Source organism: Notolepis coatsorum, assembly GCF_963971535.1.
Source record: "Notolepis coatsorum genome assembly, chromosome: 1".
NCBI classification, from domain to species: domain Eukaryota; kingdom Metazoa; phylum Chordata; class Actinopteri; order Aulopiformes; family Paralepididae; genus Notolepis; species Notolepis coatsorum.
Genome location: NC_140165.1, coordinates 266,478,470 through 266,550,558, shown reverse-complemented (window position 1 = coordinate 266,550,558; position 72,089 = coordinate 266,478,470).

Below are 72,089 nucleotides of genomic sequence, written 5' to 3'. Positions count from 1 at the left end.
AAGACGCCCCCTGGCAGTCAAAGTGTTAAGCTAATAATAGTCTGTTAATATATAGTGCTTCGTGCGGTGAGAATACTACCGTAGTCAGTACCCCATCGTTTCGGGCAGAGAACTGGCTGCTTATCCAGGGTGGTTGACCCCACGTGAAGCTGCACCCGAGGAGCCCCAGAGCCGACGAGCGAGTGGACCTGTATACCGGATTATTCTACCGACGACAGCCCGCCTTCCCAGGCACGGATTATGCTTTGTATACGTTGATTATTCCATGGATAAAGACCCCCGACACTGCCGTGTGTTGGAACCCCCCCCCCTGGAGAGGACGCAAGGTGAGGAGACGCTCTGCAAGACGAGGTCGCTTCACGTCTCTCCTCCGTGGACCGGAGGACGCCGGCCCACAAAGAGTCCATCTGCTTTCATCTGTGGTCCAAGGATCGCCGGCGCATTGAACGGCACTACAGTGGGTTCACCTGGGATACCCTTGGCCGGATGAGGCAGCCGGATTCTACCCCCCCCCCCTTCCTACTCCTGTCGGCTTACAAGCGACCGGATTAACCCCCCCCTAGTGTATCCAGCCTATAATCATTAAGTATCATTGCTGTTATTCCTAAACTATTCCAGGTCGTATATGTACCACCTGCGCCTTCAGAGATTGGACATTCTCTATTGATATACCGACGAATACTCTTGCCATAAAAGTGCATACTAATTCCCATTCATAAATGTGATTGATTTGATTAAGTGCTTGCTCTACACACCATCGCTGTGTAGAAATAAAGACCTATTTCTAATTCGTAGATTTGTGTTGGATCCGTTTCATCTACGTGACAGTGTTCATCATAATATATTTATGCCGAGTACTGGGTGGCCGAATATTAAGTACAAAGGTAGTGGTAGTAAGTATCATATCTAGTAATACAGTCAGGGAATTGTACCCCTCAGTTACAGCCTGGTTAGAAACTAATGAAAATGGATGGATTATCCAAGTGGGGGTCCGGGGGGGGAGAGCGAGCAAGAGCATATGTATGTATTGTATTGGATAGCAAGTATTGGGTATATATCTCGTAAACTACATTTATATTGATTCAAATGGAATGTATAGTCCTGTGATTTACTTTGGATATTTACTTTTAATGCTTGTGTGTCTAATTTTATGTTATGTTTAAAAAATTAAAAAAAAAAAAAATACAAAAAAAAGAATGCCAATCATCCTCCGTCAAGATTATACTCAGTTCACTTTCCCATTTCTTCTTCACATTATGTGAATCACAGTTGTTGCGAACTTGTAAACTTTTGTACATTTCCGATACTATTTTCACTGGAGTTCGTGAATACGCCAGTTCCATCATTCCCAACGTTAGCCGTTACCCCCTACCGATATCCTACTCTTGAAGTGTCGCAGTTGTAGATATCTAAACAAATTGTCATTACCCAAATCAAATTTTATCTTAAATTGCTCAAAAGACATGAAGTTGTGGTCCTCTAAAAGTGTACATATATGGCTGTTATACCCCTATCTCTCCACCCGTCAAAAGTGGCGTCCAGTGACCCCGGGCCAAAACCGGGGGTCTGGGAAGGCCAAATCAGAAGTCTACTGTCTTCTTTTGATTTATATTTCCTGACCACCTCTTTCCAAACCGCCAGGGTGTGGTCCACTATTGAATTACTTCCCTGTTGTGCTGTGTGTTCTTTCCCCCCCAGTCTGGCCTGAGGTTGGACCCGCTCTAGGTGTGTCTCTATGTCCTTCCACCTGGCCCTGTATGTTCTTGAGCACCAGTAAACGGCGTACCTTAGCTGGGCTGCGTAACTGACTGTTTTAAATGACAATATGCATTAAGCATTCATTGTGTATATTGCTGTGCATTGTTATGTCCACGGAGCGAGACATAATCAAATCGGTAGTGTGTGTGTGTGACTCCACGCAATATCTTGTTATTGTCATGCGCTTTAAGATGCATTCTAAACGTTGATTTCCCAATAGATTTTTTGAGTAATTCATGCGAGTAGTTGATCTGGGAAAACATTACTCTTGCCCATCCCTAGTGCCAGCCTGCTGATTGGGAGCAGTTCAGGTTTAAGTGTCTTGAGAGTCAATGTGTTTGAATATGGCCAACAGTGATGTCATCAGCAACATTGAATCCTTGTGTTAATTACAGCTCAATGAAATGATATGTAGATGGAAAAATAGCAATACTTTGTCTTATAGGGACTGGTACCTTATAGTTTCATTGAGCTGTAATTAACACAAGTATTCAATGTCCCGTGGTGGCCGGGTAGCACAGTGGACTAAGCTTCTGTCTACCACCGCAGAGACACTGGTATCGAATCCGGCTGTCGGTGGTGCCTCCGGCTTGGTCGGTCATCATACTGACACAATTGGCAGAGTCAGCGGGAGGGAAGCTGGTGGGTGGTATTCTGGTCGTTGTAAACAGCGACTCCTACAGGTCAGTCAGGGCGCCTGCACAGCGAGGGAGGTAAATGGTGAAGGTAGTGCATGTGACCTCCCACGCGTTACACCTCACCAATGAGAGTCCTCGCTGCCAGGTGGAAAGAGGCTGCTGTCTCCTATGTCTCGGAGGAAGCATCTGCTAGACTTCAGGCCTCCCTAGACCGACCAGTGGGGGCACATGCACGCAACGACCAGGAAGGGGAGGGGGGAATTGGCATAACGACTAAATTGGGATGGGAGAAAAATACAGAAAAATAGGAGGAGAAAAAGTGGATAAAAAAAAGTATTCAATGTCCCCGATGACATCACTGGTGACCATATTCAAACGTATTTACTCTCAATAACTGTCAACTAAGGAAATGCAAAACTATTTAGATATTTTGGATGTGTGTGATTACGTCCAAAATAAATCAGCATTATTTTCTGGTGACGTGCCCCTTTCAGCCACATACTGTTTTTCAACTGCAATTTACAGTCTTGAAGTTAAATATAATTTACAGCAGTCTCTACTTCCATCTAGTGGCCAATATAAAGCATTGCACCATAGCAGTAGAACAGGCTGTGTACACCATACATCAAATAGTTTATTTTCACCTTTGGAAGCCCAATGTGCAATCAACAATGATGTCTGTATTTGATTATGGAGACCGTCAGTACATGCATTCCTCTCCCTTCACCGTAAGACCCCTTTGAATCAGAGCACACTGTGTTTTATCACTGTAGTGGAGATACAGTTCTCACTCACCATTGTATTAATCCGTTTGACTTAATAACCCCTACCTGTTATTGAATAAATCCCACAGGAGCCAGGGGAAGCCAGCTCTTAACCCCTGGAAACCTCCACATCAGTCATCACTCCACCAGCTCACCTGCTCCCTCACACACAGCCCCACAACGCTCACCAGTGGAGAGAGACGGACACAGGGAGGATTAAGCAAGTCACCTGCAGGTGAATTTTACCTACTGGGTTTACATTTAATTCCTGTCGTTTTCCTGCAGTTTAAATGTATTTTCCTGCCTGTCGTTGTGTGTTTGTCGGGGTATTTCTGTGTAGAATAAGCGACAGCGCAGCTAAATGCACCTACTTTGTATGAAAGGCTTCATCTATGTGCAACAATGATACTTTTTTGAAAATCTGTTGCAGCGTATCTTGGAACTGTTCAACTGTACAAGCACACCCTTCCCATTACGTCTTTTTTTCTTCTTCTTTTGAAACGCACATGTGAATGCATTTTCTTAATTATTTTTATGTTCTGGCACCATATTTTGGCTAAATAGGCCTTGTTTTATGAATGTGTATACAGAAACAATTCTGTTGCTTTTGTTGATATTCATTAATTTCATTGATAACATAGTGCTGTAATTTCATTTTCTAATAAATATGCATGATCAAGTTCAACAACGTGTGCTTTTATTTTGATATTCCACGTTGAAATTACGCAATACATTAACACTTTCCGTGCCAGCCATGCGGTGCCTTTGGAATGGCGATCAGGAATTGGAATAATCTTTTTGGAGAACATCTGATCTGAGGTAAGGAATCTATTTTACCAATATTGGGATAATCAGCTGTTTTCACCTATATATCAGTGTGTGCCATATGTGTGTGTGTGTGGTGACCAGGAAATAAGATAATCGATTTTCAGCCCGCTTCTATAGCGTGCATAAGTACACATATACTATCGATAATCTAGCGTTTATTTGAAAACAATTCAGGCCGAAAAATGACGATGTGTTTTGTGTATTCCAGTAAAGGGCGTTTATCACAGAATCTTAATTTTTTTCTGGAACTTTCAAAAAACGAGAATTTTTCAAAATGGTATAAAACGGAAATGAACCGATTAAAAAAACAATCCGTATCGACAATGTTGACTGCAAACAAGTCATTGATAAGAGACGGACGGTCATATTAGACACATAGCCATAATTTAAGATATAGTTTGTGCGTTCGCAAATATGAGAGCTCTATCATTGAAGTGGGTGGTGGCATTCAACGGGGTTCCGAAGTGTGGGGTCGCCAAAAACAATCCTAAATAAAATGGAATCGTGGTATACATTTTTTTGAGAACCCCTGGATTACATGCATTCCTGGGGGGAGGGGATCTCTAACTTGTGATTGGTGGAGACAGGCCTCTGTTGGCTCCCACCAACTCGGTTCCCTTTGTCCGTACCAAAGAGCCGCTCAAAAGAACCGGATGGTTCTTGAACGTCACATCAGTCTCAGCCGGTTCCTCCAGTGAGTCTTGGCTGCTGCTGCTGCAGTCCTCTGTCCTGCTCATGTCCTCTAGTGGGACTGACATCTGAGCCCCGTCCTCCTGGTGATGGAGGCTCGTCAGGTAGTGACTGAAATGTGTTTTCTAGCTGTATGTCTTCAGTGGACATGAAAAAGAGAGAAATTCGAAAAGATACATTTCATGCGTGTAACATGTTATATTATGTATACAATTGAAGTAAACAAAGGCTTGTGAAAATTTACAAGAAGATATATATATATCTTATCTTATATTTATTATATTATTATTTAATGTGTAAGAAGTATATTATTTTCAAATTATATATTGCCATTCATGCTGTTTTCGATTACTTTGGTCTGAGAAGTGATCAATGATAGGGTCTTGATTATACTTGCCTTGCTAGGAACTACCTATAGGGGGAACGTGCTGCCTGCATTCATTACACAGACGTGAACGAGAGCAACAGCGTGTCAGATTCACATTTGTTTATTGTCACGTATTTTCAGTACCTTACAGCAAAGAAAGAGTGAAATTCTATTTGTTGTGGTCCCTTGACCATAGCAGCATCCAATAAAATTTGCATAGAATTATAATAATAATAAAATAAAGATGAGAGCGTTAATGGGCTCTGTTGACGAGTCTGATGGCTTGGGGGAAGAAGCTGTTCTTCAGCCGGTTGGTTCTGGCTGTGTGGCTGCGGTAGCGCTTTCCAGACCGCATCAGCTGGAACAGTCCATGGTTGGGGTGATTAAGGTCCTTGATAATTTTCCGGGCTTTTTTAATGCACCGGTAATGTATCTTTTCAATGATTCTATGTTATAGCTATATGATCTTTCTCTAATGTATAGTGGAATAGCTTACTCTGCTCGTTGTGTTTCCCGTTAAAGTAACAGTTCATTCAAATGTGGTCCTTTGGAAATCACGTGGAGGCGGAGACAGCGCTGCGGGTGAAAACGGTTCTGACCGTTGTTTTATTGGAATATCCAACAGCTTAAATTATCTGGTTCACAGCATCAATTATTTTCTATCTCTAATCAGCTTTTCCCGGAGGGCTTCTTAGTGGCGTCTCTTATTCTCGAACTGGTGGGGTGGATTCTCCGTCTCTGCTTTTCCGTTCTCCCTGCGTGTCTCTCTGCGTCTCGGTGTCTCCGTGTCTCTGTGTCCCCTCCATCATTCAACCTGTAGGTTTTATAGAGAAGAGAGAACCCCCCCCAGCCCTTGCGCCATCCAGTGCCGTCACCCCAGAGAGCCTGCTTTCCTATTGGCTAGAAGGTCTCCCCTCTCAGTGATTTGGGTCTTGCGAAACAGCGTTACAAGGTGACCTTACAGAGGGGATATGAACTAGTTTCCTTTTAGAATGATTTACCCAAGTGTCCCTGAATGCGACCCTCATACAGATGGAAATATAGTACCCATTCAACCTAACAGTGGGTATCACAGAATGGCCTGTTTGGTCTGCTTAGCTAAAGTAAACAGAACTCGGATGTTGGCCTTCAGCCCGTCACTTCTTGACTTAAAAGTTAGTTATTTGGCGCACCATCCCTGTTCGTTGTGGAGGAAGATGTGTCATCTGTTTGCCATTTGATCTGTTCTTATTTTTATGGCACTCTGGGCTTTTTCCTATAGCTGCTAGGTGAAGGGTGAAGGGTTGCACTATTAGCTTTTGACTGAATTCTCCTGTGGCCTTTTCCAGAAACCGCTAGATGATTTTAATCCCTCCTGTAATGCTTATACGGGTCATTTTGATCAATTTAATTTACGACAATCCCTTCTCTGAGGGGTCTACCCTCATTATGTAACCAGTAAATTTCAAAATCAAAATGATATAATATTTCCATAAAATATAAACAATTTTTTTTTTCTTTTTAATCCAAAAATCCAAAAAATTCCAAAATTCCACTTACCTCTTCTTCTTGCACAGTTATACACATTATCAGTTATTATTATGACATCCAGTCTAGGTCCGTCTCTTTATACAAAAAGATGATCGTACCATTCTCAGCTAATTTCGTTTAAGACTATACATTATCCATGTAATTACCAAATATGTCTATTTTGTGTAATGGACTCTGCAAGAAAAGATTTACCTCACACCAATATAAGACTAACAGTTCTAATAAAAACCCGAAGGAGACTTAAACCATAAACATATAAACACTGAATTTCTCCTTCGCAAAAGACCTTCTGAGGTCTATTTCCTCTTAGCTGCAATTCTACCAGTTATCCTCACTGAAACCTCTGAGGTCTATTGATAACCCTTTTTGGCCGTGTCTCTTCCGTTGCATTTGCGCTAATCGCTCTCTCCTCCAGCGTCCTTGGTTCCGCTGTTGGTACTCCGCCAAAATCCACAGAGGAAAAATCATCATTTTCCAATTCCAATTCATGATCTCCTCTGTCTGGCTCCCCATAATCGTCTTCATTCTCCCCTTCGTCGTGCCTTTCCTCCTGTTCTTGATCAATGAACAGGGGTTCGGATTCCAATTCTTGCCCATCTTGCAGGGCTTTTACGCAATGCGAAAGGTGAAACCACATTGAAGATCCTTTTACCTGTAGCGCTCTTTCCGTAGCTCTTACGACCTCGTACGGTCCTTCCCGCCGCGCGCCATACCACTTGCGTCTGAACACTTTAACATAAACGTAGTCCCCTGGTACTATCTGGGGAACATTCCGCCTATCCTCCTCCTCCTCTGTCTCTCGTTTACTAGAGACATAATCATAGATTGCCCCGTGGAGCTTTGATATGTACTTCACGTACTCACGCATCTCGTGGTCTAGAACATCCAAACTCGGACCTTTTCCTGCTGCGCGCAATCCGGGCACAACCATACATCGGCCAAACAACATTTCGTGCGGAGTTAAACGCAGGCCCCGGATCTCGCTAGATCTACAAGCCATTAATGCTAACGGTAACGCGCTCAGCCAGTTCAGACCGGTGTGTTGACAGATCTTAACCAATTTGTTCTTAAGTACCCCGTTCATGCGTTCCACAGCCCCCTGGCTCTGAGGGTGGTAAACGGACCCGAAACGCTGTTTTATCCCCATCTGTTGGAGTACTAAACGTACAGTTTTGTCCACAAATTCTTTTCCATTATCACTGCAGATTTTATCTGGAATTCCGTAACGGCTTACTACCTCACGGCATAAGAACTTAGCCACTGAGGCAGCATCCTTATGTTTAGTCGCGCAAGCCTCCACCCACTTTGAAAATCGACACACCACGACAAGAATGTACCTTTTTTGGTTAATCGGTTTTATCATGTCTACATAGTCAATCACAAGTTCTCTCATTGGGCCATTTGGGGTGGGGATGTGTCCCGGAGACACAACGATCCCTCTGCGTGCATTGTTCTTCAAGCAAATTGCACATCTACTTATTACACAATCAATCTGCCGTAGCAGGTTTGGCGCCCAAAACCCATACTCCTCAATTTTCCTACTCACCTCTCTCCGGTGGGCATGACAGAACTCATGCGCAGTTTGGATCAGCAGTCCGACCAGGCCAGTTGGTGCAACCACAAGTCCCTCATGGTTCCGCCACAAACCTGTCCCATCTCTACTAGCCCCCCTTGCTGACCAGAGATTTCTCTCCACCTGACTCGCCTCTTCCTGAAAGGTCAAAACATCTTTGTAAGTAATCTTATCTTCCAACTCCACCTCATGTGTGATAACCAATACCTTACCTGCTCTGTCCGCACCTGTCACTTGCTTGGCAGCGACATCTGCCATGTTGTTACCTCTGGTCACCTTAGACTCATCAGACTGATGGGCAGCACATTTGATAATCGCAATTCGTTTGGGTTTCATTATTGCTTCCAACAAATCGGTTATCTGACTACAGTGTCTTATGGCGGTACCATCTGCTCTCTTAAAACCTCGCCCTTTCCACACCGCTCCGTAGAGAAAACTGATATTCTGTGCGTAGCTACTATCCGTGTAGATATTACAGCTCTTGCCTTCTGCCATTTTGCACGCTTCAGTCAGAGCGACTAGTTCCGCCAGCTGAGCTGAACAGGGTTGTGTCAAGGCTTCGGCCTTTGCTACGACAAACCCATCACCTTGTGATTTTACTACAGAGTAACCTGCTTTTAGGTCCTCTCCAACTCTGTAACATGAGCCGTCTGTCCATAGTTCCAAATCAGGACTGCTAAACGGGAAAGCCTGCAAGTCAGCTCTAAGCCTGGAGTACCTCTCAGCTGCCGCCACACAGTCGTGAGGTTCTCCATCCTCAGGCTTAGGAAGGGTCTGCGCTGGGTTCACTATGGAACACCTAGTCAAAGTAACATCTTCCTGTTCCAAAATCCTGTAATAATTTTTCAGACGGGGTATCGTTAGTGCAGATTTACCAGATTCCAACAAATTTTGGATCGCATGTCCTACCATAATATTGACTGGATACCCCATCATGATACTTGCAGCTTTCTCGTACATCAGGAAGACTCCGGCGCAATCTCGGTAGCACGGAGGCATTCCCATTTCCACCTCTGAATAGGCGATGGAGTAGTATCCTATTGGTTGTGGATGGATCCCCACTCCGGTGTTTTGTGCCAGTACTGCGCATGCATACCTCTGATCTGAAGAGGAAGAGACATACAGTATGAACTGCTTGGTATAATCAGGCAAAGTCAAGGCCGGGGCAGCTAACATACGGGTCTTTATGGTCTCAAATGCCCTCAGGCCCTCCTCAGTCCAGGTTACTTTAGCACTCAATTTATCATTTCCGCAAACTTTTATCATAGCTCTTAAAGGCCCTACTAGTTCTGTATAATTCTCCACCCAAGTGGAACTATACCCGACGATTCCCAAAAACATCATCATCTGTCTTACAGTCACTGGCTTTGGAGCTTTCTTAATAGCCACCAAATGTTCCTCTGTAATAGCTCGGTGGCCTTTTGAAATCGTTTGACCTAGATATGCTACTTTAGGTTGACAGTACTGCAATTTTTTCAAAGACACCTTGTGTCCCTTCTCTGCTAGTAGTTGCAATAGTTCGATAGATTCCTTGTGACATGTTGTCTGATCGTCGGCACACAAGATAATATCGTCCATATACTGAATGACTCTGGATTTCAATCTCAGGTCTAACCCGTCCAGATCCTCTCTCAAGATCTTGTTAAAGATGTGTGGGGAATGCTTTAATCCCTGTGGGAGCCTAGTGTACTCATAATGCTCATTCTTATAGGTAAAACCAAAAAAATGCTGGCACTCTTTGCTCAAAGGTACGCTAAAATAGGCGCTACACAAATCTATAACCGTAAAATACTCAGCTTGCGGCGGGATGAATGTCAGTAGTGTGTGGGGATCTGGGACATCGGCGGGATAGTCAATTAAAACCTCATTGACGGCCCTCAAGTCGTGTACCAGACGGTACGAGGTGTCAGGTTTCTCCACTGGCAGCAACGGCGTGTTGCTCTTGGGGCTCTTTGTCTTTCGTAGTACCCCGGCTTCTAGAAGTCCTTTGATTTGTGGCTCGATTCCGGCCACCGCTTTTTCCTTCAGTGGGTACTGACTTTTCCAGGGCAGGGTTGCTCCTGGTCTAAGCTCCACCCTCACTGGTTGAGCAGATTTGATCAGTCCAATGTCGGTGCTATGTTTCGACCACAGCACTTCTGGTATGGCCCCCATCATCTCCTCCTGGAGGCTCAATTTCTGGGGGGTTTCTTCTACTGTCTCCTGTGACAGCTGCACCGTCTGGGGACGTCCCATCCCTGTGCCTTGAATCATTATCTTGACGAACCGTTTGTCCGGGCTTATCCATATGAGTCGGTTCTCCGTCGTCTGTTCGAACTTTATTCCTTCTGCCTCTTTCATCATCCTTCCGATGTGTTGTTGGTCGCACGAGTCGGTCACTTTTAGCGTCACGTGGGGAACGCTGTCTGTGATCTCGTGTTCCTTTTGTAGATAGTTGCTTCGTGCAAGCCGTATTGCTGCTCCTTGGGGACCCATCACTATGCTGGTGGCGTTGAGCTGCACCTCCTCTGGTTGATTTCTCATCCACTCCTCGGCTTGTCTTTCATCCGCATCTTTATAGTATTGTAGAGTGCAGTGGTATGGTGTCTCTGGGTTCCTCGCCGATGGCATATTGGCGGTGATGAAGGTCTCCCATTCCAACGCTGGTCCGAGCAACTCCTGGCTTAGGTTCCCCAACCAGTATACTTCCGGTGGTCGGGGGTCCGTCCTTTGCATCATTTGATAGTATTGGTCTTCTGGGACGTCGATTACACAACCATCAGGCGTGCATAGAATGTTCATCCCCAGCATACCAAGGCCGTCCCTGCCCAGTAAGCCGATGGGTGCGGTGTCGGAGACCAAGATGGAAACAGTCGCCTCTTTGCCTCTGTACTTCAGGGTGACAGGTTCTGTCACTGGAATCAGCTTTTTTATTCCCTCAAATCCAATGGTCCGTACATATCGACCGGACATGGGCAGGTGTGTCGCATCTTTAAGTTGGACCACAGTGTACGCCGCCCCGGTGTCTGCCATCATCCTGACAGATTTATTATTCACCGCTACGTGCACTATTGGTTCCTCCCTTAAGTGTGACAATGACAGCTGGCACCCCCCCATTGAACTATCTGGGCCTCGTCAGAACATCTGTTCCGGCCCCCTGGATGGATTTACTGGGCCCATGTTCTGTTGCTGGTTCTGGTCTTGGGTCTGGCCTTGGTCTTGGGTCTGGTATTGGTTTTGGGTCTGGTATTGGTTCGGTCCGTACCACTGATCCTGGAGTCGGCCGTTTCGTCCTCGGCCACCTCCTCTGTTATTTCCTCGACCCCTGGGGCTGGCTAGCCACCCTTTGTCACAGTATCGGGCAAGATGGCCGAGTTCTCCACAAGTCCAGCACTCAACCGATGCCGGCCATCCAGACGATCCTCCTCTTGGACGTCCATTCCCTCCTCGGGGCTGCCAGTTCGATCCCCGCTGATTCTGTTGTTGTATGGGTGCCGGTGCTTCCTGTTTTGTGGGCTGTGCTGTTTCCTGGTTGTTCAGTTGTCCACTATTCCCCGTCTCGGCTCTGGGTGGTGTGGCTTGTACCAGGGCTTGGAGGTACTCTACCATCTTGACTGCCTCGACCGGCTGTTGGTACATGAGCTTTCGCTGACTTGCCGTTTCTTTGTCTTTGGCCTGTTGTTCCTTCTTCCTGTGCAGCTCCACTTGATGGCTCACGTTCTCCAGGTATGCATTTAACGGAAGGCTTCCCAGGCACACCACTTTGTTCAATTTCTGTCTCACCTCATTGGAGAGGCCCTTCTGTATTTTCTCTCTTAGCATCGCCTCTCCCATTGGATTTTGTGCAGGGTCTTGGCCGGTCATGTCTCTCCAGGTGGCGTAGGCTTGTGCCACATACTCTCTGGGGGGGGTATCAGGTCCCAACGCACCAATGTGGATCTTATCTGGATGCATCAGGGTGTGATAGGTCTCTCGCAGGACCCGCCACAGTGCTCCTCGGTGAGCGGCGAAGAGGTCCTGGTCGTGGGCTCCAGACACTACATACCGCACCATGGCAGCCTTGGTTAGCAGTTCTTCCATGCCAGCGACTCCTACTTTGTGAGAGAGTAGTCGCTTGACATCGCCGATAGCCAGCTGTTGGCCTACCATTATTTCCTCCAGCTTGGCAATCCATGGAAAAGCCCCATTCTGGAGGGAGGGCAACTTCTCCGATATTTGGGACATGTCTGAAGCATTCCATGGCTGGTACTCCAATCCCTGATGTCTTATCATCAAGGGTTGTATGTTGACCGTAGGCTCTCGGGTACTGGATCTGGTCACTCTTTTTTCTTCCGCCTTTTTCAACACTTTGATTTCATCTCTTGCTTCTCTCATTTGGTCTTCCAATTCTGTTCGTGCGTCGGTGCCCCTTCTCCAGCGTTCGCCGATTGCTTGGTATCCCTCGGAATCAGTGTCTTTTGCCTCTTGGTAGGCCTGTATCTGTGCTTCCAGCTCTCGGTTTTCCTTACTCATCCCATGATGTCGTCGCTTTAATTCCTCCATGGTAGCCGTCAGTTTCATCCGCCGATTGCTTCCTTCGAGGGAAGGTGAGGGCACGGAGAGTGTTGAAGAGTATCTTGGAGCAGGTAAGGTCTTCGGCGTCACTACTTTGATGAGTCTCTCCCTTCTCTCCTCTTCCTCTCGTTCTCTGTCTTTCTCCTGATACTTGGTCTGGGGCTCCCATGTCTGGTCCTCGTCCTCTGTGTCTTCCCAGGATTCGCGGGCTTCGGGGGAAGTGGACCGGCGATAGCTGGGAGCTTGTCTTGACCTCTCCCGGGGATAGTCTCTTCTGGGGCTGAGATCTCTATCGTATAGACTTTCTATTTGGTCATCCCAAGCCCTGATGTCATCGCTTCGGCGTCCCTCTCCTTCCGCCCAGAGAATTTCTTTCTGTGCGGCATTGAGCGGTACATGTTTGCATCGGTGTCTCTTTTCGTCTCGATATCTCTCCTCGTCTCGATATCTCTCCGCCGCCCTGGGATAAGGAATACTGTGGGACTGAACGTCTCGCTCCCTTCTTCTCTCCCCCTCTGTTTCGTCTGCTTCAGGCGTTAGGGTGATTGTTGTCACTGCCCGTCCCATCTCTGTTCTACGGCCACTATTGTTGGTTATCTCGTATTGGCTATCCATGTCTATTACAGGCAGGATAGGGTAGATTGGTTCCCTATTCCTGCTAGCATATGGTGGAGGTGCTATAATTACCTCAGGTGCTTTTTGGGAGATGACTATTGTCCTTTTAGGGGCCAGGGGAGTGATCAGAATGGGAGCTAGCTCCTCTGTCGGCAGGGCCTCCTTATTGACAGTCAAACTGTCCTCAACCATACTCTTCCTTCTCTCAGCTTCCCGAGCGAATTTTGATAAGGTGTCCATTTCTAACATGCGTTTTTTCCCTCTCTTTGTCAGCTTTCCCACTTTTTCCTCTTCCGTTCTATATGTCCTAATTAGAGCATTCAGATCTGATATTATTTCTAAATCAAAAGAGCCCTCAATAGGCCAGGGTTTGGTGATGTGTGGCCATCTTTTATTCCATTTCTCTGATAATTCAATAAGTCTTTCCACATAGTAAGGATTGTCCTCTGTGTAAGGATTATTTTTAGCAAGCACTTGTATCGGGTTATCCTCCATCCAACCAATTGGTGTACTCACATCTTTATTTGCCTCCGTTGTCATTTTTCTATATGCGTTTCTTCTTCTCATGTACTAGAGGTTTTTAATTCCTCTTTCTGTGTCTTATTTTATTTTTAAAAAATGGTAGCAGGCAAGAGTGATCTTTGTATTCCCTGTCTAAGTGTAGGTGTCTATGCTTTTTGTGACTATCTCCTACTCGAACAACCGCTAACGGTACTTGTAGCCCTGTCTATTCTCTTCTTTCCCTTTTCACTGGTGATCTGTAGTCTTACCTGACTTGCGGTGCCCTCGTTGCCTGGCAGAACTGCTGAAAAATAGAGCACAAAATACAACAGTTCTTTTTAATTTTTCAACTGGAATTTCACTTTACTCCGTTTTTTCAGTATGAATATATCTTCTATCTAATATTCATACCACATCTAATATTTGAGAGATTTTTTATCAACAGTATGAATAATCCTTTACTTAATTCATACAATCTTTTCAAATTTTTGAGAGATGTTGTGATTGACAGTGGTGTTTGCGTTTCCGGTGTCTACTCCCTTATTTCCGCTTCTATGTTGATCCCTCCTTCGTTGAATTTCCGCTTTCCGATGTTTTCCCCGTGGTCCCGCTCCAATATTCTGTTTCACCTCGAAAATCACAAATTTTTTGATTAGTGTCACCATCTTGATTACATATTTCATTCAATCATCATGTTTCCATTTTTCAATACTACTTCCCCCCAGTGGACACTTGTCCTCCTCAGACACGTGTCCACTAACATTTGTTTTTACGCACCTTCCGACATCACTCCCTGCACGCCGCGAGGCCCCACCCTCCGTTTTCCGAAGCGTCCATTACAGACTCCCCACAGAGGACAGGATAACCTCACCACAGGTACAAGGTAGTTAACGCCCAGGCACCCCACCTTGTCACTAACCCCAGGAAGCCCAGCGCCCTGCTAAACGGTCATGCATAACCGTACAGACTCAGCACCAGACCCCAGGGACCTAACAACTCTCAACCCATTCCTTCTCCGTGTACCTACTATGGAAACAAAAACTCATTCACAAAAACAACATTACTTTTATAATATCCCCAGGCACGTCCCCCCAGCACCATACCCCCCTGCACACCCCATCCCCCACCCATCGACCCAGACTGTCCAGCAGTCCAGATCAAAAAATGACAGACAGGGCGTACTCATGGTACCTCGGCACCAACGGAACGCCCACCTCCGCTCGGCCCCCTTCGTCATCCTCCTCTACCGCCATTATCTTAGTCATAACAGGTGCAGCCGAGCGGAGTGACTTCTCCACCGCCGGACCGGCTGCGCAGAGAGTCCTAATCAGACACCCAAAGCATGCTCTAATCACCGACACACACACAACCAATACCACAAATATCACCACTGCATAGAGAACGTATTTAACTATCACCCAACCTATATACCCCAACTGCTCCTGACCCCAATCCTCCCACGAACTCACCCGAGAGTCATGGAGATCCCTCGTAATGTTCCTCAAATGTGCTATCACGTCCGGCATCCCTATCTCATCATTTGCGGGCACATATGTGCAGCATTCCTGACCAATCAACGCACACGTACCCCCCGAAGCTGCCAACAAGAAATCCATTGCCGCCCTTGTCTGCATCTCCATTAATCTCAACGACCGCATCTCCTCATTTTCTAGGCTAAACCCCTCTGTTGTTGTGGCCGCCATGTCCTCAAATAATGCAGCCAAACGATCAATCTCCTTCATATTAGCATACGTCCCATACGCAGGAAGCGCCACCCTGAAAAAACGATTCGCATGAGTCGCAGCCCGCGTCTTCCTCGCCCCAGGGTGCGTCGGCAAGACATCCGTTACCCTCATTGCCGGCACCAGATACCCCAACGCACATCTTCCTTTCCAACCCGCTGGCAACGCTGCATACGCATTCTCACCACAAATCCAATACGTACCTGGGGGAGCCCGTGCAGCCACCTTTGCAGCCCCCAGGCTCACCCCCCCTACACAATTTCCCAGCGTGCCCACATACACCCCATTCTCGCCGTCCTCACATCTTGTAAACTCCTCCGGCCTAACTGCCACCGGAATAGGCCTAACATCCAACCTAGCCTGCCCCGTCTCACCCCCTAGCAACCGCCCCGTCTTATGATACGCCTCCATCCTCCCCTCACTCACTCCCTTACATAGGAAAGGCAAATTAAATCCCCTCAACACAGAGTTATGACACTCAGTGACTGGGTGGGCCATAAGCGGTAAACCGGCTGCAGCAGACTCCGGCGCTAGGCCGCACACATAACAATCAGTCTTATTCGCACTTTTCGCCACCTCCCTTGCTATTTTTATAAATTTATTTGCGTGAGGCTCCTGCAACGCCCGCTTGTCCACGTCTATATTTATAAGTTCCGGTGCCTGGGGCCGAAAATAAAACAAAACTCCTGCCGCCATTAATATGAAAACCGTTACCAGAGTGCCCATCACCAACACGCACTCCGCACGCCTTGACAAACCAAACATCCTTGGACCGGCCTGCACTCCTCTGCGTTATCCCTGCCTCCCTCCTCCTGCCGCGCGTTTCCTACTCTCCCTGCAACGCCCCACAAACAATAATTAACAACACCCCTTACAACAACACTCTTATTTATACAATACACAAACACGTCCCACCCCACCCCTAACCAACCCTCCAATATTATCTAACAGGAGAGCGGAAGAGAGGGGGTGGGAGGGTGTTGCCGGGCCGGGGAGGGGGACACACACGCAAGGAGTGACAGTGAGGGAGGGAAACACCTGGGAGGGGCCCGGGAGGGAGGGAGCATATACAAGTCTCTAGGGGAGAGGAGTCCAGGGAAGACTAGAGTATGTCAGACTAGACAGGAAGGGAGGAATTTTAAGGAAAAACAGCCTAGGGAGGGAGTGAATGTCTAGAGCGGGAGTGTACTATTAGGGAGGGAGTGATGTACCTAGGAAAGGAGCTAGGAAAGGAGGGGAGGGAGGGAGGAAAAAAGATTTAGACGAGGGGGGCCGAAACAACAATACTATACACACAATAACACGAAACCATAGTCCATCTCTAAAGGGAGGTAGGCGGCGTCCCCTAACCTTCCGATTTTGGTGGAGACCGCCAGCCAAACCTGTCATGGTTTTCCACCAGGGTCTCAAAGGCAGCCTCCGCTTCCTTCTGGCTGAAAGATACCCCATTTGCCTCTTCCTCCCCTCTAACCATGCGACTCTGTCCCATCACTAGGCTAGTGGCAAACTGCCTCACGACAGCCTCCATGGTGTACGCGCTAGACCAACCACGCGGCGTCAACAGCTCCATACATATGACCCCACCCTTACTCACGTACCCCTGCTCTAAATTCGGGGCGAGCACCCGCATGAAAGGCGGAGAGAATGGGAAATTTTCAGGGAAAGAGACACTCAGTAATATGAACTCCGTCCCCGTTTCTTTCATGTCCTGCCACAACAGAGAGTCCACATCTACTTGAAACAACCGAACTTCCCAGTTAAAGAGATTGTCCTCAACCAACTCCACCGTAATAAAACCGCCTCCCAGTCGTCTGATCTCCTGAAGCTCCCTCATAAGCCTCTTTGACCGGACCTGAGCACCACGAGACACTGGTGATGATGCAGTCGGCGCATTGGTTCCCCTCAATCTTGCGATCGCCCTTGCGAACCAGCCCTGTGGTGCAGACCGCCGTTCCACCGTCTGGCCTTTCACCATCTTTAACTGGTCAGATTAGTCATGCATTAGTCAACCTTAACAGTTCAATTTATCTCTATGCCTTATCATTTTTTTTTAGAAACTGGAAAGAAAGTAAAGGCAAAATACACCGTGAATAGAGAGGGATTTGGAGGGAATGAGTACTACACCGGTACGGGGGGGGGCACACACTATGGTACAGAGGGAGATGTACACACCCCGTAGCAGAAGTCCTACGTTGGGGAGGGGGGCACACACCATAGAAGCTATGAAGGGAGAGACTATGAAAGAAAGGAAGTATTCCAAGGAAGGAGCTGCACCACAGGGAGCTCACACCATATTAGAGATGGAAGGATGGAATGGAATATGGTACCCACTATGATAGTGCAGGATGGATGGAAGGGGGGAGGGGAAGGGGGCACACACTATGATAATGCAGGATGGCACCCATTCTAATAGCGCAGGAGGGGGCACACTGTGATAATGCAGGATGGCACCCATTATAATAGCGCAGGAGGGGGCATACCCTATAGGGAAGACTACAGTGGAGAGGGGGGGGCCCTGATGAAACTTCTAGTATCTTCTCATATACTATACCATTTTAGCCATAAAAGGGGAATAAAGGAGGGAGGGAGTGAAAATGGGAGGGAGGGATGGAGGAAGAAAAGGAGGTGAGGGAGGGAGAGAGAGGAGAGGAGAGGAGAGGAGAGGAGAGGGAGGGAGGGAGGGAGGGAGGGAGAGGGAGAGAGAGAGAGAGAGAGAGGGAGGGAGGGAGGGAGAGAGAGAGAGGGAGGGAAGGAGGGAGGGAGGGAGGGAGGGAGGGAGAGAGAGAGAGAGAGAGAGGGAGGGAGGGAGAGAGAGAGAGAGAGGGAGGGAGGGAGGGAGGGAGGGAGGGAGGGAGAGAGAGAGAGAGAGGGAGGGAGGGAGGGAGGGAGGGAGAGAGAGAGAGCGGGAGGGAGGGAGGGAGGGAGGGAGGGAGGGAGAGGGAGGGAGGGAGGGAGGGAGGTAGGGAGGGAGGGGGGAGAGGGAGGGAGGGAGGGAGGTAGGGAGGGAGGGGGGAGGGAGGGAGGGAGGGAGAGAGAGGGAGAGAGGGAGAGAGAGAGAGAGGGAGAGAGAGGGAGGGAGGGAGGGAGAGAGAGAGAGAGAGGGAGGGAGGGAGGGAGTGAGATGAGGGAGGGGGTATGGGAGGGAGGGAGGTGAGGGAGGGGGTATGGGAGGGAGGGGGGGCGAGGGAGGGATGGAGGAAGGGAGGGGGGCAAGGGAGGGAGAGAGAGGGATGGAGGGGGGCAACCTAGGGAGAGAGGGGCCAAGCAACAGCAGAGGTGTATCCATTTCAAAGACAACACTGCCCCCTGCTGTCCCTATTCGCAACCCCATTGCCCCACAGTGCGTCATCACGCAGCCACTCCTCCCATGACGTCAGCCGACGTGCTCACACAACATGAACCCCAATTCCCAGAATTCCCTGTACCGAATCGTAGTCCGGCATTAAGGATGGCTTCCCGCGAGACGTCGCCACAGGCTTACGTCACGTTTACACACACAAGGTCCCGCTGCCAGCCAAAATAGCATCACGCGATATTCCCCGAGACTCCCAGCATGCAACATTGTTAGCACAGGTAGCTTTAGCATGTTAGCATAGTTAGCTTAGCATTTTTAGCATAGTTAGCTTAGCATTTTTAGCATAGTTAGCTGTCCACTGCCAACACCATTAGCTTAATACCGTTTAGCTTAGCTCAATGTTGCTATCGCTCGATCAGCCTAGCACGGCTAGTTAGCTTAGCCTAGCCCCTTACAATAGCGTTTCCTATACGGCCCACTATCCTGTTGATTTGAGCAGCACAACACATCGCGACGTTTTGCACAACCCAGTCATACTTTATAACATAATTTTAAATTTATTAAGCATTCGTTCATAAACCTTACAGTATCATTTTCTCGTTTGTACGCCCGTCCGGCCCCGGCCGGCTCCGTATTTTAAATATAACGCTCCCGATCTAGCCCCGTATTACAAATCTAACGCACCCCAAGCTCCGACGCTCCCTATGACGTCACCAGCTCTAAAATCCCCGTTTTCTTTGATCTTTACTACATTACTTTTAAACTTCTACAGCCCCGATTTGAAAAATTTCAACGCACATTACACATCTCCTAGGTTCCATCTCACATGTCATTCATTCAATTCACTCGAAAACGCAACACAGCGTCCACACGCTAGTCCCGTCGCGCCAGCTAATGCTGGCAGGACAGGGGTGTGGTTTCTCCGTTGCAGCCTTGGCCACCAGCTGGTTCATAATAATACAAAAAATACCGGCATCCACTCCATAACCTCTAGCAGACTCATTCACACACATCCTCTCTCATCCACACAGTTACACTCATACTTCCATTCAGCAACATAATCATTCTTAGCACTGGTCAACCTTGCACATCATGTAGCATCATTTGGTAGCCTTTTTCAGCCACCATGGATGAAGCTATAAGTTCCGTCATCTCAACACAACAGTCGTACTAAACATTAGTAACCCCCAGCATTCCCCGTTAGCTTGCAACGTAGCTTAGCATGTATTAGCCCTGCTTTGTATAGCAGTAGCTTCCCGGGTATAAAACGGCTTTATTCCGTATTGGTTGTAATATAGTAATCCGCGACGTTTAGCGTTATGATGACGTACGTTTGATTATAGCCATGATACCATACATGTGTCATCCTATTTCATCTAAACAACATATATACATTGTTACATACTAAAGTCCTTATATAATGCCTCATCGCTTCTAAGTGCAGTTTTTTAGTTCGAACATAAGCGCAGATCTTTATAACCCCCCAGTGCACAAGTGCTAATTTTTCCGAGGTTTAAGAGGACTACCTTACGCGCTCCAGAGCTCTTGTTCCGTAAGAACTAAACGGATTCGTACGACGTCGATTTGTCTTTAGCAACGTACAAACCAGACGTCTCCAGTTATTGTCATTGCATTTGAACCTACGATTCTAAACAAGAGTCTCTGTCGCCTAACCTGGCGCAATCCTCTAGCCCCTCAGCAGTGCGCGACCTGAACTATTTTATTGTCCAACCCGATCGCGCCAATCCCCTTCATTTCATTAGTGCCGATACGGCTGTGCGCTCAATCGTTTAATTCGATCGCGCCAATGCAACCATTCCCTACCCCTGTTCGAAATCTGCCCAAACAAACCCCGACAATACAGACACATCTTCAACTCACCGTTTGGCCTCTGCTGGTTGTTGTTGCTCGAGGATGGTGTAGTCAGGCGTCGCTGCTCTGCTCTGAGAGTTTTTGAAGTTCTGTTGTCCTTGTCCTGGGTCCCGTTCGGATGTACAGACCGGTAGTCACGGCGCCAGATTAATGTATCTTTTCAATGATTCTATGTTATAGCTATATGATCTTTCTCTAATGTATAGTGGAATAGCTTACTCTGCTCGTTGTGTTTCCCGTTAAAGTAACAGTTCATTCAAATGTGGTCCTTTGGAAATCACGTGGAGGCGGAGACAGCGCTGCGGGTGAAAACGGTTCTGACCGTTGTTTTATTGGAATATCCAACAGCTTAAATTATCTGGTTCACAGCATCAATTATTTTCTATCTCTAATCAGCTTTTCCCGGAGGGCTTCTTAGTGGCGTCTCTTATTCTCGAACTGGTGGGGTGGATTCTCCGTCTCTGCTTTTCCGTTCTCCCTGCGTGTCTCTCTGCGTCTCGGTGTCTCCGTGTCTCTGTGTCCCCTCCATCATTCAACCTGTAGGTTTTATAGAGAAGAGAGAACCCCCCCCAGCCCTTGCGCCATCCAGTGCCGTCACCCCAGAGAGCCTGCTTTCCTATTGGCTAGAAGGTCTCCCCTCTCAGTGATTTGGGTCTTGCGAAACAGCGTTACAAGGTGACCTTACAGAGGGGATATGAACTAGTTTCCTTTTAGAATGATTTACCCAAGTGTCCCTGAATGCGACCCTCATACAGATGGAAATATAGTACCCATTCAACCTAACAGTGGGTATCACAGAATGGCCTGTTTGGTCTGCTTAGCTAAAGTAAACAGAACTCGGATGTTGGCCTTCAGCCCGTCACTTCTTGACTTAAAAGTTAGTTATTTGGCGCACCATCCCTGTTCGTTGTGGAGGAAGATGTGTCATCTGTTTGCCATTTGATCTGTTCTTATTTTTATGGCACTCTGGGCTTTTTCCTATAGCTGCTAGGTGAAGGGTGAAGGGTTGCACTATTAGCTTTTGACTGAATTCTCCTGTGGCCTTTTCCAGAAACCGCTAGATGATTTTAATCCCTCCTGTAATGCTTATACGGGTCATTTTGATCAATTTAATTTACGACACCGGCTCTCATAGATGTCCTGGGCGGGGGGAAGCTCACATCCACAGATCTTTAGTGCTGTCCTCACGACTCTGCTGTCCTCACGACTCTGCTGTCCTCACGACTCTGCTCAGCGCTCTGAGGTTGAGGTCGGTGCAGTTCCCCCTCCAGGCGGTGATGCACCCCGTCAAGACGCTCTCTGTTGTCCCTCTGTAGAACGCCTTCAAGGTCTTGGGTGTCATGCCGGACTTCTTCAGCCTCCTGAGGTGGTAGAGGCGTTGTTGGGCCTTCTTTACCACATCATTTTGTGGACGTCCCAGGTGAGTTTGTTGGTGATGTGGACACAGAGGAACTTAAAGCTGCTGACTCTCCACTGCAGCCCTGTCGATGGTGATGGGGTCCAGCTTCTCTCCCCCTCTCCTGTAGTCTATGACCAGCTTCTCTCCCCCTCTCCTGTAGTCTATGACCAGCTTCTCTCCCCCTCTCCTGTAGTCTATGACCAGCTTCTCTCCCCCTCTCCTGTAGTCTATGACCAGCTTCTCTCCCCCTCTCCTGTAGTCTATGACCAGCTTCTCTCCCCCTCTCCTGTAGTCTATGACCAGCTTCTCTCCTCCTCTCCTGTAGTCTATGACCAGCTTCTCTCCCCCTCTCCTGTAGTCTATGACCAGCTTCTCTCCTCTCCTGTAGTCTATGACCAGCTTCTCTCCCCCTCTCCTGTAGTCTATGACCAGCTTCTCTCCTCCTCTCCTGTAGTCTATGACCAGCTTCTCTCCCCCTCTCCTGTAGTCTATGACCAGCTTCTCTCCTCTCCTGTAGTCTATGACAAGCTTCTCTCCCCCTCTCCTGTAGTCTATGACCAGCTTCTCTCCCCCTCTCCTGTAGTATATGACCAGCTTCTCTCCTCCTCTCCTGTAGTCTATGACCAGCGTCTCTCCTCCTCTCCTGTAGTCTATGACCAGCTTCTCTCCTCCTCTCCTATAGTCTATGACCAGCTTCTCTCCCCCCTCTCCTGTAGTCTATGACCAGCTTCTCTCCTCTCCTGTAGTCTATGACCAGCTTCTCTCCCCCTCTCCTGTAGTCTATGACCAGCTTCTCTCCCCCTCTCCTGTAGTCTATGACCAGCTTCTCTCCCCCTCTCCTGTAGTCTATGGCCAGCTTCTCTCCTCTCCTGTAGTCTATGACCAGCTTCTCTCCTCCTCTCCTGTAGTCTATGGCCAGCTTCTCTCCTCTCCTGTAGTCTATGACCAGCTTCTCTCCTCCTCTCCTGTAGTCTATGGCCAGCTTCTCTCCTCTCCTGTAGTCTATAACCAGCTTCTCTCCTCCTCTCCTGTAGTCTATGACCAGCTTCTCTCCCCCTCTCATGTAGTCTATGACCAGCTTCTCTCCTCCTCTCCTGTAGTCTATGACCAGCTTCTCTCCTCCTCTCCTGTAGTCTATGACCAGCTTCTCTCCCCCTCTCCTGTAGTCTATGACCAGCTTCTCTCCCCCTCTCCTGTAGTCTATGACCAGCTTCTCTCCTCCTCTCCTGTGGTCTATGACCAGCTTCTCTCCCCCTCTCCTGTAGTCTATGACCAGCTTCTCTCCCATCTCCTGTAGTCTATGACCAGCTTCTCTCCTCCTCTCCTGTAGTCTATGACCAGCTTCTCTCCCCCTCTCCTGTAGTCTATGGCCAGCTTCTCTCCTCTCCTGTAGTCTATGACCAGCTTCTCTCCCCCTCTCCTGTAGTCTATGACCAGCTTCTCTGTTTTTTCCACATTGGGGGAGAGGTTGTTTTCCTGGCACCACTTTGCCAGGTTGTCAACCTCAACACACTGGAGTAACTACACACTGGAGTAACTACACACTGGAGTAACTACACACTGGAGTAGCAACACACTGGAGTAGCAACACACTGGAGTAACTACACACTGGAGTAACTACACACTGGAGTAACTACACACTGGAGTAACTACACACTGGAGTAACTACACACTGGAGTAACTACACACTGGAGTAACACACTGGAGTAACTACACACTGGAGTAACTACACACTGGAGTAACTACACACTGGAGTAATAACACACTGGAGTAACTACACACTGGAGTAACTACACACTGGAGTAACTACACACTGGAGTAACTACACACTGGAGTAACAACATAGATTGATTGATTGATTGATTGATTGATTGATTGATTGATTGATTGATTGATTGATTGAAAATTTTATTAGTAGATTGCAGAATGGGTACAATACAGTACGGCTCAATACACACAATTGTTAAGGGGATGCAGACCAGAGAAAGACTTTTGACCCACTGGAGAAACAAACACTCTGTATTATCCACAGTGAGATAATAATAATAATAATAATAATAATAATAATAATAATAATAATAATAATAATAATAATAATAATAATAATAATAATAATAATAATAATAATAATAATAATAATAATAATAATAATAATAATATAATAATAAATTCAATTTGTACTGCACTTTATATTTGTGAAAATCTCAAAGGGCTACAGGAGATAAAGATAAAAAGTTAAATGAATAAAAACAATTAAAATGAATAAAACAACCAATGAAATGGAAGAAAAGAAAATAATAATAATAATAAAATGAATAGAAGTAAAAAATAAAAGTAAAATAATAATTCAGGCAAATGCCTTGTTAAAAAGAAATGTTTTTAGACCCCTTTTAAAAACCTCAACAGACTGTGGCGCTCTCAGATGGTCGGGGAGGGCATTCCACAGCCGAGGAGCAGCTGAGCAGAAGGCCCGGTCACCCATGGTGCAGAGGTGTGTCCTGTGTTTGGGTTGGAGTGTGTTTGAGTGTCCGGAGCGGAGGGAGCGGGTGGAGGTCGGGGGAGCGATGAGCTCCTTTAGATAGGAGGGGGCGTTGCTGTGGATGCACTGATGGGTGAGGAGGGAGACCTTGTATTCAAACCTGGAGGAGACAGGGAGCCAGTGTAGGGAATGGAGTATGGGTGTGATGTGATCATATGTCCGCACTCTCATCAGGATCCTAGCAGCACAGTTCTGAATGTGTTGGAGCTTCTGGATGCTCTTGCTAGGGATCCCGATGAGCAGAGCGTTGCAGTAGTCAAGCCTTGAGGAGACAAAGGCGTGAAGAAGCTTTTCCGCATCTGGCAGGGTGAGTGTGGGACGGAGTCTTGCTATGTTTCTAAGGTGGAAGAATGAGGTTTTGCACAGGTGCTTAATGTGGGAGTCAAAGGTCAGGTGGGGGTCCATTTTTATGCCCAGGTTAGTTATTACAGGTGAGAGGAGGTTAACCCTTTCACTACCACACTACAGATGGTTAGCCCCTTCACTACCACACTACAGAAGGTTAACCCTTTCACTACCACACTAACAAATGGTTAACCATTTCACTGTGACAATACTGAAGGTTAACCCTGTCACTGCCACACGACAAAGGGTTAACCCTTTCACTACCACACTGCAGAAGTGTTAACCCTTTGTGAGTGAAGGGGTTAACCTTCTGTAGTGTTAGTGAAAGGGTTAAAGTACTTCACACTAAGTGTTACAAAGGATCAGATTAAACCGAATATATATATTTATTTATTGATATATATTGCATAGTATTTGTATATCGTTTGATATCCCCTGTATATTCCTTGTACATATACACGGAATATCCCTTTAGCCCAGACCATAATAGTTCATTCTCCTATTGGACAGCGGTCCACCGGCGCCAGGGACCGGCCTGCGGAGCCAGGTTCAAAGTCACCGTCAAGATGTGTCTGGACATGCCCGCCCTTGCCCAGGGATACGTGACAGAAATGAGAGTGGAACTAGTTTTGTTCACCGTGCGTATAAATACGGCGCAGGTGAATGTAGAAGCCCCTTACCTTCCTTAGCATGTTACCGATAAGTTGAAGCCTCACCCACGATACAACGTGCGGTGAAGTATGGCCTGTTTGGCCTCAGAATAGAGCATCGAGACCGCGTGCGAATTAGTAACTGAATTGTCAGAGTTTGGCGCTATACCGTCGAGTGCGACATATTTCTATTAAGTCTTTAATAGTCTATTTGTGTATAGTGTATCGTGCGGTTAGAATTCTATAGTGACCCGCATCTCCAACGCTTTCTCGTATTAGCTAGAGTTCTTATCCAGGCTGGGCCGACCGCATGGCGCTTTCACCCGAGGAGACCTAGGCGAGAACCGGATGGACATGTACACTGGATTAATCTACCCGACGACTACATAGCCCTTTGCGGCTGGAATATATTTGCTTTGGTCCTGTGATTTATGGAGCGGATAATCGCCGACGCCTGCACGTGTTGGATTTACCCCGAGAGGAGTCAAGTCGAGTCGGGCCCAGAGAGCCTGAGGCCGACTAGCTTTCTTCCCTGTGGAGCTACAGTCTACAAGAGAACCAAGCTGTATTCGTCTGTGGATCAAGAGGCTACTGCACCGGCTTCTGTACCTGAAGTCTCCCTAGTCATCGTTGACCAGACGTCCTACTACCGACAGATCTTCTACCCCCCCTGCTGGCTTACAACCAGTGGGAACCCCTTCCAGTATCTTCCGCTATATTACTAGTGCACCATAGATATAATTCCCTAAGATTCAGGTTGTATAATTACCTCCTGCGTAACCAGAGAATGGACATTCGTTATTGATTTGCCTACGCATATTCCTTTGCCTTACAAGTGCATTCAAAGAATAATGTAAAGTATCCTATGTACCTTTTGCTCCATTAAATACTTGATTAATACCTTTGACTGGAACCGATTTCATTGTGGGAAGTGTTCATCATATTCATATATCGTGTACTGTATGGCCAGTAATTAAAGTACATAAAGCGGTAGTGGTTTAATGATACCATACTTATCAATACAGTCAGGGAATTGTACCCCTCAGTTACAATTGGTCCTTCGAGCCGGAGGGGTAACTAGTGTAATATTAATATAGTGGTATTAATATTGACATGGCCTATGATGAACACTCCACAAAACGGTTCTCCTAAAGTAGATCGCCCGCAGCGTAGACGGCAGACACCTCAGTACTTAGAGGATTACGTTGCCAGTATACTACCTAGCCTTCTACAGACGGTAAACGCGGAAAAAGTAGATAGTAAAATTATGTCCGACCCTATCGCCCAGGTTACCCCGCCAATAGAGGCCCTAGTGGGTTCTAATGTAACTGACCAAGCTCACGGTAGGGACCAGGAGGGACCTGACACGACTTTACCCCCCGCCAAGACCGAAGAAGTAGTCCCCGGAGAGCTCCAGGATAAAGACGGCTCTCCAGGGATGGAACTCTACCCGCTACAAGAAGAAGAGACCCCGGAGATGGATCTCCAGGACTCGCCACAGGAGAGCAGATCTCCAACGAGTACTGCCGGTAGCGGATCACCTCAACCAGCGTCTTCCCCCAGCGGGGCGGACAAGATGCTGGCACAGGCATTCCTCGCCAGCCTAGCAGCCTCTACAGAGCGCGATCGACTCCAAGCACAGATGCTTAGCGAGCGCGAACATTCTTCCATGGAAAGAGAACGCATTCAAGCGCAGCAACGGAGCGACGAAGATCGTATACGTCTAGAGATTAGACGGAAGAGAATATGGTAAGAGACCGGGCCGAAGCGGAGCGCGCCGCCGCCGAAGCAGAGCGCGCCGCCGCCGAAGCCCAGCGCGCCGCTGCCGGTGCCCAAAGAGAAGTAGAGCGCGACATCGCTCTCACCAAGCGCGAAGCCGAGCGCGACCGATTACAAGCGCAGATAATGGAGCAGCTGATCGCCAGGGCGACACCCCCTCCCTCCGCACGGGGTTCCAGGGCCTCGTCAAGACACGGGTCAAGGGCACCCTCCCCTACCCGATCAAGCGACCCTGAGCCCGACCACCAGAGAGAGCCTATACCCCCCTCCGAACTCCTTCCCCGACCGGTCCACGCGAGGACCAGCTACAAGGAAGAAACGGTCTACACCGCGGAGAGGCTAAATAGACGACTACAGGATCTAGAGGACCTGCCAGAGCAAGAAGAAGAGGGAGAGGAGGAGAGTCAAGCCCGACAGCAGCACAGAACTCCACAGGACCAGGAGGTCCAGTACAGCCCAGGCTCTACCCCCGCGGCTCTGCGCTACAGACCCCCGACTCAATTCACGGGTGAGCTTGACGCACGACCAGCCCCGAGGAATAGCACCTGGATACGCGGGCCATGGTACCCAGCAGGTACCAGCCCACCAAGAGGCGTAAGAGGAGACTCGCCTAGGAGGCCTCTCTTCCAACGCTCACCGATGTGCCAGCCATCCATGGCATCATACATTGGCACACCGACGTTTCCGGACTTCACCCACGAGAACAGAGCACAGTACACCGAGCTACGAATGTGCTTAGAGACAATGATGTCCGATGTAGCAGACGAACCGTACAAGTATGCTATCCTACTGAAGCACCTCAAGGTGCCCCGAGCGCACAATATAGCGCTGGCCTATGCCACCTCTACTACCCCATACACAGCGGCTCTAGCAGCATTCAAGATATGGACGTATATGGGATTACGTAATACAAGAGATAAGGCATATTGACCGCCTACCCCCAGCCACAGACAATCGCTCACTAGATGACCTGTCTATCAAGGTACAATCCCTGGTAGGGATGCTGGGGGCGCAAAGAGAAAAGGGTATGCACGAACTGTACGCAAACTCTAATGTCGAGAGGATTTTAGAGAAGCTTCCGCCCGCCCGACAAGAGCGCTTCAGGCGGCAAAGAGACCACCGTGATCCTAACGGTCCCGAGCCATCCCTCCTAGACCTAGCCGACTTCCTGGCGAGAGAAGTCAACAGCCTACGGTTGGATACGTTCATGCGGAGCACTCCAAGCTCCAGAGAGGGACCTAGGAGAGCAAACGATGGCCGAAGATTGGTGACCGTCATGCACCAATCAGAACCAGTACCGAGCAGCAAGAACCACAGTACCCCCTCGATGAAAGAGAAGTGGAAGATGGTGTGCCCGTACTGCGAAAAGGAACACTGGTTGTCACAATGTGACACATTCAAGAAGATGACCGCCGACAAGGTGGGTCAATGGATAAAGTCCAACCGACGCTGTTACCGATGTGCGCGCAGTCACATGGCAGCCGAGTGCCGCTTAAAGAAGAGGTGTAGTCGGTGTGACGGAGCCCACCTAGATGTCCTACACGACAGTAACAGAAGAAAGCCCGCACCCTCAAGCAGCACAAAGGCAAGTGTTATGTACATTGACCCCGCCAGCAGCGGGGGCGCCCGAGTGCTCTTAAAGGTGGTCCGCGTAACACTGAGTTACCAAGACAAGGTCATGGACACTTACGCCGTCCTTGACGACGGGTCAGAGAAGACCCTTCTCCTCGCATCCGCTGCGGCCCAGCTGGGGCTGCGGGGGAGCGAAAACCAGATGACGATTCGGACAATAAGAAGAGATCTAAAGACGATAAAGGGCGAGAATGTCTCCTTCACTATCGCAGCAAGCGGGCAGCCAGAGAGACGGTATAGGATTACTAATGCTTTCACCAGCCAAGAAATAGGCCTGTCGCAGTATACCTACCCCATCGCCAAGCTGATGGATAAATATGTGCACCTGCGTCAACTACCTATGGTGCCACCCCGACCCTGCTGATAGGCTCCGACCATGCAGACCTCATAGTCCCGATAGACCGGGTCCACACAGGGCCCAGAGGCTGTCCTGCAGCAGTCGAGACCCGCCTAGGATGGACATTACAAGGCCCTCTCGCTAAGTCTCTTAACCGAACAGCAGCCACTAGCTGCCTCCACTCCAGAGTGACAAAAGAAGACACCACCCTCCTACAGCATGTCGAGAGGCTATGGACACTAGAGACAATGCCCTTTAAGAACGAAAAGAAAGACATTCGCTCCAAGGAAGACATTTACGCCATAGCACTCCTCGAGCAAGGGACAAAGAGAGTCAAAGTCAACGGAGTGATGAGATACGCAACTCCACTCTTGAGGCGAGAGGGTATGCCCACCTTCCACGCCCCAAAAGAAGCGACGGAGCGGTATCTATTGAACACAGAGCGGCGCCTAGCCAGAGACCCCGCTCAAGAGACTGTGTACCGCGCTGAGATTAACAAGCTAATCACAGTGGGACACATAAAGAAAATTGACATTAAAGAGGCCGATCAGACGACCGAATCATGGTACGTGCCGCACCACAAAGTCCACCACAACGGCAAGGATCGTATTGTGTTCAACTGCAGCTACCAGATCGGATCACAAAATCTGAATAAAGAGCTCTTGCCCGGCCCAACACTCGGCCCCTCCCTACTAGGCGTGTTACTACGTTTCCGCCAGGACAAGGTGGCCATCAGCGGAGACATCAAAGGGATGTTCCTGCAGGTGAGACTAGTGGAGGAGGACAAGCCCCTGCTGCGGTTCCTATGGAGAGAGAGGATCGGGGATGAGCAACCAGCCATCTATCAATGGGAAGTCCTCCCTTTCGGAACCACATGCAGCCCATGCTGTGCTACGTTTGCACTGCAAAAACACGTCGCAGAGGACCCAGCAGCTGATGAAGAGGTCCGAAAAAGTGTAGAAAATAGTTTCTACGTGGACAACTGTCTGCAAAGCGTCTCGACGCCAGAAGAAGCCGAGGCCCTTCTACTCAAGCTCCGCGCCTCCCTGATCAAAGGCGGCTTTGATCTCAGGCAGTGGGCCAGCAGCGACCCGCAAGTATTGCGCAGCCTCTCCCCCGAGGACAAGGCAGCAAGCAGCGAGACCTGGATGGCGACCATCCCAGGAGAAGCCCAAGAAATGACATTAGGACTAGTCTGGCGCTTCAAAACAGACTCGCTCCATTATAAACACACACCCCTGACCAAGGAGCAGGGAAGGTCGACTGCACTACCGACCACCAGACGGAGTGTATACAGAACACTCGCCAGACAATATGACCCGTTGGGATGTATTCTACCTTACACCACCAGGGCAAAGATGATTGTAAGAGCGTTATGGGACAAGGACCAGGGCTGGGACGACCCCATACCCGAACACCTTGCATCCACATGGAGAGAGTGGGAGACGGAACTCAGCTCACTCCCAGGTGTTAACATACGCCGCAGCTACTTCCCACCCACAGTGAGGCCGGAGACGTGCCAGATGGACCTGCACGTCTTCAGCGACGCCTCCGAAGTAGCCTACGGTTCGGTGGCCTACTTGCGTGCCCGAGAGGAGGGAGGAGAAATACATACTGCCTTCATCCTGGCTCGCTCAAGAATAGCCCCACGAAAGCAACAATCTATCCCGCGTCTAGAGCTCTGCGCAGCCCTAGCAGGAGCGCAACTCGCCACGTTAATCCAACGTGAACTCACCATTCCGGTGCAAAGAACAATCTTGTGGTCAGACTCCACGACAGTACTCACATGGATCCGGTCTGATTCGTGCAGATACAAGGTCTTCGTGGGAGTCAGAGTCACAGAGATTCAAGATTTAACAGAAGTAGCAAGCTGGAGGTATGTGGACACAAAACACAACCCAGCTGACGTCATCACCCGGGGAATGTCCCTGGATGACCTCACCCGTCACAACCTGTACAGTGACGGGCCAGAGTTCCTCAAGCTCCCGGAAGAAGAGTGGCCTACACCCACCCCACGGGAAGCGAGTAAAGAGGAGGCAGAAAACAAGAAATCTATGTTCTGTGGATTGAACACACTCGTCTCCACAGACCCCGACATAGACGATTGCCTCACCCTAGAAAGTGCGCAGCTAAAGACATTCCTGTGGCACCACCCAGAGGTTCAGCTCACTACTGACATTACTACAGCTGACTACGAAGAAGCAGAACTTCTTCTACTACAACGAGCCCAGAGAGACTCGTTCCCCGATGAGCTAGACTGTCTACAGGGAGCAAAGCCCGTCCCATCAGACAGCAGACTGCTCCACCTAGCCCCCGAGAGCGACACCCATGGTCTCATCAGAGTGGGTGGTCGTCTGCTGAGAGCTCCAGACTTACCGGATGACGTCAAGTACCCGATAGTCTTAAACAGCCGACACAAGGTCACAGAGCTGATCATAAAGAAATACTACGCCGGGGCATCACGCCGGGGCAGAGAGAGTCTTCGCGGAGATCAGACGTCGTTATTGGATACTGCAAGGGAGAGAAGCAGTGCGGCGCTTCCAGCGAACCAGTCTAGACTGTCGTAAGTGGCGAGCGCAGCCCAGTATACCCCGGATGGCTGACCTACCTCCCTGTCGCCTCCGACTCGGCGACAAGCCTTTTCACTCCACCGGTATGGACTGTTTCGGCCCGCTGTATATAAAGAAAGGAAGAGGCACCGAGAAGCGGTGGGGTATTGTATTCAAATGCATGACCACCCGAGCGATGCATATAGAACTCCTTCCAACCATGAGCACAGACTCATTCCTTATGGCCTTCCGAAGATTCACATCGCGGAAAGGTAAACCGTCTATATTGTTGTCTGATCACGGGACAAACTTCAAAGGCGGAGAAAGAGAGCTGAGAGAGAGCTTCCAAGCTATGGGCCCAGAACTTAAGACCCACCTCGCTCCATACCAGATTGACTTCCAGTTTAATCCCCCGAACGCACCTCACTTCGGTGGAACTTGGGAACGAGAAGTACGTTCAATAAAGACAGCCCTGTACGCCGTGCTTGGGGCCCAGACCGTGGCGGAAGAAGTCCTAATGACAGTCCTCACGGAGATCGAGGGAGTATTGAACTCAAAGCCCCTCGGTTACGTCTCAAGTGATGTAGCAGATGTCGACCCAGTCACCCCCAACACACTCTTGATGGGGCGGCTGGACTTGTCTACCACAGACAATGTACAGGCCTGAAGAAGCGAACGGCCGAAGAATGTGGAGGTACAGTCAAGTATTGGCTGACAAGTTTTGGAACAGCTTCCTACTCCACTACCTACCGTCTCTACAGACCCGCCAGAAATGGGTGAAAGAGAGAGACAATTTGACAGAAGGAACAGTCGTCATGATTATCGACCAGTCACTACCCCGAGCTATGTGGCCGGCGGGTCGCGTAAGCAAAGTGATCACCGGTGCCGACGGAAAGGTCCGAGCAGCCGAAGTGCTCGTCCAAGGGCGGACCTACACCCGACCCGTGTCGAGGCTAATAGAACTGCCAAGGCTCCCCGATACCATCGATGACGACCATGACCCCATGACTTTGTGAACTGACAGACCCCTCACAGCAGACATTGAGTAGTGGACAGTGCGGTTAATCTGTCTCTGCTTAGCTAATTAGGTGGGACTAATTAGGGGGCGGCTGTTACAAAGGATCAGATTAAACCGAATATATATATTTATTTATTGATATATATTGCATAGTATTTGTATATCGTTTGATATCCCCTGTATATTCCTTGTACATATACACGGAATATCCCTTTAGCCCAGACCATAATAGTTCATTCTCCTATTGGACAGCGGTCCACCGGCGCCAGGGACCGGCCTCCGGAGCCAGGTTCAAAGTCACCGTCAAGATGTGTCTGGACATGCCCGCCCTTGCCCAGGGATACGCGACAGAAATGAGAGTGGAACTAGTTTTGTTCACCGTGCGTATAAATACGGCGCAGGTGAATGTAGAAGCCCCTTACCTTCCTTAGCATGTTACCGATAAGTTGAAGCCTCACCCACGATACAACGTGCGGTGAAGTATGGCCTGTTTGGCCTCAGAATAGAGCATCGAGACCGCGTGCGAATTAGTAACTGAATTGTCAGAGTTTGGCGCTATACCGTCGAGTGCGACATATTTCTATTAAGTCTTTAATAGTCTATTTGTGTATAGTGTATCGTGCGGTTAGAATTCTATAGTGACCCGCATCTCCAACGCTTTCTCGTATTAGCTAGAGTTCTTATCCAGGCTGGGCCGACCGCATGGCGCTTTCACCCGAGGAGACCTAGGCGAGAACCGTATGGACATGTACACTGGATTAATCTACCCGACGACTACATAGCCCTTTGCGGCTGGAATATATTTGCTTTGGTCCTGTGATTTATGGAGCGGATAATCGCCGACGCCTGCACGTGTTGGATTTACCCCGAGAGGAGTCAAGTCGAGTCGGGCCCAGAGAGCCTGAGGCCGACTAGCTTTCTTCCCTGTGGAGCTACAGTCTACAAGAGAACCAAGCTGTATTCGTCTGTGGATCAAGAGGCTACTGCACCGGCTTCTGTACCTGAAGTCTCCCTAGTCATCGTTGACCAGACGTCCTACTACCGACAGATCTTCTACCCCCCCTGCTGGCTTACAACCAGTGGGAACCCCTTCCAGTATCTTCCGCTATATTACTAGTGCACCATAGATATAATTCCCTAAGATTCAGGTTGTATAATTACCTCCTGCGTAACCAGAGAATGGACATTCGTTATTGATTTGCCTACGCATATTCCTTTGCCTTACAAGTGCATTCAAAGAATAATGTAAAGTATCCTATGTACCTTTTGCTCCATTAAATACTTGATTAATACCTTTGACTGGAACGGATTTCATTGTGGGAAGTGTTCATCATATTCATATATCGTGTACTGTATGGCCAGTAATTAAAGTACATAAAGCGGTAGTGGTTTAATGATACCATACTTATCAATACAGTCAGGGAATTGTACCCCTCAGTTACACTAAGGTTTGATAAATAAACAATTAGCTACGGATCATCGTTACAGATTCCGTACTACTTGATAAAGGGATTCTAATGCCGTATGAAGTGCTTCTACTTTTGATCTATGACTGTCTGCCAGTCTACACTCCAGCAGGCCGGTGTGAGTCTATAGGTGTAGACCTTGTAGACCTTGTAGACCTTCACACTCCTGGCTCCTGGTTCAGCAGCGCTCACTACCTCTGGCACAGGTTCTAACGCTGACGTCCCACTGTCGGACACTTCTCCCCAAATAAACATGATATTTTGTTGCACTCTGTAATAAGCAACGGATGTCCGTCATTGTCTGGTTTGTTATCTTCAGAGAAGCCACAGGCCTGGTCACGGTGTGCCGCTGGTTGTGCCATAAATGAGACCTTCGACCGTTGGAATCTAGCGACGGGAGTGACTTAGTGTTACTGTTAGCTTCCAAATAAGACGACTTTGTACTCAAGATTATTTATTTATTTATATTATTATTTCCAGTCTCAGTCGTTTCTCAGTCACTGACTTGGTGATTTGATAGCCTCCACAAGGGAGAAGTTGTCAGGTAGGGTGCGCTGTTTGACCATACCTGTGGTGAGTTCAGAGTAGAGGGAGGACAAAAATATGGCATTATCAATACCATCAGCCAGGGCTAGTGTCTCTCCTGCCAGCGTGCTCCGAACCACTCTTCTGATCCTTTTTGATTTCCAGCAGATTGGAGAGAATCGTCCTTTCTCACCCATCAGAACGATAAGATGCCCTCCTTGTGTTCCCCCATCTGGGAGGTTTCCCATGGATGCGTCGCTGAAAACAACAAGCTTCAAACAACAAGCTTCAAACAGTCCTCTTTTCCTATGTTGTGAAACTTCAGGGTGACATGTTCCGATTTCAGTTTTCATACTATCCTTATTTGCTTCATGCATGGTTTGCACAGTAGCATGTTTTAGATTGGTTGCAAGGACACATGTATCGAACACCATGTCTGGCCTACTCTGTCTAGCCACCCACAAGAGTTGTCCTATCTTTGACCTTAGGTTGTCAGTCTCACACTTGATGCAATGCTCTTGATGGGTCTATGAGAATGGGCTGAAGGTTCTTTATGTAGATCTCCTGTTGCACAAGCACTTCTCCACCTGTGGAGAGTTCTATCCCCACGGAGCGAAAGTTGTCTTGTTCCTCACGTCCCACCTGGAAAACTGTTTTGAGGTGGGGGATGGTCGTTGTGGCAAATGCGTGTGAGCCACCCCAGATGAAATCATCCACATGACAGGCAAGAACACCAGTCACACTACAGTTTTCATCAAGCCAGTAGAATACAGCAGGATCAACTTGTGACATAGTGGCCCCTGTTTCGATCATCGTTGCTTTTACTCTGTTGTACCAGTAGAGGGAGGCATCAGCGAGTCCATAGACACATTTCTTCAGCTTCCACAGTGTCCCGTCACTTTTAGCCTCAGGAGGAGGGCGGATGTGTATATCCCGAGACAGCTCCATTCCTTGAAGAAAAGCTGACTTTATGTCCATAGAGTTCAATGTCCATGTTTTCTGACACAGGACTGACATGAGTAATCTAAGGGACTCTGATGAGCATGTAGGCGAGTCCTTCTGTAGATTTTGAGTGTTGAATTCTTCAAAACCCCTAGCCACTATCCGCGCTTTGGGTATGATACCATCAGGGGTTTCTTTAAGCGTACACCCCCATCTCGTTGACACCTGTCTTTGGCCCACATTTTTCACATCCTCAAACACCAAATTTTTCTTCCAGCTACTGATTTCATCTTGTTTAGCCTTATCAAATGATACACCCTCTGTTACTAATACATAATTTTCCTGCATATCAGAGCATAGTTCTACACCATCTAGTGGCTTAACCTGAAGATTGTCTACTTTAGTAAGATCAGCTGACCCCATAGTACCGGTGATGTCAAAAGGTTCTAAGTACTGTAGGTTGTACCAGTTGCTGTGTTTTCCTGTAGCCTTTCCTGCTCGTCCCATCACTTTAGCTGTGTGAGGAACACCTGTTACATTATCCACAAAGCTGATTGTCTGACCGGTTTTTACCTTTATGCCTGTCTGGTGATAATCTTCTTGATTGATCCCATGAGAGTTATCTATATCCTGGTTTGCTACACCCGCTGCCTCTACGTCATTGTTCATGTCACCATTTATATCACCATCAGTAACGGGCATGTCCCCACTGTTACTATTCATATCAACATTCATATCATTGTCAGTAACAGGCACATCACTATCAGTAACAGATACATCGATATTGCCCACAGTATTACTTTCCCCAGGGTGCACTTTTTGCAGCCTAGATTGATGAACCCTGACATATGTCCCACCATGACGTACAAAAATCACCACCCCATCTTGCCCTATCACAACCCCAGGGCCTTTCCATTCAACACAGTCTGTCCTTTTGTAGAACACTTTGTCTCCTGTTTCATACTTCTCATCTGTTGGACGAAGCTGCTTTCGAAGAGCTCGTCTGATTCTCTGCAGTGGCGATTCTGGGAATTTTTTAACAAGGGGGCAGAGGGGGGGGGGGGGGGGGGGGCATGAGCTAGTATGGGGGGGCAAAAAAATAAAAATAAAAACATTTTGACATGCATTTATTTATTATTGTTATAATTTTTTTTATAGCTACGTATGACCGGTAAGTATAAAGGAAGTTAGGTTTATCTAGACAGGTAGCCTAAGTGTAGCAGGTAAGGTATAAAGGTAAGTATATTAGGTTACATTATTTTACCAATAGCAGATCAGACAACTCTTTTCAGCCATTGGGGTTCATAGAAAATATTTTATTGGCACCACTGCTGTACAAGTCTCTTTTTTTCTCTTTTTTCACATGAAAGACACAACAACACAATAATAATAATAATAATACATAAGACATCACAGGACAGAAACGTATTGCAATAATGACAAGATAATAGAGATAAAATAGAATAAGTAAAATTAAAACAGAAATAAATTTTTTATTATATTGATAGACATTACAAAAGAGATTCCTAATTACAAGAATAATTGTTCACCCAAGGGCTGTCTACTATTAACAAACCTAAAACATGTTAGCCATTGTAGGTCATTCACCAGGTCAGAGCGAAATAGTAAATTATAGGCACAACTCCCAATATCAGTAACGGGTCTATTGTTCTAAGAATAACATTCGTCTAAGAGCCCAATAGCCAACAAGGCCACTGGACTGGAGACCAGAAGCAGAGCAGCCATTGTAGTGCTGTACAAGTATTTTAAAGTATTTTATCACTCAATAAATTCAATTAATAATAAACTAAATTAATTGTATCACTCTATCAAGTTGCCCCATGGCATGAAATTATTCATTAATATTAATTCAAGTATTTGCATGTGAGTGAAAGGTACATGCATCGTTTAAAATATTGTATTGCCACCAGTGCTGTGCTTATTTAAGCATTACATCACGCGCAGGAGTGGTTTGTGAACAATAAACCATGCCTAGGGGTGGTCGTTAGACCCCCCTAGGCATGGTTTATTGTTCACAAATCATGACTGCAAGTGGTGTAATGCTTTTATACAACTGCCACATTCATCCAACCTTATTGCTATACAATAAACACACATTAATCGAAGATTTATTGAAAAAACCATCCGCCAGAAAAAGTAGTTCCCACAACTACAAAAAAGACAAGTTGCCTCCATGTGGAAGCAGCTTGAAGTGCATCCAACCAACTAACACATCCAACTGTGTATTATTGGAATGATTGAGAGAAGTTGCCTCCATGTGGAAGCAGCTTGAAGTGCATCCAACCAACTAACACATCCAACTGTGTGTTATTGCATCCAACTGCCTTTCAACTAAGGCATCCAACCAACTAACACATCCAACTGCCTTTCAACTAAGACATCGAACCAACTAACACATCCAACTGCCTTTCAACTAAGACATCCAACCAACTAACACATCCAACTTTTCTTTAGTTTTTAATAATGAAGTTAGTGGTTATTGGAATGATTGCCCTAAACCATGCGTTCTCGGCTAACGAATTCATGAAATTTTTTACCAAGAAAATTGACCTCATTAGAGATGAAATTGTTGCTTTACTCAACAATCAGAGTCCTTCCCAACCTTTGACGGGCATTCCCCCTGACTTTGATTCCAGTCATACGCTATGCTGCCTTGAAAACGTCTCACTTAGTGCCCTCTCTAAACTGGTTGGCGCGGCTAAACCTTCAACCTGTCTGTTTGACCCTCTCCCAGCAACTTGTTGTGGAAAATGTGTAGATGGAGTGAACTAGTTTAATATAGGTCAACTAACAGTACTGAAAGACACTAGGGCGACGGTCCGGCTGATGTTCTTAAAACAGCTTTAAGATAGACAGATAGACATTTCAGTACATCACATCTTGTGCTTTTAATCTTGTACATCACATCTTGTCCTTTTAATCTTGTAACATCTTGTTCTCTCTTTCACACACACACATCTCACTCAGTCACATACACACACACTCATTTCTCTTTCACACACACACATCTCACTCAGTAATCTTGACTCTCTCTTTCACACACACACATATACACACACACATCTCACTCAATCACATCTCTCTTCGATGTTAAATCTATGTTCTTCTTAATGTCTTTATCTCTCTTCGATGTTCTTAATGTTTTTATCTCTCTTCGATGTTAAATCTATGTGTCATCTTAATGTCTTTATCTCTCTTCGATGTTAAATCTATGTGTCATCTTAATGTACGTCATGTCATATCGGATATAATATGTCACGTCATCATATCTGTCATGGGGGGGCAGGGCTGAGAAGGGATTTATCTGACAAGCACAGGGGTTGAGGAGTTAGAGTGTTTTTGTTCAAGCTGTGGTGACCGTCTGCTAGATCCATAGCTCTGCTGTTAAAACTTTCTTTCATTAAACAAATTGCCTGTTGAAATTGGAAATATCGTCTCCTGCTGTGTTAACAACCATCAGCCACAACAAACTCTCATCAAAAAACTCTTCCCAACTCTAGGCCCTGCCCTACTCAATATCTTCAACACCTCTTTGTCTACTGGCGTGGTGCCCCTGGCCTTTAAATCAGCCGTCATTAAACCACTACTTAAAAAACCGAACCTCGGGGTGCTCCAGTAGCACACCATGTTACCGCGCTGCGTCGCGGGACTCCGTGCTGCGTCACGGATCTGGTTGACTCCGAGTTCGATTCCCGGACTCGCCGTCATTTGCCGAATGTCTCCCCCTGCTCTCTCTCCCGTTTCACCCTACAACTGTCGGTCATGCTTGACCAGAAAAGCGATAAACGCTAAAAAATAAAGTTAAAAAAATAAAATAAAAAAACGAACCTCGACCCTCTAATCTTGAAAAATTACAGACCTATCTCCAATCTTCCATTCCTATCCAAAGTGTTAGAACGGATCGTCGCAACGCAACTTACTGACCATTTATCAAACAATAATCTTAATGAATCATTTCAATCTGGCTTTAGAGCCTTACACTCCACCGAAACGGCGGTTACCAAAGTCACAAATGACTTACTGCTCTCTCTTGACTCAAACCTCACTTCTGTGCTCTTATTGCTTGATCTCAGTGCAGCCTTTGACACAATCGATCACTCGATTCTTCTAGGTCGGCTTGAGAATCATGTTGGCATTCGGGGTCTCGCACTAGCTTGGTTTAAATCCTATTTAACTGATAGAACACACTGCGTGGTCTATAATGATTTAACATCTGAGACCCTCCCAGTGCAATGTGGTGTCCCACAAGGCTCTGTCCTGGGCCCTTTGCTATTTTCGATTTACATGCTACCCCTCGGCGATATCATACGCAAATTTGGCATAAACTTTCATTTTTACGCTGATGACACCCAATTATATATACCTATTAAGCCAAATGATTCCTCCCAACTACAAAACATTGAGGCCTGCTTGCTTGCCGTCAAAAAATGGATGTCGCAAAACGTTCTACTCCTTAATGCAGATAAAACTGAGATGTTAATTGTTGGCCCCCCAAACCACAGAGGCCTGTTTCAGGACATCTCCCTCAACTTTGATACCTGTCATGTATCCCAGAGCTCCACCATAAAAAAACCTCTGAGTAATTTTTGATTCCTCCCTCTCATTTAATGCACATATAAAAAATGTCACCAAAATTGCATTCTTCCATCTTCGTAATATCGCAAAAATACGCCCCATTTTAACTCTGGCTGATGCTGAAACCCTGATTCATGCTTTTGTCTCATCACGTCTGGACTACTGTAATGCACTTTTTTCAGGCCTACCTAATTCAAGCATCAAAAATCTTCAACTCGTGCAAAATGCGGCTGCACGGATACTAACTAGAACTAGAAAATTTGATCACATCACACCAGTTTTGTCCGCCCTACACTGGCTTCCTATCCAAGCCCGTTCTGACTTTAAAGTGCTACTCCTCACCTACAAAATAATAAAATTAGCAATCAATCAATCAATCAACTCAATAGGCCATGCTCACTTAGAACAGCGCAGCACCCAGCTCTCTCTCAGTCTGACTATCCCCCGCGTTGCAGACAGGAGTGTGTGTGTGTGTGTGTGTGTGTGTGTGTGTGTGTGTGTGTGTGTGTGTGTGTGTGTGTGTGTGCGTGCGTGTGTGTGTGTGTGTGTGTGTGTGTGTGGGTGTGTGGGGGTGTGTGGGGGTGGGTGGAGACTGAGCCAGCGTCGGACAGTGTGAGAGTGAGGGCTGCAGTCAGAGAGAAGGAAAAAGAAATTGAAAAAAAAAAAATGCAAATTAATCAATCAATCAATCCGCGATTTTTCTTTTGTTCTATAATGACTCAAGACCCATCAATTACATCATCCAACATTGTTTAAAGGACTAAGACATTCGCCGTGACAGAATCGCTTCATATTTAGTCGTTATGACGCTATCAACATATCCATTTTGTTAAAGATTATTGTCCGCCATCTTGTTTTCTCCCGGAGTGAGCCGGCGGAGTGATATGTGATTCGGCTGTGGGCGGGTCCTGGGCCCAGGACCGTGGATTGTTCCCAATAAATACGTGTAAATGGACTGTTTCAGCCAATCAGAATCGAGAAATTTGCATGCCGTTGTATAATTACATTTATACAACTGGTTACAAATCAAAAAGCATTTTAAACAAGTGTTTTCTCACTCAATTATCAAGTTGCCCCATGACATGAAAGGGATTCAAGTATTTCATGAATGCTTAGCAAGGCTCCTCCTCTCCGCCACCCTCGCTAGGGAGTCCAGCTCCACCCCAACCACGCTACTGGCCTTCCTGACCAGCTTATCCAGCCTGTTTGTGTCCCCTGCTCTGTAACTAACCAGCATTATGCATTATTATTAATTTGAGGCATATATACATATCTTCTGTATATTGCTATACAGGCATGTATAGCAACCTATAATTGACTCTTTGATGTCCGGCTCTGACCTTTTTTGATTGATTGAAAACTTTATTAACAGATTGCAGAATGAGTACAATACAGTACGGCTCAATACACACAATTGTTAAGGGGATGCAGACCAGAGAAATACTTTCGTCTTGTTTACATCAGGGTCCCCCATTTTCAATTCATAATGACATTTATGACATACACGACAACATACAGATATATATCATGACATTTATGACATACATAGATATACAGTACTGTTACATTTGTGACATACAAGATATGCAAATATACAGTACTGTTAAATAGAGATCCTAACAGAAAATATATACATATGAGGGAGAGGAAACTGTACATTATTTCGGAGCGGGTGGGTGGGTGGGAGGGGGGGTTTAGACATTTACGGGGGCCAGGTGCTCTTTGTCTTTCTTTGAGAGCGGTTTTGAAGGTGGGATTACATTTGTGTAGTATAATCCTATAGAATCCTAACAATAATATTTTTTGTATTTAATTTTTTTATTATTTTTTAAACAAACACATAAACAAACATGACAACACACGATAAGATATACAAGCATTAATTGTCAGAGCACATCCAATGAGATCACATTTTAGTTAATTGTCTTATATAAGATATACCCCTAATACCTGTTATCTAAAAACCTACACACATATGCTCCAGCTCGAACCCCCCCCCTCCCGGACCCCACCTTGAGAAGTACCTCCACTATCCCTCGCACCTAACCAGACACTACCATTATAAGCTAGCTTTTATTCTCTCCACCACTTCTAACCACATTGACATTTTGGATTCATTGAGACCCAGAATTCTTGCTGTAGATATTTCTTGATAAATCACATCGAGATATGTAAGAAACCAAACTTTACGGCACATTTTTTCCGGTTGAAACCAGCGTGATGCGATCAGCTTTTTAGCTACTGTGATACCCGATAAAACCAATCTCTTTAGCTGAGGATTCACTGCAAACTCAAAAACATCATTCAATAGTAATACCGAGGGGTGTACAGGTATATTCCAAGATACGAGTTTTGATAATTGTTGGGTCACATCTTTCCAGAATGCCTTGACTGGTGGGCAGTCCCAATACATGTGCATAAATGTCCCTTCGTCCCCATTTGTACATTGGGTGCATTTGGAGTCTTGTTTAAGCCCCATTCGGCACAGTCTTATAGGAGTCAAGTATGTCCTGTGGATATAGTTAAGATTGATTTGTTGATGATCCGGGTTCCTTGATGTAAGTCGGACATTTGCCCAGGCTCCTTGCCAATCAAAGTCATTTTCCAGGTCTGGAATATCCCTCCTCCAGACAGAGTCTAGTTGGAGGGTTTCACACGAGGACGTTAGTAATTGATGATAAAATTCTGAAACAAAACCTCTAGATGTCTCTCTTTCGTAGAAGAATTTGTGGTATCTGTGGTGTTCAATTGGTCTGTCTAATGGAACACCGTGAGACTTCAAACATAGCTGTAACTGTTTGTAAAAAAGCCATGTGGACTTGGTGAGATTAGATTTTTTGCGTATTTCTTTATCACTACAAAAACCCTGTTTGTTAAAAACATCCCCTAATGAGTGTATGCCTTGCTCTTCCCATATAGGGAATCTTATAGGTCGTTTTTCCATTAAGAGTGCATTGTTATTGAATAAGGGAGTATGATTGTGCCATTTATGTGGGTTAGGATTTTTTTTTTGTGATTCACGCCATATCCGGATCGCATGAGTAATTATGGGGCCAAATTTTCGTTCACAATGCTTGATTGGTAGTTCAGTGTATGCTATGTCCTTCAGTCTATGTGGGGCTACTATGTTTTCTTCTAATTTTCTCCAGGATACTAATGCTTGGGGGTCAAACCATGTTGTCAATGGTCTTAATGTGTACGCCTTAAAATATTGGAAAAAATCTGGAAATGCCATGCCACCATCTGCTTTATTTCTCTGTGCGGTGGATCTTTTTATACGTGGTGGTTTGTTATTCCAAATAAATTTGTATGTGCAGGAGTGTAATCTTTTCCAGTAACCCTCTGGAGGGGGTAACGGTAGCATTGAACTGAAGAAGTTGATTCTAGGTAGTACATCCATCTTAACTATTGATATCCGTGCTTGTACTGTGTTTTTAAGTTTTGCCCATCTATCAAGGTCGTCTTTGATTTTGTTTTGGATTTTTGTGTAATTGTGCTTCACCGTTTGTCTTGTGGTGGGGAATATTTCCACACCCAAGCATCTGAAATGTTTTACCATCGGTATCTCTCCTGGGAGGGGTATATCTTTTTTTGCAGGGGTGTTAAGTGGAAGGAAAGCCGACTTCGGCCAATTTATCTTAAATCCCGATAAATCACCAAAGTCCTCAATCAACTTGAGCAGATGAGGCAATGTGGTGTTGGGGTTTTGCATGAACAATATTACGTCGTCCGCATATAAACAAATTTTTTGTTGTGTGCCCTTGATTACGATTGGTTCTATGGATTGGGATTGTCTTATATATTGTGCTAAAGGCTCTAATGATAGATTGAATAGTCCGGGACTAAGAGGACAACCATCTAAGGTTATTGTACAGTACAAGGAGGTCGCTAAACTGGAGGAGGAAAGAAGGGTCATATGTGATAGAATTTGGTCTCCTCCTCTGACTTAGTCAGATGAGAAATAAACGTGTATAGCCAGACAACCAGAACTCTATTTCAACTCATCTGATTTATTTGTCACAGGGCCAAGAGTGAATAAAAGGTTGCTTTTCACATACAAGGATTATCAGAATACATTAACATGTCTGTTTTGTACAAAGAATCAACAAGGTTTGCATCTCAAAACCCCAACATACATACAACAGTCATTGTCAACATCAAATGAACATAGAGAATTTACTGTAAACATTACACGTGAGTAAATCTGGTTTACAGATCAGGGATCTGTACATTACTCTAATCTAAACAACAATTGGTGTTTCCCATGATTTACTCACGTAAAATGCAATCAGCTCACAGTAGTCTCTGGGTGGGGAGCGGTGGAGCCGCAGACCTGGGTTGGGGTGGTCTGGGCTCCTGAACTAACACTATGTTCGCTCTTATATACTATAACTTCCCTCCAATCATAACATTCTAGAAGTACATTTTGGTCCAATCCTGTGGTCTTCTGTGGGCGGTCTTCTGTGGGGGCTGGCTGCCCCCACCTCTGGGCTGTGGCGACGTGATGGGACAGAGAGGGAGGGGGCCTGTTTGTGGCCCCCCTCGGTGTGGTCTTTTGCTGAGTACAGAGGGGGTCTGCTGGTGGCCCCCGTCGGTGTGGTTGCTGTGTGAGTCTTCTTTCAGTAAACAGAGGGGGGTTCTTGGTGGCCCCCCCTCGGTGTGGCTGCCCAAATCTCCTCTAAATGAATATATAACTTTAACATTCCTTCTATATGGTTACAGATGTCTAATATCATCCAAGTACAGTCAGTGCTTTCTCAGACTGATACCAGACATCCTATGAACCTATATAGATGTTTTTATTGGGTTCTTTATTCAATCAAAGCCAATCCAGTATCATGCTTTTTCATTTAGCTTTGAACCATGTCTTTATTGATTAATGATCTTTTAGCTCTGTCTGATATTGTCAGAGCCAGTATCTGGTCTCTGGTTAGACCAGCTGTCCTCTGCTGTAATCTTGTCACAGTAGGTGTGACCTTTGTCTCTTTGTTCTGAGTACTGAGTACATTTGTTAGTGGGGGTTTATTGACTGTTTCTGTAACACCAGTATCACTTCTTACTTTAGCACTGAAAACACAATCTGCTGTTGAAAGGGTACACCTGGCTTTTTGCATTATGGTTTTCTGATTATACACCCATATTAGTTATGAAATTCAAGGTCAATATTACCACATTCCCCACTTTGGCAATCACATTGTCATATAATGTATATTGACTTGATTTTCTATACATACTAACCATATAATATAATAACAAAAATCATTTTTTCAATTTTTTCTCAATTTTTTCTTTTTTCTCACATTTTTCTTTCATTATTCTTTGGTACATATCATCAATGAGTTTCTTCTTCTCGAGGCTCATTAGCCAGAGGCCCACCTTTTAAACAACAACTTTTAGGCTTGTTGAAAACAATAAAACAATTTAATCTAAACATTACACCTTAAAGTATAATAAAACACAATTTTTAAAAACCCAATTTTCTTAAGTTACAGAAAGTATGTTTCCACATTCTTTTATATGATCTGGGAGAGAAAACATAATTAGTATCACAATATTTTCACTTTACATTCATTTTTTCCTTCTCCTGCTAATTCTTTTCCTAAGACAGCACAATCACATCTGCATAATCCTTCAATTGGTCTTCTCATCTATCCACCCCCCTTATGACCATATCATGGTCATAAAACCTTACCACCTCATCTCCCACAGCCCAGTCTGGTAGAGGAAAGCAGATTTTCAACAAAAAAATTTCTTTCACTTCTTATCCTCACTCTGACCATAATCGATGTGTATGTTCTTACTCATCCCTGCGTTGTGTCATAATCTATCCGCCCTTTGTTTGTGCGTCTTACCAAATCAAATGTGCACAAAACAAAGTCCATCAGTATCTGTTCAGTCATGTCCCTGTCCCCTACAGTCCAATCAAAACTTCATAATTCCACAGAGAACCTTGTCCACACATTTCCAGCTCAGCCCTCAGACCGGCTCCGCCCCCCAGGCCAGGCATGCCCCCAGGTCCAGTCATCCTTCCTGTCATGACAACCTGGTCGTCAGATGAGTTTTTTAGCCTGGAAATTTGTCCCAAAACCCCATCTGTTCAGTTATTACAACCTGGCCCCACCCGCATGGGGTTCTGTAGAGACGGGGGCGAATGCATACAAGAATTCTCCTACCACAATTTGGTAACTGACCACCGTTGGACTGCAGAGGAAGATGAAACCCTACGTTACCATGCTAATGTAATGTATTCATGTGTCTTCCCGAGTTGATCTGCAATCCCCCCACGACTGAGCTGTTGAAGACAAAAGCACAAAGCAAATCCCACCCTCCCCGAGAGACATATATATGAGTGTACCCTGTTCTCACCGTGGAACCAGGAACATCCTGTACTACAATCACGGTTCTCTCATCAGACTCTTTACCTTACCCTATAATCTTCTCTTTAAGATCTGACTACTCTGCATTATCCATCACTGCCCATAGTCACCTCACAGTCCCACTTCCCGCGTTTCTGTGACTATCCTCCACGGTCTACCGCTCCACGCCTTCGCCTTCAAGTAAATTACCTATCCCTAACCTATCCCCCAAGCTATTACTTTCAACAAAAAGAAAAAAAAATACTATCCCCCTGTCCGCAAGGGCCCGGCACCAAATACGCTGCCCGTACTTATTGCCATAAACCTCAAACGAACAGGCCGGGAACGGCCTCCTGTGTCTGAATAAACATACAAACATCAAAAGCACATGATTGTATGTTTACTGCACAACAAGCGCGATCCCTTTACCTTTGGACAGTCTAACCTAAACACCGCTCCCCCATTCCTGTACACAAAAGGCTATATTCACCCCGGGCCCCAACTAGTGGCTTACACAACCAGCCTCCATCCTGTCCCTCTGTCCTCCACCCAGACAGCAAAACCCTGCACTGCAACTATCCTTAATGAAACGCAACCCCCGGCTCTTTTCCTGGATGTCCCCAACATGCAATCAGGGCGGTGGCTCTGAGCAGCCAGCCACACAAACCTCACTGCACATCTTCAGGGGGGGCACAACCACTCGGGTGGAACGGCACCATTTCTGTAGTATAATCCTATAGAATCCTAACAATAATCTAAGGTTATTGTACAGTACAAGGGGGTCGCTAAACTGGAGGAGGAAAGAAGGGTCATATGTGATCGAATTTGGTCTCCTCCTCTGACTTAGTCAGATGAGAAATAAACGTGTATAGCCAGACAACCAGAACTCTATTTCAACTCAACTGATTTATTTGTCACAGGGCCAAGAGTGAATAAAAGGTTGCTTTTCACATACAAGGATTATCAGAATACATTAACATGTCTGTTTTGTACAAAGAATCAACAAGGTTTGCATCTCAAAACCCCAACATACATACAACAGTCATTGTCAACATCAAATGAACATAGAGAATTTACTGTAAACATTACACATGAGTAAATCTGGTTTACAGATCAGGGATCTGTACATTACTCTAATCTAAACAACAATTGGTGTTTCCCATGATTTACTCACGTAAAATGCAATCAGCTCACAGTAGTCTCTGGGTGGGGAGCGGTGGAGCCGCAGACCTGGGTTGGGGTGGTCTGGGCTCCTGAACTAACACTATGTTCGCTCTTATATACTATAACTTCCCTCCAATCATAACATTCTAGAAGTACATTTTGGTCCAATCATGTGGTCTTCTGTGGGCGGTCTTCTGTGGGGGCTGGCTGCCCCACCTCTGGGCTGTGGCGACGTGATGGGACAGAGAGGGAGGGGGCCTGTCTGTGGCCCCCATCGGTGTGGTCTTTTGCTGAGTACAGAGGGGGTCTGCTGGTGGCCCCCGTCGGTGTGGTTGCTGTGTGAGTCTTCTTTCAGTAAACAGAGGAGGGTTCTTGATGGCCCCGCCTCGGTGTGGCTGCCCAAATCTCCTCTAAATGAATATATAACTTTAACATTCCTTCTATATGGTTACTTACTTACTTTTACTTACGCCTGCTACCCCTTCTGGGGCATAGGCCGTCAACAAGTGATCTCCAAGCATCTCTGTCTTGAGCTGTTCTCTCCAGTTGGTTCCAGGTCATCTTCATGGTCTTGGTGTCTGCCTCCAGGTCTCTGCGCCAGGTGTTTCTCGGGCGGCCCCTTTTCCGCTTGCCCTGCGGGTTCCATGTTAGGGCTTGTCTGGTGATGGTACTTGCGGGCTTTCGCAGGGTGTGGCCTATCCAGCGCCATCTGCGTTTCTTAATTTCTTCTTCAGCGGGCAGCTGGTTTGTTCTCTGCCAGAGTTCGCAGTTGCTGATGGTGTCTGGCCATCGGATGTGGATGATCTTCCGCAGGCAGCTGTTAATGAAGACCTGCACTTTCCTGATGGTTGCAGCTGTAGTTCTCCACATCTCTGCTCCGTATAGTAGGACTGCCTTGACGTTGGTGTTAAAGAATCTGACTTTGGTGTTGGAAGTCAGTTCTTTTGAGCTCCAGATGTTCCGTAATTGCACGAATGCTGTACGTGCTTTCCTTATTCGTGCTCTAATGTCAGCATCTGTGCCGCCCTGCTTGTCAATAACACTGCCAAGGTAGGTAAAGGCTTCAACTTCTTCCAAAGCCTCGCCATCCAGCATGATTGCGTTGGTGTTGTTTGCTGCATTGGTCTTGAGGATCTTAGTCTTGCCTTTGTGGATGTTGAGTCCCACTTGTGCGGAAGTGGATGCCACGTTGTTGGTCTTCTCCTGCATCTGTTGTTGGGTGTGCGACAGTAGTGCCAAATCGTCAGCATAGTCCAAGTCGTCCAGTTGCGTCCAAGGTGTCCACTGAATCCCGTACCTTCTCTGTGCTGTGGAGGTCTTCATTATCCAGTCAATGGCCAGCAGGAAGAGGAAGGGCGAGAGCAGACAACCTTGTCTGACCCCGGTCCTCATTTGGAATGCCTCTGTGAGCTGCCCTCCGTGGACCACCTTGCATGTCAGTCCCTCATAGGAGTTCCTGATGATGGAAACAATCTTGGTCGGCACCCCGTAATGTCGGAGAAGCTTCCAGAGGGTCTCTCTGTCTAGGCTGTCAAAGGCTTTCTCATAGTCCACAAAGTTTATGTACAGGGGCGAGTTCCACTCTATCGACTGCTCCACAATGATGCGCAGCACTGCAATTTGGTCTGTGCAGGATCGGTCCTTGCGGAAACCAGCTTGCTCATCGCGGAGTTGTGCATCGATGAGGTCCTTCATCCTGTTCAAGATGACTCTGTTAAAAACTTTCCCTGGCACTGATAGCAGTGTAATCCCTCTGTAATTTGCGCAATTGCTAAGGTCGCCTTTCTTTGGGATCTTGATGAGATAGCCCTCTTTCCAATCTCCTGGCACGTCTTCTTCCTCCCATATCTTCATGAAGAGTGGGTGGAGCATCTTCACCGTGGTTTCTATATCTGACTTCAGTGCCTCCGCAGGGATGTTGTCTGGTCCTGCAGCCTTTCCGTTCCTCAGCTGCTTGATAGCCTTCCTAATTTCTTCCCTGGTTGGTGCGTTGCAGGCTATGAGTAGGTCTGTCTCAGCCTGTGCGATGTCTGGCGGGTTCTGTGGTGCTGGCCGGTTTAGAAGTTCTTCAAAATACTCCATCCATCTGTTCTTCTGTTGCTCCTCTCCCGTTGTTATCGGTCTTCCCTCTTTGTCCTTCACAGGTCATTCTGGTTTGCTGTACTTTCCTGCCAGCTTCTTGGTGATGTTGTACAGTTCTCTCATATTCCCCTCTCTTGCTGCTTGCTCTGCCTCTGTTGCCAGGTCATCCATATACCTTCGCTTGTCTGCTCTGATGCTCTTTTTTACTAGCTTGTTTCCTTCTGCATACCTTTCTTGTGCCTTGGCCTTCTCTGCTCTTGTCCGGCTGTTGTTCACTGCCACCTTCTTCTCCCTCCTCTCTTGGATCTTTCGCAGACTGTCCCCTGAGATCCACTCCTTGTGCTGGTGCTTCTTGGGGCCAAGAACTTCCTGGCAGGTAGACGTTACTGCCTCTTTTATCTCCTTCCAACTGTTCTCCAGGGTGCACTCGTCCTCTTCCAACAGCTCCTGTAAAACTTGGAACTTGTTGCTGAGTGTTACTCTGAACTCTTCCAGCTTACTGGCGTCTCTCAAGGAAGCTGTGTTGTACCTGTGTCGTGTTGTATGTGCCGACATCCAGTTCTTTCTCAGCTTCAGCTTCAGGCTGGCTACGACAAGGTGGTCTTGTGTGTCTTGCGTTGCTGGTAGGGTTAGCTCGCCTAGTGCAGCTTTCAATACACAGTAGCAGGAGTTGGTTGGGCTTGACGTGCCGAGACAGCTTGTACACAACCCTCAGCCTGTCTGGCCTCACGTGGTATGAGGCTGCAATCCATCACCTGGAAGACAATATGCGTGGGAAGAGGACTAACAAGCCAACTCCAAAAGCTCTCCAGGGGGTTGGGCGAGGGGCTAACATCCCCACCCCGTAAAACACTATATTGTTACAGAAACGCCAACAAGAGATAAACAAGACATCAACACCTTGGCCCAGGGAAGAGAAGGGTCTTCGATAAGAAGGTCTATGACACCATGTGGTGAAAGCCAGAAGTCTCTGGAAGCCACACGGCCGATCACCCTTCTTTCGTCCAGGGCTGCCCATATCGGTACGTGGAACGTGAGAACCATGTATGAGACGGGTAAGACATTTCAAGTAGCAGCAGTGATGAGGAACTATAATCTCACACTGCTCGGAATAAGTGAGACAAGATGGACACAGTCCGGACAGAAACGACTGGCCTCAGGAGAGTTACTGCTGTACTCCGGACACGAAGAGGACAATGCCTCCCACACCCAAGGAGTAGCACTGATGCTATCTAAAACAGCACAGACAGCGCTCATAGGATGGGAAGCCCACGGTCCAAGGATCATCACTGCATCCTTCCGAACCAAGAAGAAGAGGATCAATATGAACATCATACAGTGCTACGCTCCTACCAATGACAGCGAGGAAGCAGACAAAGACCAGTTCTACAACAGACTGCAGTCCATTATAGAAAAGCACCCAGAGAGAGACATCACAATCCTGATGGGAGACCTTAATGCCAAGATCGGAAGTGACAACAGGGGGTACGAAGATATAATGGGAAGACACGGATTGGGGGCCATGAATGAAAATGGGGAGAGGCTGGCGGACCTGTGCGCTATGAACAACTTGGTCATTGGCGGCAGTGTTTTTCCCCATAAGAACATCCACAAGGCCACTTGGGTATCGCCAGACCACATAACCGAGAACCAGATTGACCACGTCTGTATCAGCAAGAAATTCAGGAGGTCCATGCAGGATATAAGAGTAAAGAGAGGAGCAGATGTGGCTTCAGACCACCACCTTCTATATGGTTACAGATGTCTAATATCATCCAAGTACAGTCTGTGCTTTCTCAGACTGATACCAGACATCCTATGAACCTATATAGATGTTTTTATTGGGTTCTTTATTCAATCAAAGCCAATCCAGTATCATGCTTTTTCATTTAGCTTTGAACCATGTCTTTATTGATTAATGATCTTTTAGCTCTGTCTGATATTGTCAGAGCCAGTATCTGGTCTCTGGTTAGACCAGCTGTCCTCTGCTGTAATGTACTGAGTACATTTGTTAGTGGGGGTTTATTGACTGTTTCTGTAACACCAGTATCACTTCTTACTTTAGCACTGAAAACACACTCTGCTGTTGAAAGGGTACACCTGGCTTTTTGCATTATGGTTCTGATTATACACCCATATTAGTTATGAAATTCAAGGTCAATATTACCACATTTGTTTTACGCCTGTGGGTAGGGCGTTCCACATTGATGTGGCATAATTGCTAAACGTGTTTTCCCTTGTTTGAGCCGAATCTGGGTTGAACATGAAAGCAGTGAGGTAAGTTTGTCTTCTTGAAGTTGTTCTGACTGAATATGCAGTGCACCCGGCTTCTCAGTCTGTCGTCGTTGCACTTCCAAATTGCAATCAGCGCTGGAGTTGTCAAGGGTTGCTTCTTGAAGCAGTCAAAATGTGCTCCTTGGCTACACCTACAATGGTTGTCAATCATTTCGACATCAGCTGTGACCTGTTCAGAAGAACCCACATTGAACTTGAGGTTATGTATCCTTTATTCCTTCCGCGCCGGCAAATTATAGTCCTCTGACTCATAATAAAAATATGACCAAGGGGCATTTGTAAAATATATCTATAAAGCTATCTATTTATATCTATCTATCTATAATTATATCTATTGTAAAAGGACTATGAAACAGTGTCTACAATATGCCATATCTAGTGTTGAGGTTCCATGGTAACCGGCATTCCATTTGTAGGCCGACCTTGAGAGTTCTCTCTCTCTCTCTGTCGAGGTAGGGCCAGGAACTCCTACGTTTTGCTATATGACAGACTCACTGGACAGACGGGAGCTTCTTGAGGCGAACTGCTGGACAGCTAAGGGACTCACTGACTCCAGAATATATTCTGTTGTCTTTTATTTTTCTGCATCAACTGCTCTGTTATTCTTATTAATTTTGAATAATTAAACTATAAAATAAATCCACATTTGAATAGAACTAAATAATTTGTTGCGACGGATCCCCCTTATTCAAAGAGGATCGGAGCACGGTCGGAATCCCAGACAAGTCCAACAGAGACAAGACACCCATTGTTGGCCATTCAAGGTTTCCCATAAAAAGATTTATTTGTGGACCAACACAATATCAGTTAGAACCACCGCAAATAGACAAAACGACAACAATCTGTCAAATGAATCAACGTGATATTTGTATTGTTCAGCCCTGCCTGTCAGCTATTGACATTAGCAAAGACCATTGTAGGTCATGCTGGACCTATAAAAGGCCTTAGACACTGTCAATCACTCCATTCTGATTGACAAGCTAAAAGCAATTGGTTTTGATAGTCTATCAGTGAGCTGGATGCAATCCTACCTGGAGGGGAGAGAACAGATGTTGGAGGTAAATGGTACTCTATCCCCCCCCCCCCCTCACAGTGAGCTGTGGTGTTCCACAAGGAAGCATACTAGGACCGCTACTGTTCCTAATTTATGCAAATGACATGTCGTCAGCTGCTTGTTCTTGTTCGCGGATGACTCAGCCCTACTGGTCTCTGACAAGAACAAGTTACAGGTTGAAAAAACCCTCAGCTCAGAACTCAGCAGAATCTGCACCTGGCTCGCTGATAACAAACTATCATTACACCTGGGTAAAACAGAGTCCATTCTCTTCGGATCAAAATTTAACAAACTCAGCAAGACCGACGGCTTCTCAGTTACAGTGGGTGACAATATTGTCACAAGGAAAGATGAAATTACATACCTGGGTTCCATCCTAGAGGCAAATCTTTCCTGTGACAAAATGGCATCCAATGTAATAAAAAAAGTCAACCAACGAACTAGATTCTTGTACCGGATCTCCTCTCTGGTAAACAAGAATACCCTGAAGACTCTGGCAAGAGCACTCATTCAAGGGTACTACGACTATGCTTGCACCTCATGGTACCAAAGCACCTCAAAGGCACTAAAAACAAGATTACAAACATCACAAAACAAACTGGTCAGACTACTACTTGACCTTACTCCTAGAACCCACCTCACCCCTGCCCACTTTGACTACCTAGGATGGCTTAGATAGACGACAGAGTACAGCAACTTGCAATGGGCCTGGTCTACAAGATACACTACACCACACAGGTATGATGAATTGAAAATGGGGGACTGTTACGTACCCCAGTGGGGAGACGCAACACAAGGCCACAGACAGGGTAGGTGAGGGTGCAGTGACACAAAACACAAGAAACTATTTGCAAAATAATAATATTTATTTCACAAAAGTCAAGATCAGCAACACAGAGAGCACGGAGGACCTACCAGTGAGCACCAAATCAAATATCAAAAAGAAACAAAAGCCCACCCCCCCCTTTACAGGCGCGGACGCCCCAAAGTACAGGTGGTGGTGCTCACTCTAAAGCTGGTGTCTTTAACAGTAGGTCACCTACGTGATGCAAAGTGTAGACCCAGGGTATCTTCCTGCCCTCAATGTCCCTGTGTGCGAAACAAAATATTAATACAAAGCAAAGCAATCACCATAGGCTGGGTGACAAGGAATAAATACACACGTTAGAAACAAAACAGAAATGTACAAATACTAAACTAATGCCAAACAGGCCACAGCTCTACAGAACACAAACAGCACAAAACTATACTAAAGACCTAAACTAACTGACAGCACAAAGTGCCAGAGCCTTCACCAGCTCTTTACTGAAGACATACCAAAATGAGCTCCCACACAGACACAGACCAAGTATAATTACCACAACCACAGACCAAGTATAATTACCACACCACAACCAAACGAACCAGGGAGCTCTCTAACACTGAAACAAAAAGGGTATATGAAGGGAGAGTGGATGTTGATTGCAGAATCAGTTTCACCTGCCGCTGCACTGGGGTGAGTTGCTGATTGACCAGCTGCTGCTGCAACTGGGACTGGGAGACACCTGAGAGTGGGATATGTAGACACAAGAGGGAGACAAGACAACAACAAACAAAACATGCCTATATACAACAGATAACATACATTACTCCCTCTATATACATACAGGGACCCTGATGTAAACAACACAAAAGTCTTTCTCTGGTCTGCATCCCCTTAACAATTGTGTGTATTGAGCCATACTGTATTGTACCCATTCTGCAATCTGTTAAATAAAGTTTTCATTCATTCATTCATTCATTCACAACAGGAAGAGGGGCGAAGGCCGGAGGGACACAAGCTACCATGGTGGAGGGCAGAAGAATGTGACTGTCTGTAAATAAATAATCTGCAATGTCTTAGATCAACCTGTAATCACCAAGCTATTTCAATTACCTTGTTTTGATTTTGATTTGATTTGATATTTTTTATTTTTGTGTCTTACATACAGATGTATGCCCAGCCCATATGGGCTTACAAGACACATAACAATCAGTATATAATAATATACTTTACCAATTACTTAACAAATGACAATAGACCAAGATGGCCATAAAAAAAATACAAGAAAATACAATAAAACGTAATATAACACAAGCTGTACTCAAAGTAAATAAACAGAAAAACAAGGTGAATTCAAATACAATTATATAGGATACAGTGTGTTTTGTCTCAGGTGCCATGCCTTCTCCAAAAATCCTGCAAAACCGAAGATGTCCTCCACAAAAAAACAACTCAACATACAACTCTCAGACTGCCAAAACAAATCTGGGTTTACAATTTGAATTTTTTCAAATAAAGCCCTCCTCAAAGTGGTGTACAAAGGGCAATAAAAAACAAAATGATATTCATCCTCCACCACTCCCAGATCACACAGAACACACAACCGCTCCTCCTCAGGTTTACCCTGGAATCTACCCACTTCCACCACCAATGGGTGCCAGACCTCAACTGGGCACACAGAGACCTCCGTCTTCTCTTTAAGTTTAACATTACATAAGGTTCAGTAAAATACTCATTTTTAATTGCAATATATTTTCTAAGTTTAGGTTTTTTCAAAATCTCCACCTTCCACTTATCCTGATGGATTGTTGATAATTTTGTTTTAATTATGTGAACCTTACACTGCAAATTGTTCATAAAAATCATACTCAAGTCAGTAGAAGAAAAAATCATAGACATCTCTCTTGACCAGGGATGACCGTGTGCTCTGTCCCAATTAAAAATCTTTTTTGTCACCCTGCCATTTGGCAGCTGGACCAGGCGGTTCCATAACCTCACCATTTCACCTTTTTGCTTGACCAAGCAAGAATCCCACCCCATGTCCCCTTCTATAGCCCCTTTTGGTGTGTATTTATGGACTCCTAAAAAGTATCTTATGGCCCGGTTCTGGATCGCATTACATTCAGGTGCATCATCAAAACCCCATACTCCAGCAGCATAAAACAAAACAGAACCCACCATTGAATCAAATAATTGTGTAAATGTTGAAAACCCAAGGTCAGTGCACACTTTCATTTTTCTCAACACGCCCCCTAGCGCCCTTCCTGCTGACTCAGACATTATTTGTAATTACCTTGTAATTGTGTTTGTCTGGTGTGTGTTCTAATTCCCTTACTGTGTAAAATTCCTGCTATAATATACTGCGTGTTGCATCACCACCCTTTCTAGTGACTCTTTGCACTTTGTTCATTCTAGTCAGTTCCCGTAGGGTTAAGAACAGTCTCGCTCTCACATTCACCTGGTAGCATTATACATTCTGAAGGGCATTACTGTTAGTTATTTCATATTGCAGTTTGAAAGTTGTATTCATGACAAGCTAACTTCATGCAGCTATATTATTAGTAACATCCTTTAACGTTTCAGGGGTTCCCAAAGTTTTCAGGCCGCGACCCCCGGAATAACGGTGTCAGAGAGCCGCGACCCCCACTATTATAGGAGGTAAAGATTTTTTTTTTAAATAATAATAATAATAATATATATATTTCTTTTTATAAGTGGAAATGTATGGTTGAAACATGCAAACGTTCAAACGCACACACACTAATAAGAATTGGAGGCTTTTAACCAGGGCCGGACTGGGGAAATCATTCAGGCCAGGAAATATAGTGTGAAATATAGCCCCAGTCAGGCCACTTTTTAAGCGGGGGGTCTGGGGGTCCCCCACCAGGACATTATTTGTTACAAAGACTTAATTTCCTGCATTCTGGTGCAGGAATCTTTTTATTTGTACCCTTTAAATGCCAGTGTTTGTGATGGCATCACAAATTATTGTTAAAAAACAGGCTAGCATATGTATGATTAGCAACAACAATGATTTTGATGGATTTTTTGTAATGTCAGATTGAAAATAATACAATCTTTTATTCAACTTCAGCCCTGATCATAACACCACATATTAATAATAAATTTTTTTCTATGCTTTTTCCTCCCATCCCAATTTAGTCGTTATGCCAATTCCCCCCTCCCCTACCTGGTTGTTGTGCGCATGTGCCCCCTACTGGTCGGTTCAAGGGAACCCTGAGGTCTACCACATGCTTCCTCTGACACATGTGGAGACAGCCAGTGGCTCTCTTTTCACCTGGCAGCGAGGACTCTCATTGGTGAAGTGTAACGCGTGGGAGGTCACGCTGCCTTCACCACTTCATGTCTTTCGCTGTGCAGGCGCCCAGACCTGACCTGTAGGCGCTGTCCACAACGCCAGATTACCAATCACGACTTCTCTCCCCCTAACCCAGCCAAACGAGTTAGTATGACGACCGGCCCAAGCTGCCGCAACTAGAAACACTGGCCTGGCCTGCTTCTACGTTCAGTGGCCTGACTGCATAAAAAATAAATCATCTGGCTTTTTTTGTAGATTTTCCCAGAGTGTTCGGTCATAGAATTTATTTCTCCGGGGAATCAGAGCGTGTTCATGCATTTCGAAAACGACTGTGTAAGTACTGTTTATAGTAATTTGTTGGACTTATTATAGCATTCGTTAACGTTTATGACGTCATGGCCGTAGCCAGCTATGAGGTCACCGAGGTCCGGACCTCGGTAACTATTTGTAACTATTAAAAAAAATAATAATAATATTATAAAAAAAAATAAAAAAATAACATAACAGCAGTGTTTACGAATTTACAAGGATATTCCACAACCTTCTAGAATATACTGTACGCCTACAAAGAAGGCCTGGAACTGTAACATCCGGTATGTATATGCATAAGCTCCAGTGATGGAAGCTCAATAAGGTTTTAAAAAAACATCAGCCACATCTAAAGGTATAAGCATGACAAGGTTATTCTAATATTTTAAGCAAGGTTATTCTAATATTTTAAGCAATTACTCCACTGCTTTAGGGATTCGCACAATGTAGCTCTAAAAATCTCTTTTTATTTTTAATTTCTTTTATCTTTTCTCTCTGTTGAGTTTTATTTTAATTCTCACTTTTTTTTTATTTTTTTGGTGTTATTATTTTTCTTCACTCTTTTCATCTTTCTGATGGTTCCAATATAAGTTAGTAGAAGGTTCAAATGAATATATCAATAGAGGTATATTTTTCATTTTTCACACTATTGTTATTACATTAATGGGAAGGCGCTAGACCAAAAGTGACATTCTATTGAATTAGAATGAAAGTTTTAGATCCTATGGCAATTAGCATAGGAAGATTAGGGTTAGAAAGCTCATCTTGGGCAACCCGGTGGCGTAAGGGAGGGAGTCATACGCGTAGGATGTGTCTATGGAACACAGTCCTGTATGAATCTCGGAGGGAGGGGGGATTAGGGGATTATTATTTGTATATATATATGTTCTTAAGCTCGGCTCTCAACGGGACCTCAATAGTTGGATGTATATCTATTGTAGCTTCGCTCTCCAGAAGCATTACCAACAACTACACAACAACATGTATTGATTATGGCTAGTTTGAATATAATGATCTGGAACACTGGGGGAATAAATAATCAACACAAACGCAAAAGCGTGCTCACACTGATGAAAAAAGGACAGGTTGACGTGGCTCTACTAAGCGAAACACACATTTTAGGGAAAGACATAGATACGTTAGCGGACAACACATATCATAACATTAGTCACTCTTCCTTTGGAACGAGAACTCGTGGAGTTGCCATAGTCGTTAGACGGAAGTTGAATATTGAATTGAAGGGAGTATGGTCTGATTCAGATGGTCGGATAACTATAGCTAAGATTGTACACAAGAACAGGAAAATAGCGTTGGTAGCAGGCCACGTGAGCGGATCGGTGCGGGCGAGAAATCCGCTCTTTGCTCTTTAAAGCTTGGTCCGCTGCGCTAATCGCTCATGTTGACCCCGCCCCCAAGTCGCTCTCCGCTCGCTCGCCGCTCACCTTGAATCGAGCGCTCCCCGCTCCCCGCGCCAGATCGCTCGGCAGATTTCTTTTTTTTTTGAAGCATGGTGTAAATTTGCTCAAACTACAACAGTCTACACCCCCTGGGCCCCTTAACAATTGTTTGTATTGAGCCGCATTGTAATTGTACCCATTCTGCAATGTTAAATAACGTTATTTATCCATTCACTAGCTCTATTAAGCGATGATAGCTAGCCGAGCCACAATGCTATTATCGCTGCCATTAACGTTAGCATGTAAGCTAACGACAACAACAATGGCGTCGATACTTTTTCTAACAGGAGTGAGTGACAAAGCCTGAACAGGATATCACAGGTTCACCCTTCTCATTGGTTGAAAATGGCCTTCATGTTTGTACATCGCCATCTGTTGCTTTGGCATTGTACTACATGTATATTACATCAGTGTTAAACCACTGTGAGCGGCCTGGAGTGGATTGGAGCGGAGGAGAACTCTCGCTCCGGACGTGGCGCCGACCCATTTTAAAACCCACTCCTCGCTCACATCAAAACCGCCCGCTCCGCTCCCGCGCCGCTCACGCGCCGCGCCGCTCACATGGCCTGGTTGGTAGCTGTATACGCCCCAAATTTGTACGAAGTTAGTTTCTTCACTACACTTACCAGAGCAATGTTAGACCTTCCCGAATACTCATTTATAATTGGTGCGGATTTTAATGCCATTTGGAATCCAAGGATGGATAAATCTTACCCCTCCTTTTCCAACGAACAAAAAAAGTCATCTAATGCATTAAAGGATTGGTCGAAGATTACAGGTGTAAATGACTTATGGCGATCACTCAACCCCACGATCCGGAAGTACTCTTGCCGATCTGCGAGACATAACACATTATCCAGAATAGATTACGTTTTTGCATCCCCGAGACTATTTGATAACTATGATGTGGAAATGATACCCAATGCATTATCAGATCACTGTTATTTACTCCTAAAAGGAACATTTGGTATACTATCATCCCGAGCCCCAAGATGGCGATTTAACTCGATGCTGCTTAATAACAAGGAATTCATTACACAAATCAAAGAAGCTCTTACGGTATTCCTACGGATGAACGCTAATTCGGTGCAGGACCCCAGAATATTATGGATGTCGGTAAAGGGAATGATCAAGGATTTCACTGATAGCTTTTCCTCCAAAATACGCAAGAATCGATGCTCAAAACTGGCTGAACTGGAAACGCTTTATTCAACGTTATTTAATTCTTTACAATACAACAACTTGGTTCGACTGGAAAATCAAGTCAATATACTAAAAAAAGAGATTAACGCCATATACAGACAACAATCTGAAATACAAATACGTAGCACAAGACAACAGCAGTACTCTCAAGGTTCCAAACCAAGTCACCTATTAGCTATGCGATTAAGAGTTAACGCAAAATTTGCAGATATAACTACCATTAAAGCACAACAAGGACTTGTTACAGAACCTAAAGAAATAAACGCGACATTCAAAGAATTCTACTCCAACTTGTACAAATCAGAAACGACCTTCGATCAAAACAAAATGGACACATATCGTAATCAAATTAACCTCCCTAAACTTTCAGAGAATGACGCTAAACAGTTAGAAACACAGATCACACTAGATGAACTTAGGGAGGCCATATCTGAAATGCAAAGTGGTAGGGCTCCTGGAAGAGACGGTATCCCACCAGAAATGTACCTCTCTTGTTGGGACATAATTGGACCCTTATTACTAAATATGATTTTATACTCAGTCAATGAGGGGAACTTCCATAAACACGACAATATTGCACTCATAACAGTCATCCTTAAAAAAGACAAAGACCCCACCGAGTGCGGTAGTTATAGACCCTTAAGCCTCCTCGGAACCGATATCAAACTGTACTCTAAGGTATTAGCCATCAGACTACAAAAGCACATGACGTCTTTAATTCATCCGGACCAAACTGGCTTCATAAGAGGCCGCTTGATCACTGATAACATAAGACGATTACTACATGTACTAGATGCTAACAAGGACGACACCACACCTAAGGCGATGCTGTCCCTGGATGCAATGAAAGCTTTTGACAGGTTGGAATGGTCGTATCTATGGGCAGTATTAGAAAGGATGGGGTTAGGAAAAGGATTCATTGATATGATTAAAGTATTATACAAAGACCCATCGGCCATAAGCTTTTGCCTAGTGCAAAAGCTAATGGGGATCCTAAATAAACATAAACATAAACCCATCGGCCATGATTACAACAGGTACAATCACCTCCGAAATCTTTCCGGTATCACGTTCTTCCAATCCATAGAACCAATCGTAATCAAGGGCACACAACATAAAATTTGTTTATATGCGGATGACGTAATACTGTTCATGCAAAACCCCAAAACATCTTCTAAAGCTGATTGAGGACTTTGGAGATTTATCTGGATTTAGGATAAATTGGCCGAAGTCGGCCTTCCTCCCACTTAACGCCACTGCAAAAAGAAATATAACCCTCCCAGAAGAGATACCGATGGTAAAACACTTTAGATGTTTGAGAGTTGAAATATTCCCTACCATAAGCCAAACGGTGAAGCACAATTACATAAAAATCCAAAACAAAATCAAATACGACCTTGACAGGTGGTCAAAACTTAAAAACTCAGTACAGGCACGGGTATCAATAGTTAAGATGGACGTCCTACCTAGAATCAACTTCTTCAGCTCAATGCTACAGTTACCCCCTCCAGAGGGTTACTGGAAAGAATTACACTCCTCCACATACAAATTTATTTGGAATAACAAACCACCACGTATAAAAAGATCCACCGCACAGAGAAACAGAGCAGACGGTGGTATGGCATTTACAGATTTCTACCACTATTTTAAGGCGTACACTTTAAGACCACTGACAACATGGTTTGATCCCCAAGCATCAGTATCCTGGAGAAATTTAGAAGAAAATATAGTAGCTCCACATAGGCTGAAGGACATAGTATACACCAAATTATCAATTAAGCAATGCGAACGGAAATTTGGCCCCATAATTACTCATGCGATCCGGATATGGCGTGAAACACAATTCTATCCCACATAAATGGCATAATCATACTCCCTTATTCAATAACAATGCACTCTTGATTGGAAAACAACCTATAAGATTCCCTAGATGGGAATAGCAAGGCATACACTCATTAGGAGATGTTTTCAACAAACAGGGTTTTTGTAGTTATGATGAAATACGCAAAAAAAATTATCTCACCAAGTCCACATATTATTTTTACGCACAGTTATTGGCATGTTTGAAGGCTCACAGTGTTCCATTAAGGACACCAATTGTACACCACAGATACCACAAATTCTTCTATGAAAGAGAGACATCGAGAGGTTTTGTTTCAGATTTTTATCATCAATTACTAACATCCTCATATGAAACCCTCCATCTAGACTCAGTCTGGAAGAGGGATATACCAGACCTGGAAATAGATTTTGACTGGCAAGAAGCCTGGGCAAATGTTCGACTTGCATCAAGGAACCCGGACCATCAACAAAGCAATCTTAACTATATTCACAGGACATACTTAACTCCTATAAGACTGAACAAAATGGGTCTTAAACAAGACCCCAAATGCTCCTTATGTACAAATGGGGACGAGGGGACATTTATGCACATGTACTGGGACTGCCCACCAGTTAAGATATTCTGGAAAGAAGTGACCCAACAATTATCAAATATCTTAACTTTGAATATACCTGTACACCCCTCTGTATTACTGCTGAATGATGTCTTTGAGTGTGCAGTACATCCACAGCTAAAGAGATTGGTTTTATCTGGTATCACAGTGGCTAAAAAGCTGATAGCATCACGATGGTTTCAACCGGAAAAAATGTGCCGGAAGATCTGGATTCTTACATATCTCGATGTGATTTATCAAGAAATATCTACAGCAAGCATTTTGGGTCTCAATGAATCCAAAATGACAATGTGGTTAGAAGTGGTGGAGAGAATAAAAGCTAGCATATAAAGGTAGTGTCAGGTAGGAACAAGTTATAATGGATGGATTATCCAATGGGGGGTCCGGGAGGGGGGGGGTACGAGCTAGAGCATATGTGTGTAGGGTACTAGATAGCAGGTATTAGGGGTATATCCTGTTTAAGACATTTAACTAAATGGTGATTTCATTGGATATGCACTGTTAATTAATGCTTGTATATCTTATCGTGTGTTGTCATGTTTGTTTATATGTTTGTTTAATTTTTTTTTATAAAAATAGAAAATAAATACAAAAATTTAGTTTGGTCAACGACCGGCCCACTACTAGGCTGGCACAGCGGCCCATTGGTACTGACTGACACTGGGCTGGCCCAATCACATCTCTTACTAAGCACCCCCCCACCAGTCGTGCAGGTACATGACTGAGGGGGGCTGTGGTACATGACTGAGAGGGGGCTGTGGTACATGACTGAGAGGGGGCTGGTACATGACTGAGAGGGGGCTGGTACATGACTGAGAGGGGGCTGGTACATGACTGAGAGGGGGCTGGTATACAGGACTGAGAGGGGGCTGGTACATGACTGAGAGGGGGGCTGGTACATGACTGAGAGGGGGCTGGTACATGATTGAGAGGGGGCTGGTAGATGACTGAGAGGGGGCTGGTACATGATAGGGGGGCTGGTACATGACTGATTCTACTGCGCAGGCGCACCAACCGACCTGTAGGAGTCGCTGTCCACAATGCCCGATCCCCACCCAGGGCACTCGCTATCATTAGCAGGACTCCATCTTGACACAATGGATGGCGATCGGTTACCAATAACTCGGTAAACAACATGATTTGGACGTATATACTATTATACAACCTGGAAATGGATCGGATATTTCGACATCCCATAATAGAACATTTTTTGTTCCACGCTCATCTCCCAACGGCGCGAGGAAGCTACGGTGAGATGAATGATATAACGTTGCCCACGGAATTATAAACGACCCCCCGCCCATCCGGTCAACATCAGATCATACGTAGTAACTCCTAGAACCACGTCCAGTTGAAATTTTTTATCTCGTACAGATTCCTACCAAACTGTATTTGATCATCAATATAATGCATTTGGGGCTATAAATCAAGTTCTGGAGAAAGCTGCAGAAAACGATAAAAACATACTTATACTTTAGACCGTATTTTAGTATGAATATGTGAATGAAAAAGTATAACGTTGATACACCCTGAACAATAGATATAGGACTTTGAATGGGCCATGGTAATGTCAATTGAGCAATACAATTTAAAAAGTTATAGCCCTGCAAAGAAGGGGAACTTCTCCATGTTAAATAGGGCTGGCGAGGGATGGTAAATTATGAATGTAACCCCGGCGATCAAAGGGTTAAGTTGTGTCGCTACATTTACAAACAACATATTATAATCGGCCACATGTTGGCTCACGTGCAGATTTGTTCCCCTGCTTCATGGTTCATAATGTTATAGCATGGTCTTACCCTGACACCTAGTGGCCATTTAAAATTATTGCATAGTATTATTCACATGAGCATTACTCATAGCAATTTCAGAACTATGAAGGTTGTTATCATTTAATTACCTTTTTAAAAGACAATCTGCAACTATTTACTGTACTTATATGTATACTTCCTTCTTTTAATAGAAACCACATTCATTGAAACTTCATGGTGAACCTGCACATAACTAATGGTAATAAAACTTGGAAGTACTTGAATGGAAGTAAGCCTCATTATTCTAATTGGAAATCAGGCCAACTTGGATCAAATTAGCAAGCGGTCATAATCAGGCACACCCTTTCCTTCACACTTGCCTCTTTGATGTATGTATCGTCTGTGTCCAATTGTCTTATCTGAATTGTTCTTTTTGGTTATTTGTTTATTATATATATATTTTTGTCCCCTTTTCCCTGTTACCCTGCGAGAGGTCCTATTATCCTCTTGCCAGGCCGTCATTGTAAATAAGAATTTGTTCTTAATTGACCTGCCTGGTTAAATAAAAAATAAAATGAAAGAGAAAATCATTCCTGAAATATAATTAAATTACGCTAAAATGAACCAAAGAGAAAAATCCTATCACTCTCTGGTACCTTTGGCTCTGCAAAAATAATGTGGGGAAGGTACAAATCTGGAGGGGGGGTTCCTGATCTATACAAATGTACCTACAGTCACAGACTGATATACCTGTATGGAAGTCTCTCATAGAGAGCGCCCTCTAGTGCAGCAAAGTGGTAGCGTGGCTTCAGCTTGTCACCAAGGCTAGCAATGGAACCCGTTCCACAGAACTTCGTATTGACCTCCTGCAAGAGAGAGAACACAGAGGAGTCTGTCAGTGAGTGAGTGAGTGAGTGAGTGAGTGAGTGAGTGAGTGAGTGAGTGAGTGAGTGAGTGAGTGAGTGAGTGAGTGAGTGAGTGAGTGAGTGAGTGAGTGAGTGAGTCATTGATCCACTTCCAGTGGCTAGTGTGCTGCAGGTCTCTCTCTCTGTACTGCACACATACAGAGATGAGAAGGGTTCCTATCTTCTTCTCTGACTCTGGGGAAGAGTAATCGCTGCAAAGTTGCAGTGTTCCTTCAAAATGAGGTCAGAAGAGAATGACTGAAAAGGACATACAGTACACTTCTACTGGTCTCTTCTATTACACATACAGTACACTTCTACTGGTCTCTTCTATTACACATACAGTACACTTCTACTGGTCTCTTCCATTACACATACAGTACACTTCTACTGGTCTCTTCTATTACACATACAGTACACTTCTACTGGTCTCTTCTATTACACATACAGTACACTTCTACTGGTCTCTTCTATTACACATACAGTACACTTCTACTGGTCTCTTCCATTACACATACAGTACACTTCTACTGGTCTCTTCTATTACACATACAGTACACTTCTACTGGTCTCTTCTATTACACATACAGTACACTTCTACTGGTCTCTTCTATTACACATACAGTACACTTCTACTGGTCTCTTCCATTAGACATACAGTACACTTCTACTGGTCTCTTCCATTAGACATACAGTACACTTCTACTGGTCTCTTCCATTACACATACAGTACACTTCTACTGGTCTCTTCTATTACACATACAGTACACTTCTACTGGTCTCTTCCATTACACATACAGTACACTTCTACTGGTCTCTTCTATTACACATACAGTACACTTCTACTGGTCTCTTCTATTACACATACAGTACACTTCTACTGGTCTCTTCTATTACACATACAGTACACTTCTACTGGTCTCTTCTATTACACATACAGTACACTTCTACTGGTCTCTTCCATTACACATACAGTATACTACTGGTTACTTTTGGCGTGACCCGAGTCAGTCGCCATGGGTTTTGCTCAGCAACGAATGTGCACATTTTTAGTTATTATGTTTGTTTTTACTACTTTTTTTATCGAAGCATCACTGGCGGGGAAGTCATACGACCGCCAGTCACTTATTGACCTAAACTCTGGACTCAAAGAGGAGTTTAGAGACACTTTATCATGCCAAGAATGGCCAACGGAGATCAGATGAGACAAAGACAACGCGGGAGACAAAGACGGCCGCAAGACAAAGAAGAAACACAGGGGGAAGAGGAGCGGGATCAGATTAAGATTAAGAAAATCTGCTTACCGTCCGGCTATTCCATCTATCTTCCTGGCGAATGCTCGTTCGCTAGAGAGTAAAATGGATGATTTACGAGCGCGGGTCTGATTCCAGCGAGAGATGAAGGAATGCAATATCCTGTGCTTCACGGAGACCTGGCTGAAAACAGTGACTCCCGATCACAGCATCTCTCCCTCCAACTCCTTCACCATCTTCAGAGCGGACCGTACAGAAGCCTCCGGGAAGAGCATCGGCGGGGGGCTATGCCTTATGACCAACAACGGCTGGACTAGCCCCGGGGAGGTGAAGATACTCTCCCGTTCATGCTCTCCCGACATGGAACACCTCACGATCCAATGTCGCCCGTTCCATCTTCCGCGCGAATTCACTGCAGTGATCATGACTGCAGTGTACATCCACCCCCAGGCAAACGTCGGCAGGGCGCTAGGGGAACTACACGAACATCTGAACACACACCAGATCAAACATCCGGACGCAGCCATGATCGTAGCCGGGGACTTCAATCAGGCGAATCTGAAGAAAGTCATGCCGTCTTTCTTCCAGCACATCGTCTGCTCCACAAGGGGAGGAAATACACTCGACCACTGTTACACCCCGTTCAGAGCCGGATACAAGGCTGTACCGGCTCCACCATTAGCGGGAGCAACAAACACGTCGGATCATGCCGCCATCTTGCTGGTCCCAGCATATAAACAGAGATCACGTGACGCCGTCGTGTCACGTGAGGTAAAAAAATGGGACAACCAATCAGAGGCCACGCTTCAGGACGCACTAGACATCGCCGACTGGGGAATGTTCAGGAGGAGTAACAGTGACGTCAGCGATTACACAGACGCTGTGGTGTCATTCATAACAACACTGGCTGATAGTATCGTCCCCACAAAGAAGGCGAGGGTGTTCCCAAACCAGAAACCATGGGTGGACAGTACCATCAGAGCAGCCCTGAACTCTCGCACCACTGCTTATAACCGGGGCAGAGAGTCAGGAAACATGGAAGAGTACAAGACAACAGTCTACACTCTGCGCAAGGCTGTCAAACTTGCTAAGAGGACGTATGCCGACAAGATGGAGGCACAAATGGCACAGAATGACACAAGAGGCTTATGGCAGGGGCTGAGGGCTATAACTGACTACAAAGTCAGCGCCCCCTCAATGGGGAGCGACGACGCCTCCCTTGCGGACCAGCTCAACACCTTCTACGCGCGGTTTGGTGCAAACAGTGGCACTGCTAGCCCAACGGCTAGTGACGTCACTGGTGCGCCGGCTGTTGTGGAGGGGGGGGGGGGGCATCCGCGGGGGGGCGGGGACGCTCTCTCATTGACGGTACACAGTGTGAGAAGAGCATTTATGCAGGTGAACATCAGGAAGGCTGCTGGCCCAGATGGTATAACAGGACGCATACTTAAGTCCTGTGCCAACCAGCTTGCCCCGGTGTTCACCGCCATATTTAATCAAATCCCTGGCGGAGTCAGTGGTCCCTGCCTGCTTCAAGATGTCTACCATCATCCCTGTACCGAAGAAACCCTCCCCAACATGTCCAAATGACTACAGACCGGTGGCACTCACCTCTGTGGTCATGAAATGTTTTGAGAGGCTGGTCAAGGACCACATTTGTGCCTCCCTCCCCAGTGATATGGACCCTATGCAATTTGCATACAGGACAAACAGGTCCACTGACGACGCGGTCTCCCAGGTACTGCACAGCACCCTCTCCCACCTTGACCGTCAGAAGGGGGGCTATGTGAGACTGTTGTTCATTGACTACAGCTCAGCGTTCAACACCATAGTCCCCACCAGACTGGTGGACAAGCTGATCGAGCTGGGTCTGAGCTCCGCCCTGAGCGCCTGGGTACTGGACTTTCTGAGTCAGGGTGGGGGGTCAGACCTCCAACACCATCACCCTGAGCATCGGGTCCCCCCAGGGCTGTGTTCTAAGCCCCCTGCTGTACTCACTCTACACACACGACTGTGTGGCCAAGTTCAGCTCCAACTCCATAGTGAAGTTCGCAGACGACACGGTGGTGGTGGGGCTGATCTCGGACAACGACGAGAAGGCCTACCGGGAGGAGGTTGAGGTACTGGAACGCTGGTGCCAGGACAACAGCCTGCTCCTGAACATTGGTGAAACCAAGGAGCTGATCATGGATTATAGGAGAGGACAGCAGGAGACACACACACCACTGATGATTAACGGGGCTACCGTGGACAGGGTGAGCAGCTTTAAGTACCTGGGGGTCCACATCTCAGAGGATCTGACATGGTCAACACACATAGACACTGTAGTAAAGAAGGCGAAACAGCGCCTCTACCACCTGAGACAGTTAAGGAAGTTCAGAGTATCGGGGAAGATACTCCAGTCCTTCTACTCAGGAGCTGTAGAGAGCATCTTGACCGGAAACATCACTGCCTGGTATGGAAACAGCACGGCACAAGACAAGAAGGCCCTACAGAGAGTGGTGCGCTCAGCCGAGCGTACCACGGGTATTGCACTACCTCCCCTGCAGGTTCTATACAACAAGAGGTGCAAATCCAGAGCCTGCAGGATAATGAAAGACCCTCACCACCCCAATAACAGCCTGTTCCAGCTGCTGAGGTCAGGCAGACGCCTGCGAACCCCAGCTACTAGGACAGAGCGGCTTAGGCTCAGCTTCTTCCCCCAGGCCATCAGAGCCCTGAACAATGAACATTGAGTGCCACAGAACACTGAACTATCCACACACAAGCACACATGAACACACACACGACACGCACGCTCACACACTAGCAGCCACTTAACACTTTAACATGAGCGGGCACACACTCATGCCGCACACTTATGGCCAAAAGGAAAGGCCACTTTAAATTAGAATAACAGGAACAGTGTATTGCACTACCAAGCTACCTAGCATGTCCTATATGCCCTGTAAATAACTATGTACAGATACCGAGATGTCACACCATGTTACCTGTTACCTGTTTATTGCACAATGTTTTTTTTTTATTGGATTCTATTATATGTTGTACCACTGTATTACACATCGTTGCGGGCAAGACCACCCGCATTTCATTGTATACTTGTATGCCGTGACAATTAAAACTCTTGACTTGACTTCTACTGGTCTCTTCTATTACACATACAGTGCACTTCTACTGGTCTCTTCTATTACACATACAGTACACTTCTACTGGTCTCTTCTATTACACATACAGTACACTTCTACTGGTCTCTTCTATTAGACACATACAGTACACTTCTACTGGTCTCTTCTATTACACATACAGTACACTTCTACTGGTCTCTTCTATTAGACATACAGTACACGTCTACTGGTCTCTTCTATTACACATACAGTACACTTCTACTGGTCTCTTCTATTAGACACATACAGTACACTTCTACTGGTCTCTTCTATTACACATACAGTACACTTCTACTGGTCTCTTCTATTACACATACAGTACACTTCTACTGGTCTCTTCTATTAGACACATACAGTACACTTCTATGGTCTCTTCCATTACACATACAGTACACTTCTACTGGTCTCTTCTATTAGACATACAGTACACTTCTACTGGTCTCTTCTATTAGACATACAGTACACTTCTACTGGTCTCTTCTATTAGACACATACAGTACACTTCTACTGGTCTCTTCCATTACACATACAGTACACTTCTACTGGTCTCTTCCATTACACATACAGTACACGTCTACTGGTCTCTTCTTACACACATACACACACACACACACACACACACACACACCTGATTGTTTCCGTATTGCCACACTCCTCTGGGACCCTCCACTGGGATGTCAGCAGGATGTCCAGCCCTTTAAACTTGGAGTTGGTGACCAGCGGGGACACCAGGGCACTGAGGTCTTTGGGGGTGAAGCAGTGGGCCGGCTCCTGCAGCACCTCCCGGCCGCTGACGTGGGCTCTCTGCAGGCCTGAGGCCCCTGTGAAGACGCCCCTACGACCTGGAGCTCTCTGCAGGCCTGAGGCCCCTGTGAAGACGCCCCTACGACCTGGAGCTCTCTGCAGGCCTGAGGCCCCTGTGAAGACGCCCCTACGACCTGGAGCTCTCTGCAGGCCTGAGGCCCCTGTGAAGACGCCCCTACGACCTGGAGCTCTCTGCAGGCCTGAGGCCCCTGTGAAGACGACCCTACCACCTGGAGCTCTCTGCAGGCCTGAGGCCCCTGTGAAGACGCCCCTACGACCTGGAGCTCTCTGCAGGCCTGAGGCCCCTGTGAAGACGCCCCTACGACCTGGAGCTCTCTGCAGGCCTGAGGCCCCTGTGAAGACGCCCCTACGACCTGGAGTCCAACAGAGACAACACACCCATTGTTGGCCAAGGTTTCCCATAGCTAGATGTATTTGTGGTGGACCAACACAATATCAGTTAGAACCACCACAAATAGACAAACCAAGTGTCTATTCCATTGTTGACTAGGTGTATCTAACGCACCCTGGCCACTGTGGCCGGCCACCCACTAGGGCTGGGAGATTGTGGCTTCCCATGATCATGTTTATTGTGCCGCATGCCATGTTGCTCTCATTTTGTCTTGTGTTGCAAATGAGAGAGAGAGAGAGACACACAGAGAGAGAGAGAGAGAGAATTAGAGAGAGAAAGAGAGAGAGAGAGAGAGAGAGAGTTTTGGTCACAAGACCTTTCTTAATGCATAATTGTCTTCAACAGGTGATCCTGTGTGTGAGCAGGACATTATTCTTTACTTTACATTTAGTCATTTAGCTGAATATTAGCCCCTTTCGTGACTGTGATGCACAGAGTGAATCCACAGTCACTTGCTCCTCAATAGGAAACCAACGTATGTTGACCACTGGTTCTGGCCGAACCGTTCGTTATACAAGTATCACAGAGACATTTCAAAGGTGCTCACAGTTGCACGAGGGTTTCGGACAAAAATACGGGATGGTTTGAAAGCTCGGTTTGATGTGAGCTTAAACCGTCCAGGAAATATATGAGAGCCGGTGCATTAAAAAAGCCCGGAAAATTATCAAGGACCTTAATCACCCCAACCATGGACTGTTCCAGCTGATGCGGTCTGGAAAGCGCTACCGCAGCCACACAGCCAGAACCTACCGGCTGAAGAACAGCTTCTTCCCCCAAGCCATCAGACTCGTCAACAGAGCCCATTGACGCTCTCATCTTT